We start from the raw sequence: 62,048 nt of genomic DNA, 5'->3' as shown, positions 1-62,048 counted from the left end.
TGTCAATCAGTGTTGCTTCCTAAGTCGACAGTTTGATTTCACAGAAGTGTGATTGACTTGGAGTTACATTATGTTGTTTAAGTGTTCCCTTTATTTTTTTGAACAGTGTATGTTTTAATAATTTAAACATTATTTAAAAACACCTGTTGAAAATCTGTGTTTCTATGGCAAATGGTTTTGTTATATTTCAGTCTTCTGTGATGTTCATAAACTGTAATATTGGGATGCAAAGTCAAAATGTAATACACTTCAAATTTATAACCTGACATGGTACAGGTGTCTTCTTTTATTAAGCCCATAACCTATTGTGTGAGGTGTAAACTTCTGATTCACAGTAGATTTGTTTAAGACTACCAAGAAACACTCTGCGTGATTTAGCCCACTGCAGTAAAATGTCAATAATAGTTTGTTTCCATCACGCTAGGCCTAGGGTCCAAACCTAATGCTAACTGAGTAAAAGAGAGAGGGCTAAGTACTGTACCTTGGGGACTGCCTGCTGGAAAACCTCCAGAGCTCAACATAGCCATAGTTGACTAATAACTTACCAGGCTTTATCTGCCATTAATAACTTAATTGTGTACTTAGCTAATAATTGGACTTTGATACTGTACATGGGGCTGTTGGCATTATAAGAGTAGATAAATCCTATCAATATTTGCTGAACAAAATAAACAATAATCTTCCCATGGTATCAGTGTGGATGAAGGGGAGGGGACAGGTTAAGGAAGGATTTTGAAGCCTTGAGAGAATATAGGCATGAATTGTACATGTGTGCCATTCGGAGAATGAATGGGCAAGACAAAAGATGTAAGTGCCTTTGAACGGTTATGGTAGTAGGTGTCACGCGCACCGGTTTGAGGGTGTCAAGAACTACAACAATGCTGGGTTTTCCAAGCGCAACAGTTTCCCGTGTGTATCAAGAATGGTCCACCACCCAAAGGATATCCTGCCAACTTAAAATCCAATCAAATTGACACAACTATGGGAAGCATTGGAGTCAACATGGGGGCCAGCATCCCTGTGGAACGCTTTCGACACCTTGTAGTCCATGCCACGACGAACTTAGGCTTTCTGAGGATAAAAAAGGGGGTGCAACTCAATATTAGGAAGGTGTTCCTTCTAAATCTACAATCTGCCGATTCTTCCATTAACTCATTCAAATCTTATCTTCATAACTTTTCTTGCGGGTCCAGGGAGAAGTAAACATGGGAATATTTGATCCGAAGCACACACATTAAATGGATTGGATACCGATGCATTTTGATATGACTGCACTTCCCTTGCTTGATAAATCATTAACTTCCCTTAGTCATAACACAGGGGAGTAAAACTCGTTCACTGTCAGTGATGGAGTGCACCCATTTTCTCATGGGAACTGAATCAAGAAATGATATTTTATATACAGACACGAGAACAAGAACAACCTGTTTATCAGTATAAGTGACTGTGCGTGGTTTTGTGTCTGTAGCCCAGGACTAAACAAAGAATTTAGTCATGAACAGAAATCAATGGGAAAAAAGGATATCATCATAATTAGAATCGTGCAGAAGAACCATATACCTGTACGTGCATTTTCAATAAATGTAGATAAACATGATACATCATTATACATTTTTTTGGGGGGGGAATTATTCAAGTATCTATCAACTGTAAAATTCCTAATGTGGTATATACACACTTAGAAATAGAGAAACATTTGAATGTTTGAAAATGGAACAGTATGCACTTGTATGGTTCTTCTCTGCAAGGGTTCATTTTTATCTCTCTAAGTGTTTGTACAATTTCTATTTTCAAAGTTTGCAGACAGAGAGCTTCAATACAGTACACGTGCAGCACTTGGTCTCTCTCACAATAGCACTCGCTCTATGAAACATATGTAAGCATTGTTTACAAAAGGATATTGTAACCACTTAACAATCACATGTTTTCCATTCATTATCAGTCAAGAAATATGTTTGGCTCAGTGCATCAATTGATGGAACTCACAATGACAGAAAATAATAAGCAATAACGTGATACAAACCAAGAAAACAGGAACTTTGCCGACCATATATCAAATATGTTTATAATTGTAACTGTGACCTGGTAAAAATGGCATAATTCAATATAGTGTTTGATGAATTAACCTTTAACATTTAGGAATAGTTCTGGGATACCTGAGTGCCAGGTGGGGCGAGGAGGACCCGCTGAGGGTGCAGACGTAGGGTTTGGAGTTGAACTGGGAGATGACCACCTGTAGAGTGACCTGGGACGTGTCATACTTGAACGGCCTGAATGTGACGGTCACCTCCACCTTCCCATTGGCTGGAATCACTCCTAGAATCAAACACAAACAAAGGACTAGGTCTTGACAAACTCAGAATTTTACATGTGACCAATAATGCATTTTTGAAAGGAAAACAATACGTAGGCCTACCTAAACTCAACACTTCGATACCCTCAAACCATGGGACACATAGAGAGATACTTTTTCAGATCTCTCTACCCAGTCTGAGTACTAGGCTATTTGCATAACCCTGGAGATCCAGCATCACTCATTGTCTGGAAAGCATCACCATCAATGCCAGAGACAAAACAGCACAGTCCCCCCCCCCCCTGACTGCTTTGTGTCAAGGGGGATCTGTTGCAGACTATCAGCATCTTTCCACAGTAATTCAAACACAATACATGATGGTGGTGTTAAGGAATCACAGGTCGACTGGGTAATGAGCTAATCATATTACGTGAGTTCATAGAGCAGAGTCTGGGTGTCTGGGAGCCAGCAAAAAAAAATGTTTATGTGGTTCAAATGTTAAACTAATCACCTCAAGGAACTAACACAAAAACATAGCCGGAACCTTATTATTAAACCAGAAATGATCCTACCGTCAAATACTAAAAAATAAATCGATACATATCTGGCAAGGAGACTCATGGGCTTAATACATTAATCCCAGAATATATTCCAACTGTAGATAGAATAATACAGGGGTTATCCTCACTGACTGACTGTCTGTCTGTCTGTCTGTCTGTCTGAGATGTTGTTTCTATCTTGTTCTATCATCTGTCATCAGAACTCTAACATAATGGTGTAATTATGACTTTATTCAGTGGCCTAAGTGCTACCAAGTCTGTTGATTGGAGTTACCTGACAGGGGCTGGACAGAGAAGGCCTTGTGTGGCTGGATGATGTGCACTTGGAACTCAAAGTCAATGGGACAGCTGCAGCTCAGAGGGATCACATGGCTGACACTGGAAGGTCAAAGATGGGTCAAAGGTCAAAGATAACAAGCACAGATATCACACAGTCCCAGAAAGAAAGGGACAACAGATACATGTTCATTGAGGCCTACAATGTAAAGCTAAATCAAATTCAGCCTGCCACTCAGTTCAAAAGACAATCATTTTCAACAAGAGATAAAAATGCCCTCTTAAAAATAATAATGGAAAGTACATTGCGTCACAATCGGTAAAATGTAAACATTTACATTTAAGTCATTTAGCAGACGCTCTTATCCAGAGCGACTTACAAATATTATATCTCTATGGCCCTACAAATATTTATATTTTGATATTTGTGAAGTATTCTCTTTCCAAGCGTATTGTTTTAACTGAAGATTGTTGAATATGCAAGACAAATACTACTGACCCTAGCAAATATCCCAGCATGCGGCTTAGAGAACTACGATTAGCTATCTACCTGTGCAAATGGACTCTAATATATTGACTGCTCACCGCATCATTAGTGTCAACAGAGATGATTAAAAACAAACTTTTGTGATGCGTTACATGACCATAATAACACAATAAGTTGATTCCACAAACAGGCCTTTGTTGCCACTCATCATGTTTATCTGGCAGGCTAATTCAGAAACTGGTGCACTTAGCAAACACTTAGCAGACTAGGCTGTAGTTGTTGCCTATCCCTTACAAAAAAAAGACATTCATTTCACGTGAAGTGTTCCAACAACACATGTTATCGTGTGATCTTATGCAAAATTAATGTGATAACATGTAACAACATTTAAAGCAACATGTGATAACATGAAACTACACATGTGGAAACGTGATCATATGTGAAGTGTTCTAAAAACACATGATTTGACAGGTGATGTGTTTTTTCTGTAAGGGATATGAGTGGCCATGCAACTCACATAGAACGTTTCATTGATGGGTTAAAAGACTATTCAAAAGGCAAGGATGCACAGAGAGACACGAATGTCCACCTCACCTCACCTTTGGCCCAGCGGGACAGCTGGTATGGTGATGTGTGTTGGGATGTGCAAGTCATCGATGATGGGATAGGCATGGACTGGAACCTGTAAGTTCTCTTCCCCCTGGAGAGAGATTGAGAGAGAATAGCAATGCTCCCTGATACATTCATTTCCTGGAGTTCTAAGCAGGAGGGAACCTTGTAGCAGTACCCTGGTCCCAGATCAGTTTGCCAATGACCTTAGAAGTTTGCATGACAGCCCAAACAGATCTGGGACCAGGCTTACCTTGCAGCAACTATGGAGAGAAATGTTGACAACAAACAACATGTGATGCATAAACACAGCACATCCCTATTTTGAGTGACAGTTGAAGTAGAAGTAGAAGTTGAAGAGATCACTGTCAGACATGACAGCAGGCAAACTTGATTAGAAACTAACATAGCACTGGATTCCAACCTTGCAATGGATCCGAATACAGTCGTAGAAGTAGCGCCATTCGTCAGGACAGAAGTGTACCTTCACTGTGTAGGACAGTCCAGGGACAAGACGATGCTGCACAGATGATCAAAATGGAGGAATTAGGCATCAACACTGACACGCATACGAATCAAAGATTATAGACGGAATGCATAACTTGACATCAAATAGTAAGAAACAAATACCTTTTTTAAATATTTTGTTTTGAAATGCTTTGTTTGGGTGGGGATAATGTGAATGTTGATCACTTCAGATGATATGTTGATCAATTTCTGAGGAAGATTCAAACAAAGACTAATTACATGACGCCTGGGTAAATGAAGTACATATAACTGCACAATGGATCGAAAAGTCAGTGCTTTGTCTTTTGTTCTCTTAGAACAGTCAACACATTGCTGGAGCTCATTGCTTCACTCACCAGGCTCCTGTGATAGTCCTTCCCCAGTTTAAACCCACTGAAGTGAAGTGCTGAGGGTTCTGCTTCGATTGCACTGTTGCTCTTGAGTTTGGTATAGGTTTCTGGAAGGTATAAGTATAATATAAAAGAGTTTGCATGACAGCACCATCTGCTTAGTCCCAGGTGGCTCAAATTGGTAGAGCATGGTGCTTGCAATGCCAGGGTTGTGGGTCTGATTCCCATGGGGGACCAGTACAAAGAAAATGTATGCACTCACTACTGTAAGTCGCTCTGGAAAAGAACATCTGCTAAATGACTCAAATGTAAAATATAAGAAGCCAAAACGCCTGAGGAGCCACACACTGTATAATGTAGTCAACGGTAACTCAGATAGCATCATGAGCATGCATATTATAGGACTAGCCCTAGTGCTCTTACTACCCTAAACATTTTCTTCTTGACTGAATATAGCCCGTTAAATATATGACTGAGATGTATCAAATCATTAAAGTGTGAGGGTCCTACGGGTCTCTAGTAGGTGATGAGGGACATTAGAGGGACTTCTTTTTCTGTCCTCCACCAGTCGGCACAGTGGAAGAGGGGTCTTCTTCCTTTGACTGTCTGTGAATGTCTCTGATGCAGTGTGTGCCACTTCCATCACTTCTCCATTAAAAACAGGGCTGAAGAAGATAGAAAACAATATCACAATTCATTTCACATCAGATATGTAAATGCTTGCATTTCAAAGATGCAATGTTGTCCATGGGATAATGAGAAGAACCAAATGACACAAAGCTAGCAAGCCAACTTTGTGCATGTGCAGCTACAGTTGACACTGGAAAATAAGCAAACTACCTAGGGACGGGTTAGCAAGAGAAAGTGGAAGCTAGCACAGCAGAGAGGAGCAGCTAGCAAAGAGGAACAGCTAGCTAGCTTGTTATCAAACTTCATGACAACCGTGCGACTTTCAGGAGATATTAGTGTGTAAACCAAAAAAATTAGGTTCGATTTGGTAGCTCATAAACAACACACGTTTTTATTCGTTGCACGATGTCGGTGCTTTTCAAGGTTGAAAACGGCACGTACCTGTTGTTTCACCTACAGAACATCCACCAAACACTCTCGTCGCCATAGTAATGCCTCGGTGGGACGCGGTTAGGACTCGCAAAGAGTTTCTAAACCCAGAGGCGCAACATCCCCAGACTTCTGGGAACTCTTGCAAAACAGACCAAGCAGACAAGACCGGGGTTTGAGAAGTCGATGACAGAAGTGAAAAATTATTATTTAGTAATTAATGTATCTAAAGGCACAACCTAGTGTAAGCCAATGTATTAAGTAGTTGAACATTGTATTACTACAATCTCGTGAAAGTGAAAACAAATGCCTTTGATATGACGGCATGCACATGCGCAGTTCAGCGTGAGACGACCATTAGACCCAATGGTATTTCTGCACATGAGTTTAGCGAGCCAACATCGCCATGCCTTCGCCTACAAGCGTTATCGGGAATTTCTATTGGAGAAGCAGTTTCTGCTTATCTTCATATAATATTGTCTTTGTTACTAGTCTATTATTAAAAAGGTCAGTTGTAAGAACTGCACAAACAAAACATGCAGTTGGTTTGGACAAAGCCAGTGGATGCTGATTGATGGCTTGCTGCTTTGAATTGGACGATTATTTCAGACTTTTAGTACCGAAAGTCGGCTTACAGTTCATTCAAGTCTATAATTAGGTTACAGTTTACTGGTAAATAATGCTTGTGACTGACAAAATGCATATTGGAATTATTGGAATCCTACTGGGCATGTACATGAAGGTAAGAATACAGGCGTGTGTTTGAAACAGCTGGGCATGTTTGGAAGAGGTACATACTTATACACTGAGTGTACGAAACATTAGGAACACCTTCCTAATACTGAGTTGCACCCCTTTTTGCCCTCAGAACAGCCTCAGTTCGTCAGGACATGGACTCTACAAGGTGTCGAAAGCTTTCCACAGGGATGCTGGCCCATGTTGAATCCAATGCTTCCCACAATTGTGCCAAGATACCTGGATGTCTGGTCTGGACCATTCTTAATACACACGGGAAACTGTTGCGCGTGGAAACCCCCAGCAGTGCTGCAGTTCTTGACACACTCAAACTGGTGCACCTGGCAACTACTACCATACCCTGGTCAAAGGCACTTAAATATTTTGTCTTGCCCATTCACATTTGAATTGACACACGCAATCCATGTCTCAAGGCTTCACAATCCTTCTTTAACCTGATTCCGTACCTTTATATACTGATTTGAAGTGGATTTAACAAGTGACATCAATAATGGATCATAGCTTTCACCTGGTCAGTCTACTATGTCATGGAAAGAGAATCTAGGTTTGAAGGTTATGCCTTTAGATTTTGAGAAAATTACAAACTAAGGAATATTTTTTTATGTGTTATACACTCAGAAATGATTCACACCCCTTGACCTTTTCCACATTTTGTTGTTACAAAGTGGGATACATATTTATTTATTTTAGTCAATGATCTACATAATACTTTAATATAAAAGCGTGAGGGAGGTCTAACATTTTGTAAAAAAACAACAAATATATATATATTTATATTATATATATATTAGGAAGGTGTTCCTAATGTTTGTTATACTCAGTGTGTATTATTTTCACATTTGGCAGAGTCTACAGCTGTTGGTCTTTTCTGGGTAAGTCTCTCTAAGAGTTTTCCACAGCAGGATTGTGAAACATTTACCCATTGTTCTTTTCAGAATTCTTCAAGCTCTGTCAAATAGGTTGTTGATCATTGCTAGACAACCATTTTCAAATCTTGCCATAGGTTTTAAAGCAGATTTAAATCAAAACTGTAACTCGGCAATTCAGGAACACTCCAGTGTAGATGTGGCCTTATGTTTTAGGTCATTGTCCTGCTGAAATGTGAATTAATCTCCCAGTGTCTGGTGGAAAGCACACATAATCAGGTTTTCTTCAAGGATTTTGCCTGTGCCCATTCCAACGATTACAAGCATACCCATAACATGATGCAGCCACCACTATGCTTGAAAATATGGAGAGTGGTCCTCTCCATATGTGTTGTGTTGAATTTCCCCCAAACATAACACCTTGTATTCAGGACAAAAAGTACATTGTTTTGCGAAATTCTTTGCTGTATTACTTTAGTGCCTTGTTGCAAACAGGATGCATATTTTGGAATATTTTTGTTCTGTACATGCTTCCTTTTTTCACTCTGTCAATTAAAGTTAGTATTGTGGAGTAACTACAATGTTGATCCATCCTCAGTTTCCTCCTACCACAGCTATTAAACTCTAACTGTTTTAAAGTCATCATTGGCCCCATGGCGAAATCCCTGAGTGGTTTCCTTCCACTCCAGCAACTGAGTTAGGAAGAACGCCTGTATCTTTGTAGTCAATGGGTGTATTGATACACAATCCAAAGTGTAATTAATAACTTCACCATGCTCAAATGGATATTCAATATCTGCTTTTTAACATTTTTACCCATCTACCAATAGGTGCCCTTCTTTGCGAGGCATTGGAAAACCTCCATGGTTTTCTGGTTGAATCTGTGTTTGAAATTGACTGCTCGACTGAGGGACCTTACAGATAATTGTATGTGTGGGGTACAGAGATGAGGTAGTCATAAAAAAACATTTAAAAAAACATGAAACTTGTTAACATATGTTTACTCCTGAACTTATTTAGGCTTGCCATAACAATACTTATTGACTCAAGACATTTCAGCTTGTTATTAACTTGTAAACATTTTTTAAAAAAACACAATTCCACTTAATTCCAGTGACAAAAAAAAACTAAATTTAATCCATTCTAAATTCAGTCTAACAACAAAATGTGGAAAAAGTCAAGGGGTGTGAATACCTTCTGAAGGCACTGTAGGCTATGGGGAGATGACACATGCACACATTCTTTTTCTTTTCAACTGTGAAAGGTTCAAGCAGACTGTGAGCCGTACATCATTCTTATTAGAGAGGAGGAGCGGTGCCTTCATGAGTTGCAACTGCATAATGTGTCCAAAACTCCCCAACCAGGTGAGATGAGACCGTTTGTATTTTTTCCCCCTTAGAAATTCACACCCAGCATGGTTTGTCATGTTTTCCTAAGCTAAACAAATATAGGGCAACATGTTCCTTCTCTATTCCATAATAGTCCATGTTCTTAGATTTTTTTTTTTAATGGCATTATATGGTATGCATACCACATAAGAGTATAATCATTTCCAGTCCCACAGGTATCAAAATCTGAAACAGCACCACACATCAGTACATCACTGGGAACCAGGCCAGTTTGACAGTGGACTAGGTTTCTCTCTAGTGGCAGTAGAGTAGGTTACATCTCAACATACCGGATTATCATTGTGGTTACTTGCCCCCTTTGAGTTCAACGTTACTGTCATGATGGTGAGAACAGCTCATTATCAGAGATGTTTGTCTTGCTCCTCTTGTTATTACTGTACTATGGTCGGCAGGTAGCCTAAGAGTGTTGAGCAAGTAACTGAAAAGTCACTGGTTAGAAATCCCGAAACCGACTAGGTGAAAAATCTGTCGACGTGTCCTTGAGCAAGGCACTTAACTCCAATTGCTCCTGTAAATCACTCTGGATATGAGCGTCTGCTAAATGACTCAAATGTAAATGATTCACAACGATCAAACGAGGACTGCCGTTGTACTGTTTGCCTTAAAATGCATGACAACAAACCACCAAACACATGTATCCCCCCCCCCCCCCCCCCCAACATTTGACACACTTTGATGATTAGAATTTGAGAGAAAAAAGAAGACTGTACCTGATTTGTTTTTCTTATTCAGACTGCAAGGGTATGTGGGACCACTTGAATTGCTGGTCTCCTGCTTTTGTAGGGGAAACTGCATCACACAACTGTCCCGATTTCTTCAAATCAGAAGGTGAGAGACCCCCACCCCACCCCTGGTGTTAGACCCCCGCCCCTGGCTGTTATGTGTTAGACCCCAACCCCACCCCTGGCTGTTATGATGTGTTAGACCCAAAACCCACCCCTGGCTGTTATGATGTGTTAGACCCCCACCCCACCCCTGGCTGTTATGATGTGTTAAAAAACCCACCCCTGGCTATTATGATGTGTTAGACCCCACCCCTGGCTGTTATGAAATGGCTGTTATGATGTGTTAGATCCCCACCCCTGGCTGTTATGATGTGTTAGACCCCCACCCCACCCCTGGCTGTTATGTGTTAGACCCCACCCCTGGCTGTTATGTTGTGTTATAGACCCCCACCCCACCCCTGGCTGTTATGATGTGTTAGACCCCCACCCCTGTCTGTTATGATGTGTTAGACCCCCACCCCACCCCTGGCTGTTATGATGTGTTAGACCCCCACCCCTGTCTGTTATGATGTGTTAGACCCCCACCCCTGTCTGTTATGATGTGTTAGACCCCCACCCCACCCCTGGCTGTTATGATGTGTTAGACCCCCACCCCTGTCTGTTATGATGTGTTAGACCCCCACCCCACCCCTGGCTGTTATGATGTGTTAGACCCCCATCCCACCCCTGGCTGTTATGTTGTGTTAGACACCCACCCCACCCCTGGCTGTTATGTTGTGTTAGACCCCCACCCCTGTCTGTTATGATGTGTTAGACCCCCACCCCACCCCTGGATGTTATGTTGTGTTAGACCCCCACCCCTGGCTGTTATGATGTGTTAGACCCCCACGCCACCCCTGGCTGTTATGTGTTAGACTCCCACCCCACCCCTGGCTGTTATGTGTTAGACCCCCACCCCTGGCTGTTATGTTGTGTTAGACCACCACCCCTGTCTGTTATGATGTGTTAGACCCCACCCGACCCCTGGCTGTTATGATGTGTTAGACCACCACCCCTGGCTGTTATGTGTTAGACCCCCACCCCACGCCTGGCTGTTATGTTGTGTTAGACCCCCACCCCACCCCTGGCTGGTATGATGTGTTAGACCCCCACCCCACCCCTGGTTGTTATGTTGTGTTAGACCCCCACCCCACCCCTGGCTGTTATGATGTGTTAGACCCCCACCCCACGCCTGGCTGTTATGTTGTGTTAGACCCCCACCCCACCCCTGGCTGGTATGATGTGTTAGACCCCACCCCACCCTTGGTTGTTATGTTGTGTTAGACCCCCACCCCACCCCTGGCTGTTATGATGTGTTAGACCACCACCCCTGGCTGTTATGTGTTAGACCCCCCCACCCCTGGCTGTTATGTTGTGTTAGACCCCCACCCCTGGCTGTTATGTGTTAGAACCCACCCCACCCCTGGCTGTTATGTTGTGTTAGACCCCCACCCCTGGCTGTTATGTGTTAGAACCCACCCCACCCGTGGCTGTTATGTGTTAGACCCCCACCCCACCCCTGGCTGTTATGTGTTAGACCCCCACCCCTGGATGTTATGTGTTAGACCCCCACCCCACCCCTGGCTGTTTTGATGTGTTAGACCCCCACCCCACCCCTGGCTGTTATGTTGTGTTAGACCCCCACCCCTGGCTGTTACGATGTGTTAGACCCCACCCCACCCCTGGCTGTTATGTGTTAGACCCCACCCCTGGCTGTTATGTTGTGTTAGACCACCACCCCTGTCTGTTATGATGTGTTAGACCCCCACCCGACCCCTGGCTGTTATGATGTGTTAGACCACCACCCCTGGCTGTTATGTGTTAGACCCCCACCCCACGCCTGGCTGTTATGTTGTGTTAGACCCCCACCCCACCCCTGGCTGGTATGATGTGTTAGACCCCCACCCCACCCCTGGTTGTTATGTTGTGTTAGACCCCCACCCCACCCCTGGCTGTTATGATGTGTTAGACCCCACCCCACGCCTGGCTGTTATGTTGTGTTAGACCCCCACCCCACCCCTGGCTGGTATGATGTGTTAGACCCCCACCCCACCCCTGGTTGTTATGTTGTGTTAGACCCCACCCCACCCCTGGCTGTTATGATGTGTTAGACCACCACCCCTGGCTGTTATGTGTTAGACCCCACCCCACCCCTGGCTGTTATGTTGTGTTAGACCCCCACCCCTGGCTGTTATGATGTGTTAGACCCCCACCCCACCCCTGGCTGTTATGATGTGTTAGACCCAAAACCCACCCCTGGCTATTATGATGTGTTAGACCCCCACCCCTGGCTGTTATGTGTTAAACCCCCACCCCACCCCTGGCTGTTATGATGTGTTAGATCCCCACCCCTGGCTGTTATGATGTGTTAGACCCCACCCCACCCCTGGCTGTTATGTGTTAGACCCCACCCCACCCCTGGCTGTTATGTTGTGTTATAGACCCCCACCCCACCCCTGGCTGTTATGATGTGTTAGACCCCCACCCCTGTCTGTTATGATGTGTTAGACCCCCACCCCACCCCTGGCTGGCTGTTATGATGTGTTAGACCCCCACCCCTGTCTGTTATGATGTGTTAGACCCCCACCCCACCCCTGGCTGTTATGATGTGTTAGACCCCCACCCCTGTCTGTTATGATGTGTTAGACCCCCACCCCACCCCTGGCTGTTATGATGTGTTAGACCCCATCCCACCCCTGGCTGTTATGTTGTGTTAGACACCCACCCCACCCCTGGCTGTTATGTTGTGTTAGACCCCCACCCCTGTCTGTTATGATGTGTTAGACCCCACCCCACCCCTGGATGTTATGTTGTGTTAGACCCCCACCCCTGGCTGTTATGATGTGTTAGACCCCACGCCACCCCTGGCTGTTATGTGTTAGACTCCCACCCCACCCCTGGCTGTTATGTGTTAGACCCCACCCCTGGCTGTTATGTTGTGTTAGACCACCACCCCTGTCTGTTATGATGTGTTAGACCCCACCCGACCCCTGGCTGTTATGATGTGTTAGACCACCACCCCTGGCTGTTATGTGTTAGACCCCACCCCACGCCTGGCTGTTATGTTGTGTTAGACCCCACCCCTGGCTGGTATGATGTGTTAGACCCCCACCCCACCCCTGGTTGTTATGTTGTGTTAGACCCCCACCCCACCCCTGGCTGTTATGATGTGTTAGACCCCCACCCCACGCCTGGCTGTTATGTTGTGTTAGACCCCCACCCCACCCCTGGCTGGTATGATGTGTTAGACCCCACCCCACCCCTGGTTGTTATGTTGTGTTAGACCCCCACCCCACCCCTGGCTGTTATGATGTGTTAGACCACCACCCCTGGCTGTTATGTGTTAGACCCCCACCCCACCCCTGGCTGTTATGTTGTGTTAGACCCCCACCCCTGGCTGTTATGTGTTAGAACCCACCCCACCCCTGGCTGTTATGTTGTGTTAGACCCCACCCTGGCTGTTATGTGTTAGAACCCACCCCACCCCTGGCTGTTATGTGTTAGACCCCCACCCCTGGATGTTATGTGTTAGACCCCACCCCACCCCTGGCTGTTTTGATGTGTTAGACCCCACCCCACCCCTGGCTGTTATGTTGTGTTAGACCCCCACCCCTGGCTGTTACGATGTGTTAGACCCCCACCCCACCCCTGGCTGTTATGATGTGTTAGACCCCCACCCCACGCCTGGCTGTTATGTTGTGTTAGACCCCACCCCACCCCTGGCTGGTATGATGTGTTAGACCCCACCCCACCCCTGGTTGTTATGTTGTGTTAGACCCCACCCCACCCCTGGCTGTTATGATGTGTTAGACCACCACCCCTGGCTGTTATGTGTTAGACCCCACCCCACCCCTGGCTGTTATGTTGTGTTAGACCCCACCCTGGCTGTTATGTGTTAGAACCCACCCCACCCTGGCTGTTATGTGTTAGACCCCCACCCCTGGATGTTATGTGTTAGACCCCACCCCACCCCTGGCTGTTTTGATGTGTTAGACCCCACCCCACCCCTGGCTGTTATGTTGTGTTAGACCCCCACCCCTGGCTGTTACGATGTGTTAGACCCCACCCCACCCCTGGCTGTTTTGATGTGTTAGACCCCCACCCCTGGCTGTTATGTTGTGTTAGACCCCCACCCCACCCCTGGCTGTTACGATGTGTTAGACCCCCACCCCAGGCTGTTATGATGTGTTAGACCCCCACCCCTGGCTGTTATGTGTTAGACCCCCACCCCAGGCTGTTACGATGTGTTAGACCCCACCCCTGGCTGTTATGTGTTAGACCCACACCCATGGCTGTTATGTGTTAGACCCCACCCCTGGCTGTTATGTGTTAGACCCCCACCCCACCCCTGGCTGTTATGTTGTGTTAGACCCCACCCCTGGCTGTTATGTGTTAGACCCCCACCCCAGGCTGTTACGATGTGTTAGACCCCCACCCTGGCTGTTATGTGTTAGACCCCCACCCCAGGCTGTTATGTGTTAGACCCCCACCCCAGGCTGTTACGATGTGTTAGACCCCCACCCCTGGCTGTTATGTGTTAGACCCCCACCCCAGGCTGTTACGATGTGTTAGACCCCCACCCCTGGCTGTTATGTGTTAGACCCACACCCCTGGCTGTTATGTGTGTGTTAGTTAATGATCCATCAACAAGATAATTTGTTTCCATTCAATACAAAAATGTTTGTCCTTGTACCCTAAATTGTTGATGGATGCTCATACAGGCGATAGACTAAAAGGACAGAGGAGTGGTATAGAGTTCAAAAAAGGTCTGCTTGTGGAAACAGAGGCATCAATAAGTGTTTTTATGACAACCTTACGTAACACAAATGAAGCCTGCAATAACTACTGCCTGCACTAAAATACCTGAGAGATTGAACCTGCGTACTACGTAGGTCTTAGAAAATCTTAGGTATGTTCTATGGTCAATGTTTTTTACTCTGATGCCGACTATTTTCCCGGACATAATTAGTTTATTTGAACAGTATAGTAAGTATTGATGAGGCTGTATTATTTTCCAGGTAAAGTGTACCGGAACTGCACAGACACGGGCTGGACGGACCCATTCCCTCCTTATGAGCATGCATGTTTCAACGAAACCTTCCACTTACTTGGAGAGGTGGGTACATGTGTACTTTTAGTATGTGCTACATCAATGTTTTTTTATTTAATTTGATGCAGGACAAGTACTTAAAAATAAGGGAAAGCCATATAAGTGTTGAGCATTGATTTAACAATACAGACAATTTATGTAAAACAATTCTTACCCCAGGTCTCTTTTTCCTCCCAGTCACATGACTCCCACATGTACTTCCCCTATGTGAAGACCATGTACACTGCAGGCTACGCTCTCTCTCTACTCTCTCTCACCATCGCCATCCTCTGTCTCTTTAGGTGAGAAACAGAGAATCAAGTCTAAGAACTGTTATGATGAAAATGTGATAATCCATTTGGGTACCCAGTAAACTACGCTGTAACCAACATGCGTATCTTAATATTGGGTCTCAGTGGGGGATTAAACATATTACAAAAGCATGTTGGTCAAGGAGGACATTTCAAACTGCTTTTACACTTTTCCTGTTGTCTAGGAAACTGCACTGCACCAGAAACTACATCCACATCCAACTCTTTGTTTCCTTCATCCTGCGTGCTACCTTCATCTTCATCAAAGACTCTGTGCTCTTCACCGATGAAGACTTCTACCACTGTGATGACTACCCAGTACGTATCTACTGTCCTTTGTAGTGACTGTCAATGCATGTGTGAATGGATGAACACATTGATAGAGAAATTAGTAATTTAGTGTGTGAAAGTGGAATAACTTACTTTTGTAACTCTTGAAAAAAATCCTTGTTTTGATAAAAGTTATTCATCTTTCAACATGATATGAACATACTAAAATACCGCTCCTATATACACACAAAAGTATGTGGACAACCCTTCAAGTGAGTGGATTCGGCTATTTCAGCCACACCCATTGCTTATAGGTGTATAAAACCGAGCACACAGCCATGGAATCTCCATAGACAAACATTGGCAGTAGAATAGCCTTACTGAAGAGCTCTGTGACTTTCAACGAGGCACCGTCCATCATAGGATACCACCTTTCCAACAAGTCAGTTCATCAAATTTCCGTCCTGCTAGAGCTGCCCCGGTCAACTGTAAAAATTGTCTGTCCTCGGTTGCAACACTCACTACTTAGTTCCATACTGCCTCTGGAAGCAGCATCAGCACAATAACTGTTTGTCGGGAGCTTCATGAAATGGGTTTTCCATGTGCAATGCCAAGTGTTGACTGGAGTGGTGTTAAAGACCACCGCCATTAGACTCTGGAGCAGTGGAAATGCGTTCCCTGGGGTGATGAAACACGCTTTACAATCTGGCAGTCCGAAGGATTAATCTGGGTTTGGCGGATGCCAGGAGAACGCTACCTGCCCCAATGCATAGTGCCAACTGTAAAGTTTGGTAGAGGACGAATAGTGGTCTGTTTTTCATGGTTCGGGCTAGGCCCCTTAGTTCCAGTGAAGGGAAATCTTAACGCTACAGCATACAATGACATTCTAGACAGTTCTGTACTTCCAACTTTGTGGAAACAGTTTGGGGAAGGCCCTTTTTTGTTTCAGCATGACAATGCCCTCATGCCCAAGCAAGGTCCATACAGAAATGGTTTGTCGAGATCGGTGTGGAAGAACTTGACTGGCCTGCACAGATCTCTGACCTCAACCCCATCAAACACCTTTGGGATGAATTGGAACGCCAACTGTGAGCCTGGCCTAATCGCCCAACATCAGTGCCCCACCTCACTAATGCTCTTGTGGCTGAATGAAAGCAAGTCCCCGCAGCAATGTTCCAACATCTAGTGGAAAGCCTTCCCAGAAGAGTAGAGACAGTTTTTGCAGCAATTGGGGGGGACCCAACTCCACATGAATACCTATGATTTTGGAATGAGATGTTTGACTAACAGTTGTCCACATACTTTTGGTCATGTAGTGTATATATCTTTTCTCATCATATCCTGTAGGTAGTGTGTAAGTTAGTGGTGATGTTCTCCAACTACTGCATCATGGCTAACTACAGCTGGCTGCTGGTGGAGGGACACTACCTCCATACCCTGGTCAGCGTCTCCTTCTTCTCCAAGAAGAAACACCTTTGGTGGTACATCATCCTGGGCTGGGGTACGGACACCTGTCCCCTCTACATTACAACAACACTACTGATACCATGTCATTGTCATCTAGCAATGTCATGTCATTTTGATCTGTTAAAAGACAGACTTGATAGTGAACTATTAACTGAAATGAGAGGGTTGGTTTTAACTAAACCGTTTCTATTTTGTTTTCCTACATAGGTTTGCCAATGATTGTCATTGTATCCTGGGGCTTGGCAAAATACTTCTATGAGGATGAAGGGTGAGATACAGATGAATGGGATGTCATCTGTTTAAAATAGTCTATGACAATTGCATCATCATTGTTCACATACATGCAACTGGATCCTGGACTTCCTGACAGGCCGGCCCCAGATGGTGAGGGTAGGCAACAACACCTCCGCCACGCTGACCCTTCAAAGGAGCCACCCTGTGCCTTGATGACAGCTTTGCACACTCTTGGCATTCTCTCAACCAGCTATACCTGGAATGCTTTCCAACAGTCTAGGAGTATCCACATATGCTGAGCACTTGTTAGCTGCTTTTCCTTTACTCTGTTGTCCAACTCATACCAAACCATCTCAATTGGGTTGAGGTTGGGTGATTGTGGCGGCCAAGTCATCTTATGCAGCACTCCATCACTCTCCTTCATGGTCAAATAGCCCTTACACAGCTTGGAGGTGTGTTGTGTTATTGTCCTGTTGAAAAACAAATGACAGTCCCACTAAGTGCAAACCAGATGGGAGGCGTATCGCTGCAGAATGCTGTGGTAGCCATGCTGGTTAAGTGTGCCTTGAATTCTAAATAAATCACTGACAGTGTCACCAGCAAAGCACCATCACACCACCTCCTCCGTGCTTCACGATGGGAACCACACATGCAGAGATCATCTGTTCACCTACTCCATATCTCACAAATACACAGCTGTTAGAACCAAAAATCTCAAATTTGGACTCATCAGATCAAAGAACATATTTCCCCCGGTCTAATGTCCATTGCTCGTGTTTCTTGGCCCAAGCAAGTCTCTTTTATTGGTGTCTTTAGTAGTGGTTTCTTTGCAGCAATTCAACCATGAAGGCTTGATTCACACAGTCTCCTCTGAACAATTGATGTTGAGATGTATCTGTTACTTGAACTCAGTGAAGCATTTATTTGGCTGCAATCTGAGGTGACGTTAAACTCTACTGAACTTATCCTCTGCAGCAGAGGTAACTCTGGGTCTTCCTTTCCTGTGTCGGTCCTCACGAGAGCCAGTTTCATCATAGAGCTTGATGGTTTTCGTGACTGCACTTGAAGAAACTTTCAAAGTTCTTGAAATGTTCCGCATTGACTGACCTTCATGTCTTAAAGTAATGATGGAATGTCGTTTGCCTTTGTTTATTTGAGCTGTTCTTGCCATAACACGGACTTGGTCTTTTACCAAATAGGGCTATCTTCTGTATACCACCCCTACCTTGTCACAACACAACTGATTGGTTCAAACACATTAAAAAGTAAAGAAATTCCACAAATTAACTTTTAACAAGGCACACCTCTTAATTGAAATGCATTCCAGGTGACTACCTCATGAAGCTGGTTGAGAGAATGCCAAGAGTGTGCAAAGCTGTCATCAAGGCAAAGGGTGGCTACCTTGAAGAATCTCACATTTTGATTTGTTTAACATGATTCCATGTGTAATTTCATAGTTTTGATGTCTTCACTATTATTCTACAATGAAGAAAAGTCTTCTTTTTTTTTTAAACCCTTGAATGAGTTGGTGTCCAAACGTTTGACTGTATATACACATACCAAGTGCACAAAACATTAGGAACACTTCCCTAATATTGAGTTGCACCCTCTTTTTTGCCCTCAGAACAGCCTTAATTGGTCAGGGCATGGACTACAAGGTATCAAAAGTGTTCCACAGAGATGCTGGCCCACGTTGACTCCAATGATTCCCACAATTGTGTCAAGTTGTCTGGATGTCCTTTAAGTAGTGGAGCATTCTTGATACACAAAGGAAATTGTTGAGCATGAAAAACCCAGCAGTGTTGCATTTCTTGACACATTCAAACCGGTGCACCTACTACCATTCCACATTCAAAGGCACCTAAATCTTTTGTCTTGCCCATTCACCCTCTGAATGGCACACATACACAATATGTTGTCTCCTCCCCTTCATCTACACTGATTGGAGTGGATTTAACAAGTGATATCAATAAGGGATCATAGCTTTCACCTGGTCAGTCTATGTCATGGAAAGGGCAGGTGTTCTTAATGTTTGGTACACAAGAAAAACCACACACACACTGACAACACACACTCATATGCTGCTACTCTAAAGCTTTATTTGACTTCTATTATGATCTATCCTGATGCCTAATCCAGCCTTCGTGTCTATATCTACCTCAAATACGGTCCCTCATACCCCTGCACATTGATCTGGTACTCCCTGTTGCAGTGCATTCGGAAATTCAGACACCTTGACTTTTTCCACATTGTTATGTTACAGCCTTATTCTAAAATAGATTGATGAGAAAAAAATGTATTCAAATATACACAAAATACTCCATAATGACAAAGTCAAAACAGGAATTTTTCAAAATCATTCAAAGTGAAACTGAAATACCTTGTTTACTTAAGTATTCAGACCCTTTGCTATGAGACTCGAAATTGAGTCCCGTTGATCATTCTTGATATGTTTTTAAAACTTGATTGGAGTCCACCTGTGGTAAATTCAATTGATTGGACATTATTTGGAAAGGCACACACCTGTCTATATAAGGTCCCAAAATTGACAGTGCACGTCAGAGCAAAAACCAAGCTATGAGGTCGAAGGAATTGTCCGTAATGCTCCGAGACAGGATTGTGTCGAGCCACAGATCTGGGGAAGGGTACCAAAACATGTCTGCAGCATTGAAGGTCCCCATGAACACAGTGGCCTCCATCATTCTTTAATTGAAGATGTTTGGAACAACCAAGACTCTTCCTAGAGCTGGCTTCCCGGCCAAACTGAGCAATTGTGGAAGAAGGGCCTTCAGGGAGGTGACCAAGAACCTGATTGTTACTGACAGAGCTCCAGAGTTCCTCTGTGGAGATGAGAAACTTCCAGAAGGACAACCATCTCTGCAACACTTCACCAATCAGGCCTTTATGGTATAGTGGCCATAAGTAAAAAGCACATGACAACCCGCTTGGAGTTTGCCAAAAGGCACCTAAAGGACTCAAACCATGAGAAACAAGATTCTGATGAAACCAAGATTGTCCTCCTTGGCCTGAATGCCAATCGTCACGTATGAAGGAAACCTGGCAACATCTCTACAGTGAAGCATGGTGGTGGCAGGATCATGCTGTGGGGATGTTTTTCAGCGGCAGCGACTGGGAGACTAGTCAGAACGAAGCAAAGCACAGAGAGATCCTTGATGACAACCTGCTCCAGAGCACTCAGGACTTCAGACATTGTCCTGTTGGAAGGTGAACCTTTGCCAACGATCCTAAGCACACACTCCTGCGTTGTCTTGGTTATCTGCAGAGAAGAATGGGAGAAACTCCCCAAGTATAGATGTGCCAAGCTTGTAGTGTCATACCCTAGAACTTTTCTGCCAAAAGTTGCTTCAACACCGTACTGAGTAAAGGGTCTGAATAATTATGTAAATGTGATGTATTTTTTTTAAATACACTTTCTAAAAACCTGTTTTTGCTTTGTCATTATGGGGTGTAGATTAATGAGGGGGGAAGAAATAAATGTAATCTATTTGAGTAAAGCTGTAACAAACAAAATGTGGAAAAAGTCAAGGGTTCTGAATACTTTCCAAATGCACTTTAGCTTCATTCTTTGTATTTCTTTTTACTGCATTGTTGGAAAGGGCTCGTAAGCAAGCATCGTCACTGTTAGTCTCCACCATTGTATCCGGCGTATGTGACATACAATTTGTTTTGTTTTTTATAACTGATTATGTAAATATTACTTTTACTCCCTACGGTAATCATTTGTTGCCATTCCATTGCAGATTAATTTGGTATTTTTTCTGAGCATCTTAAGAATTCTGGTGGGAAAACTACAGATGCCAGACATGCATGGAAATGAATTCAGCCAATACAAGTGAGTTGTCAACATGACCATACTGTACCATTACCAAAGCATTAAGGATGTTTATTTTGTAGGCTAAAATAATGACTTAATTGCTAACAGTGTTACAGAACCAGTGTTAACATTCTGTAAGCGTTTCCCAGTCAAACCTGAATGACCAGCACAATGGCAAACTAATGGAATCTCTCAAAACATGTGTACAGTATTGAGTCGTGTCTTTTGTGTATTGTAAAATTGAACATTTTCCTTGGATATTTTCAGGAGACTTACCAAATCGACTTTTCTTTTGGTGACCCTCTTTGGTGTGTACTACATCCTCTTTGCCTTCTTACCCATCAAAGTCAGTGGTTTAACATACAAAATATGGACCTTTGTTGAGCTGGCTCTTGCATCAACACAAGTAATTTTCACTGACTTTTCTTTTTTTACTTTGCGGGAATACTAATTGATGTCTAAATTCCCCTTTATTCCTTTTCAGGGCTTTGGAGTTGCTGTTCTATGCTGTTTTCTAAATAGGGAGGTAGGTTTTTTGCCCATTTCTCAAAACTATTATGCAAGTTGAAATAAGTGGTATAAATGGGCAATTGCTAATATTAGGCAGCAGCCCTGATTAACTAGTGCTCGATGATACACTATCCCCTCCAAACACAGGTACAGTATGAGGTACAGAGGAGATGGCGCAGGTGGAGGCTGAAGCAGCATCTACACGAGGAGCCCAGACAGCATGGTTCCATGAGCCAAAGTGTCTCTCCCCTTACCCAGGTCTCCTTGCTTCCCTGTTCCAGACCAGCCAGCCTGGCATGACCTTAGACCCCCCCCACACTCCCCACCAATCACTGGAGATCTAGACATACCGGTTAAAAACACTTATACAGATGACTCTCAAGACATCAAGGGAACTTAAGTTCTAGAACTTGAGGAATGGTCCACAGAATCACTTGGCCACACTTGAAGACTTGGACATGGCATGGGAAACAGCACTGTACTGTGATTTTTGCCATTCCCTCAAGCAACATTTCTAGGACTATGGACAGTGGACCAGGCCTTAAAGATCTAGGACATTTGGGTTCAGTGGAAATCCTAAGAAACAAGAACATATTCAAAAAGTAAGTAGTAGGACTCAGCTCTTCATCATCATGTGAAAGAGAACTCCTGGAAAGAGGTCTGGTTATGACCAGCCTTTAGTCCAGAGAATTTATAAGCATGATTGAAAATGATCCGTTTTTATTATACTTGGAAGACAGATATTTTAAGAAACATAATTTACTGTTCTTTTGCACCAATGTACTCTATTTTCATTTATTTTTTATACATTTTCTGAAATAAATACCCAGATCAAGGGCTGCACATTTTCAACAGGATAAGCAAATTGCTGGTGAGCGTTGGTTAGACCAGTCATCTTGGTTATCTCTAAACACTTTACCCATGTAAAATCTCAGATTTGGTCCCTTTTCTTCTTGTTCATTGTAACCTATTATAAACTGTGTGGTTCGAGTCCTGATCGGCTGACAACCATGGTATATCAGATCTTATACCACGGATATGACAAAGCATTTTATTTTTACTGTAATGTTTACATTGGTAACCAGTTTATAATAGCAATAAGGCACCTCTGGGATTTGTGGTATATGACCAATATACCATGGCTAAGGGCTGTTCTTAGGCACAACGCAAAGCGGAGGCCATAATACCACACCCCCTCAGGCATTATTGCTTAATTGTAAAATGCTTCTAAAAATGAAAAAAAAAGAGCACAAATGTCCTAAAGAACCTCTACATTGGATACTTTGCTTTCATTTCTTCCACAAAGGCAATGTATTCTTTTATGGCATCTTCTTTAGACTTTCCTATTGGATTGAAAATAGAAACAGGACACATTGAAGATTTGTGTTACATTCAAAACAGAGAGAGTGGAAAAGCAGAATAATACATTGTCCAAAAAAATACTTACCTTCCTGTGCTTTCCAACCATCCCATTTAGATTTTCCTTGGAAGTCAAATATTCCCGGACGCTCTGTGGACACAATGCATACATCTTAAAAGTTCTCTTACAACAAAAAAAATATTGCTTTAACTGGCAGGTATTGGCAGTCTGATAGACACTTGCCCATTGGTCAGGAGTATTTTTTTGGTTACCCGAAGATTATGATCACTTGACTGTTAATGTAAAAATAAGCTACACTGAATAAAAATATAAAAAGCAACAACTTCTCCAGTTCAGTTCATATAAAAAGGAAAATCAGTCAATTGAAAATAAATTAATTAGGCCCTAATCTATGGATTTTACATGACTGGGAATACAAATATACATGTTGGTTAGATACCTTTAAAAAAAAGTAGGGGCGTGGATCAGAAAACCAGTCAGTATCTGGTGTTACCATTTGCCTCATGCAGCCTGACATCTCCTTCCCATAGGGTTGATCAGGCAGTTGATTGTGGATTGTTGTCTGTAGTTTATGCCTGCCCATACCATAATCCCACAATGGGGCACTCTACTCAGAACGTTGACATCAGCAAACCGCTCACCCACAAATGCTCTCTGCTTGGTACAGATGAAAACACGATTCATACGTGAAGAGGACACTTCTCCAGTGTCCATCGAAGGTAAGCATTTGCCTACTGAAGTCGGTTACGCATCAAACTAGAGTTAGGTCAAGACCCTGGTGAGAACGACTGGCACACAGATGAGCTTCCCTGGGAAGCTTTTTGACAGTTTGTGCAGAAATTCTTCGGTTTTGCAAAACTACAGTTTCATCAGCTGTCCAGGTGGCTGGTCTCAGACCATCCAGCTTGTGAAGAAGCCAGATGTGGAATACCTGGGGTGGCGTGGTTACACGTGGTCTGCGCTTGTGAGGCCAGTTGGACGTACTGCTAAATTCCCTAAAACAACGTTGGAGACGGCTTATGGTAGAGAAATGAAGATTCAATTCTCTGGCAACAGCTCTGGTGTACATTCCTGCAGTCATCATGCCAATTGCACATTCAGTAAAAACCTGGAGGAACAAAACTGCACATTTTAATGGCCCTTTGTCCCCAAGTCCAATGTGCACCTGTGTAATGATCATGCTGTTTACTCAGCTTCTTGATATGCCACACCTGTCAGGTGGATGGATTATCTTGGCAAATGAGAAATGCTCACTAACAGGGATGTAAACACATTTGGGATAAATACACTTTGTGCATTTGAAACATTTTTTTCTGATCTTTTATTTCAGCCCAAAGACTGAACAGTAACTGGTACAACTGTTCAGGTCACTTGCCACAGGCAAGAAGGCAACCCTTAATGTCAATCCCTGAATGGTTTGAAACGGTTTACTTACAGACAAAAGGCAGCTAAACAATTGTTAAGTCAATACATTCTGTAACTCTTGAGAAATGCATATAGAGGCAAAATTATACACCTTTTAGTAAGACACTTTAAAGGCTGATAACTGCTTAAACGTAGGGTCAGAAGTTAGGGCACTGAGGCACTACTTTTATTGGCATTTCCTGCATCATCTAGTAGCTTTGCTGTATGTAGGTAGGAAATCCTAGGAAATTCTGTAACTGACACAAGCTGTCTCCAATTAATCCCTATCCAGTTGTGTGTTTGGCATGGGCATGGCCTAAGTCAGGGGATGCGTAGCTCTGCCAATCTTAAAATCGCACAAAATCTATTATTTAGCAAGGAATACTGTTTGTAGATCAGTGATTCTAAACCTCACTTTGCTCAAACTGATCCTCCCCAACGGACTCCAAAGTTGTCAATTAGGGGCAGTTTAAGGGGAGAGTCAATGAAACCTACCATGGAAGTACTATAGGTTGTAGCAAACTTTGGCGGTAGCCCCAACCAAGACTTGAAACTGTGATTGTCAAGCCAACACATGAACCGTTACGCCAAGAAGTCCAAACCTCTTGGTGTACAGTTAAGGTGTTGGCTTGACAGTCGATGGATCCGGGTTCGAGTCCTGATCAGGGCTACTCCCAGAATTCACTTCAATATACTTTCATTGACTGTCCCCTTTAACTGCCCTTAAATAATACAACTTCTGAGTGCGTTGGAGAGGATCAGTTTGAGAAAAGTGAGGTGTACAAATCGTATTCCCTGCCAAATAATAGGCTTTGTGTGATTCAGCGCTAAGCCTTCCTTAGCTTAAGCGATCCCCGCGCCAACCAGACATGGATTGATTAAGTGAAGACTGCTTGTGCCAATTACAGAACATTTCCTACCTGCAGCAGCACTAGTGGACAATGCTGGAAATATCAGTAAAAGCATAGTGCCTCAAAGTGCCACAAAACTCCTGGCCAAACTCACAACTTCTTATAAGTACAATGCATTCAGAAAGCATTCAGACCGCTTGACATTGTTACATTACAGCCGTATTCTAAAATGGATTCAATTGTTGCTTTTCCTCAATCTACACACAGTACCCATAATGACAATGCAAAAACTGGTTTAGAGATTTATAAAAAATACAAAAACGGAAATGAAACATTTACATAATTATTCAGACCCTTTACTCAGTACTTTGTTGAAGCACCTTTGGCAGTGATTACAGCCTCAAGTCTTCTTGGGTATGACGTTACAAGCTTGGCACACCCATATTTTTGCCTTTTGGCAAACTCCAAGCTGTGCCTTTTACTGAGGAGTGGCTTCAGTCTGGCCACTCTACCATGAAGGCCTGATTGGTAGAGTGCTGCAGAGATGGTTGTCCTTCTGGAAGATTCTCCAATCTTCACAGAGGAACTCTGGAGCTCATTCAGTGGCCATCGAGTTCTTGGTCACCTCAGTGTGTTTCGTCACTATCCTGTCTCTGAGCGCTACGGACAATTCCTTCGACCTCATGGCTTTGTTTTTACTCTGACATGCACTGTCAACTGTGGGACCTTATATAGACAGGTGTGTGCCTTTCCAAATCATGTCCAATCAATTGAATTTACCACAGGTGGACCCCAATCCGGTTGTAGAAACATCAAGGATGATCAATGGAAACAGGATACACCTGAGCTCAATTTCAAGTCTCATAGCAATCAAATGTAATTATAAAGCCCTTTTTACATCAGCAGATGTCACAAAGTGCTATACAGACACCCAGCCTAAAACCCCAAACAATGCAGAAGCACAGTGGCAAGGAAAAACTCCCTAGAAAGAAGGAACCTAGGAAGAAACTGAGGCTCTGAGGGGTGGCCAGTCCTTTTCTGGCTGTGCCAGGTGGAGAGGCCATCTAAGGCCAGATTGTTCTTCAAGATGTTTAAACGTTCATAGATGACCAGCAGGGTTAAATAATAATCACATTGGTTGTAGGCCGAGCATTCAGAGGTCGAGACAGCAGGTGCGGTAGAGAAAGAGTCGAAAACAGCAGGTACGGAACAAGGTAGCACGTCTGGTGAACAGGTCAGGCTTCCCTAGCCATGGCAGAACAGTTAAAACTGGAGCAACAGCACGACCAGGTGGACTGGGGACAGCCAGGAGTCATCAGGCCAGGTAGTCCTGAGGCATGACCCTAGGGCTCAGGTCCTCCAGGGAGGGGATAGGGGGTGAGAGAGAGAAAATTAGAGGGAGCATACTTAAATTCACACAGGACACCAGATAAGACAGGAGAATTATAACAGACTGACCCTAGGCCTCTGGCACATAGACTATTGCAGCATAGATAATGGAGACAGACAGGGGTGGGTCAGGGGACACTGCGGCCCCGTCCGACGATACCCGGGGAGACAGGGTCAACAAGGCAGGATATAACCCCATTCACTTTGCCAAAGCACAGCACCCACACCACTAGAGGGATATCAACAGACCACCAACTTACTACCCTGAGACAAGGGTGGGTGTAGCACACAAAGATCTCATCCACTGCACGAGCCAGAGGGGGTGCAAAACCAGACAGGAAGACCACGTCAGTGATTCATGGAAGAGCACTAGTAAGCCAGTGATTCAGCCCCCGTAATAGGGCCAGAGGCAGAGAATCCTAGTGGAGAGACAGCAAGGGCAGTTTGTCGATCCAGTGCCTTGCCGTTCACCTTCACACCCCTGGGCCAGACTACACTCAATAATAGGACCTACTGAAGAGATGAGTCTTCAGTATGGACTTAAAGACTGAGTATGTGTCTCACACGTTGATAAGCAGATCATTCCATAACAATGGAGCTCTATAGGAGAAAGCCCTGCCTCCAGCTGTTTGCTTAGAAATTATAGGGATAATAAGGAGGCCTGCATCTTGTGACCGTGCATATGTACGGTAGGACCAAATCGGAGAGACAGGTAGGAGCAAGCCCATGTATAGCTGTGTGTCGTCCACATGGTAGTGAAAGTTGACAATGTGTTTCAGAAAGACATCACCAAGAGGTAGAATATATAGTGAAAACAATAGTGGTTCTAAAATAGAACCTTGAGGTTCCCCGAAACTTACAATTGATTTGTCAGAGGACAAACCATCGACAGAGACAAACTTATATATTTCCAACAGATAAGATCCAAACCAGGCAAGAACATGTCAGTGTAGACCAATTAGGGTTTCTAATCTCTCCAAAAGAATGTGGTGATCAATGGTGTCAAAAACAGCACTAACATTTAGGAGCATGAGGACCGATGCAGAGCTTTGTTCTGATGCCATTTAGAAAAGGTAATTTAACATCTTCACGAGTGCAGTCTCAGTGCTATGATGGGGTCTAAAACCAGATTGAAGCATTTCGTATACATTATTTGTCTTCGGGAAGGCAGTAGCTTTTTCAAAAAAAATTGAGAGGAATGGGAGATTCGATATAGGCCAATAGTTATTTACTTTTTCTGGGTCAAGGTTTGGCCTTTTCAGTAGAGGCTTTATTACTGCCACTTGTAGCGAGTTTGGAACACATTCAGAGGATAGGGAGCAGTTTATTATGTTCAACATAAGAGGGCCAAACACAGGAAGTTGCTCTTTTAGTCGTTTAGTTGGAATAGGGTCCAGTAGGCAGCTTGACAGTTTAGAGACCATAACTATTGTCTCCATTGATCCTAGGTCCTGGCAGTTCTGTGCAGACTCAGGACAACTGAGCTTTGGAGAAATACTCTGATTCAAAAGTGAAGTCCGTCATTTGCTTTGTAACGATTATGAACTTTTCATCGAAGTTCATGAATTTATCACTGCTAAAGTCAAAGCTATCCTCTCTTGTTGAATGCTGATTTTTAGCTTTGCGACAGGATAACATTTGTTTGGGGGGGGGGGGGAATTGTTCTTATTCTCCTCAATTAGGTTGGAAAAATAGGGTGATTGAGCAGCAGTGAGGGCTCTTTGATATTGCATGGTACTGCCTTCCCAAGCTAGTTGGAAGGCAGTTTGGTGGAGCGCCATTTCCGTTCCAATTATCTGGAAGCTTGCTTCAGGGCTCAGGAATTTTCTGTATACCAGGGAGCAAATTTCTTGTGACAAATGTTTTTGGGATGAGCGGGGTATAGGGTCACTAGTGTAACCAGGAGGAGAGGCCTCATTTAACACAGTAAATTAAATCAGGCTTTGAGACATGTTTCAGTCCGACCAATCACAACAAGATTATGATCAGTGATTAGTTCATGGACTACGACTGCCTTGGAAGTGAGGTGTCTAACATTAAGTAGTCCTGTTTTGAGATATTATCACAATCGCTTTCAATAATGACAGGAATGGAAGAGGTCTTTATTCCAATGAGATTGTTAAGGCGAACACCGCCATGTTTTGTTCAACCTAGATCGAGGCACAGACACGGGCTCAATGGGGATTGAGTTTTTCAGTTGTTATCAGTAAATAAATTATCAAAGCAGGCCGACTGCCATACAGTTGTCTATCTTTCACAAAGATCAGTTTCAGGCTTACTGGAAATATTTGCAATTTGGTTCTTTTCACTTTTAAAAAATCACCTGCCCAAAGGGGCAACTGTTCAGGACAACCGGTTGAAAGTTTCTGTTGGCTGAATGAGCGATACCAGTTGAGCATGCCGACAGCATTTCTTTCCAGAAAATGGTCTGGCTGCGGGGGACATTTATACTACGATCTGTACTTAACTGGTGGCACAGATGCTGTTTCATCCTTTCCTACACTTAAATTGCCCTTGCTGAACGGTTGCATCTGAAGCTGTGCTTGCAACACAGTTATCCTCACCATAAGGCGATAGTTCTTCAGTATATTATGAGTACAGCAACTGCAATTAGATGGCAGTGTTAATGTAACTACTTAGCTTTTTCGGCTGGTGGAGGTCCTGTAGAACCATGTAAAGATAAAGCGTCCGGGTGAAAAAGTTGAATTTAAAAAAACAAAGACATTGGTAAATGTATTAAAAGTAAAAACCTTCAAGTTTGGCAGATGGCAAAGTAGCAACAAACAGCACGGAGACAAGTACGGAATTTGAGGACGGAGCGATTGATTCGCGTTTGTCCCCACAGAGGATGAAAGGGTCTGAATACTTATGTCAATAAGGTATTCCTTTTTTTTTATGCCGGGGCGGCAGGGTAGCCTAGTGTTGGAGCGTTGGACTAGCAACCCGGAAGGTTGCAAGTTCGAATCCCCGAGCTGACAAGGTACAAATCTGTCGTTCTGCCCCTGAACAGGCAGTTAACCCACTGTTCCTAGGCCGTCATTGAAAATAAGAATTTGTTCTTAACTGACTTGCATAGTTAAATAAAGGTAAAATATACACACACATTTGCAGCAATTTTTTAAAAAACTACTGTTTTTGCTTTGTCATTATGTGTTTGTGTGTGTAGATTGATGAGGAAAATGTTTTTTATTTTTTAAATCCATTTTAGAATAAGGATGTCATGTAACAAAATGTGGAAAAGGTCAAGGGGTCTGAACACTTTCCGAACGCACTGTGTCATTATATCTTGATGCTTAAAGTGGTACCAGAAAGATTAGGAAATAATCAGGGATTTGGCTTTATCAATGAGGTGCAGCCTGTAGGACAGGTTGAACAGAAGGACTCACCCGTGTTGATGTTGCCAAGTGTCGCCTGCTTGTACAAACCATATATTACTGCTAGTTCAGCGTAGCTAGGTTGTACGGTCAGCCTGCTCACCGCATCGGCAGCCTTTTCAAATTCAGCCTTGGGAAAAAAAAGTACTATTAAGTATTGTATTGCTATCCTCGTGGGGACCAAATAATTGATTCCCATCCAAAATCTCACTCCCCTAACCTTAATTAACCTATCCCTTAACCCTAACTCTACATCTAACCCCTAACATAACATTTAAAAAATATATATATATTATTGTGGGGACCGAAAAGATCTCCCCACTTGTTCATATGTTCCTTGTGGAGGACTTCTGGTACCCACAAGGATAGTTATATATATACTGACAATATGTATATTATAACAATGACAACTGAGCTGATGCCAACGAAGTCTTCCACACCACATTGTGCCATGTCTTAAAAACATTTCTAACTGACTGAAAATAGGATGAATACCTTAACACCAAAAAAGAATCTCACTATGACAAAGTCAATCCTATGTGCCACACACATCAGTGAAAATGCACGTCTACACTAAGCTACATGCAGTAGATTCATAACAGATCAACTGCAAAAAAATTACAAATATTTAAAAAAATAAATGCATAACAGATTCAGGTATTAACACCTGGAAGGTATCAGTAACATTTTGACAGATGACTTTGGGTTAGTTAACTGCACATATTTATATATAAAAAAAAACGTTTGTTTACCATAGACATGTTGTTCCACAGAAAAAGCCCTAGCTACTCCTTGCATGTGGAAATGCTCACTTCCGTGATTCTGTCTTACCTTTAACCTTTGAGTAGGTTGCGACACCTCAAATCCCATTGGAATAGCGGAAGAAATGGGAGGTGACAAATGCAATAGCCTATAGCTACCACAAGAGGACAGCAGGTGTCCACAGTCAATCTCCAGGTCACTAAGGATAGTGAGAGGCAATTAAATACATTCATGAACTTCTGCATAACAAAGAATGGGTAAGTTGTGGAAAATAGTATGTTTATTCTGCCGATAAGCACTATCAAAATACACGTCTTGGAATTTAATTCGTGAATAAACCTATGGAACTTATTGAATTTAACAGAACCATACAAGTGATACAAGAAAATAATGTAAGTCAGAGAATATAAAATAGCTCTTACAATTTTACATGTACCGTTGAGTCACCATGACAACAGGTTAGTTTGATTGTTCAATATAATTTGTACATTTTATACAATGACATATTTAAATTATACCTACATAACAGTGTAACTTCAACACAAACACAACATGAGCCATCCTCCACGGTTTGGTGCCAGCAACAATATGGGACTTGATAGTACATTTCCACAATCTTTGACAATATATTTTCACAATCTTTGGCACACATTTGATCTTTGAAAGACTCTGACCGGGTAAAGTCTAAACATTATAGTGCATTCAATGACACATAAAAACAATGCAAAAATAGTCTAAGGCAAAAAATAGAAAGGTCTATTTTCTTAACACATCTCCGAGTAGTAAGAAGTGATTACACAGCAGAAGCAGGCATGACACCCCTGAACAACCTATGACATTGCTGTGAGGTGCAACATTTTGGCTCTGACTGACCTTAGCGTCAGGGCAGGCATGTCAGACAGCTGAGCCAGATTCAGCCGCGAGCAGGCCAGGCAGAGCTGAGGCATCTAACAGCACTGCAACTACAGTGTCGGATGCCCAGGCTTCGCTCACGTTGAAGTGAAAGCCTGACAGTACAAATATTGTATTTATTTTTTTAAACCTGATAGCATCGGAGGCCCAGTATCTGACTGGCTAAGAAACAAGTAGGAAGAGAATGACAATGTCTGGCTTCCAATTTAGTTAAAAGGTAGTAGAGGCAGCAAATTTAAAGCAGCAATATAATAGTCATCTCCAAAATGCATCACTGTACATGTGCCGGAGGCTTAGTGAGCAATAGAACCATAGTTCATTTCTCTTGATAAATATAACAAGGTAAATGGTAATGCTATAGATGACATGTCATCCAAACAAGTAGCATGTCCACTAGTAAAACAAAGGCCATTGAAATCCCTAAACTGCTTTTGATGCATAAGGCTGGTGATATTACATCCCTTAATATGACAGTCAGTACTTCTCTCCCATCTCTACTTGCCCGTGTGTGTATATATTTATTTATTTATTTATTTCACCTTTATTTAACCAGGTAAGCAAGTTGAGAACAAGTTCTCATTTACAATTGCGACCTGGCCAAGATAAAGCAAAGCAGTTCGACACATACAACGACACAGAGTTACACATGGAGTAAAACAAACATACAGTCAATAATACAGTAAAAAAAAAACAAGTCTATATACAATGTGAGCAAATTAGGTGAGAAGGGAGGTAAAGGCAAAAAAGGCCATGGTGGCAAAGTAAATACAATATAGCAAGTAAAACACTGGAATGGTAGTATTGCAATGGAAGAATGTGCAAAGTAGAAATAAAAATAATGGGGTGCAAAGGAGCAAAATAAATAAATAAATTAAATACAGTTAGGAAAGAGGTAGTTGTTTGGGCTAAATTATAGGTGGGCTATGTACAGGTGCAGTAATCTGTAAGATGCTCTGACAGTTGGTGTTTAAAGCTAGTGAGGGAGATAAGTGTTTCCAATTTAAGAGATTTTTGTAGTTCGTTCCAGTCATTGGCAGCAGAGAACTGGAAGGAGAGGCGGCCAAAGAAAGAATTGGTTTTGGGGGTGACTAGAGAGATATACCTGCTGGAGCGTGTGCTACAGGTGGGAGATGCTATGGTGACCAGCGAGCTGAGATAAGGGGGACTTTACCTAGCAGGGTCTTGTAGATGACATGGAGCCAGTGGGTTTGGCGACGAGTATGAAGCGAGGGCCAGCCAACGAGAGCGTACAGGTCGCAATGGTGGGTAGTATATGGGGCTTTGGTGACAAAACGGATAGCACTGTGATAGACTGCATCCAATTTGTTGAGTAGGGTATTGGAGGCTATTTTGTAAATGACATCGCCAAAGTCGAGGATTGGTAGGATGGTCAATTTTACAAGGGTATGTTTGGCAGCATGAGTGAAGGATGCTTTGTTGCGAAATAGGAAGCCAATTCTAGATTTAACTTTGGATTGGAGATGTTTGATATGGGTCTGGAAGGAGAGTTTACAGTCTAACCAGACACCTAAGTATTTGTAGTTGTCCACGTATTCTAAGTCAGAGCCGTCCAGAGTAGTGATGTTGGACAGGCGGGTAGGTGCAGGTAGCGATCGGTTGAAGAGCATGCATTTAGTTTTACTTGTATTTAAGAGCAATTGGAGGCCACGGAAGGAGAGTTGTATGGCATTGAAGCTTGCCTGGAGGGTTGTTAACACAGTGTCCAAAGAAGGGCCGGAAGTATACAGGATGGTGTCGTCTGCGTAGAGGTGGATCAGAGACTCACCAGCAGCAAGAGCAACATCATTGATGTATACAGAGAAGAGAGTCGGTCCAAGAATTGAACCCTGTGGCACCCCCATAGAGACTGCCAGAGGTCCGGACAGCAGACCCTCCGATTTGACACACTGAACTCTATCAGAGAAGTAGTTGGTGAACCAGGCGAGGCAATCATTTGAGAAACCAAGGCTGTCGAGTCTGCCGATAAGGATGTGGTGGTTGACAGAGTCGAAAGCCTTGGCCAGATCAATGAATACGGCTGCACAGTAATGTTTCTTATCGATGGCGGTTAAGATATCGTTTAGGACCTTGAGCGTGGCTGAGGTGCACCCATGACCAGCTCTGAAACCAGATTGCATAGCAGAGAAGGTATGGTGAGATTCGAAATGGTCGGTAATCTGTTTGTTGACTTGGCTTTCGAAGACCTTAGAAAGGCATGGTAGGATAGATATAGGTCTGTAGCAGTTTGGGTCAAGAGTGTCCCCCCCTTTGAAGAGGGGGATGACCGCAGCTGCTTTCCAATCTTTGGGAATCTCAGATGACAAGAAAGAGAGGTTGAACAGGCTAGTAATAGGGGTGGCAACAATTTCGGCAGATAATTTTAGAAAGAAAGGGTCCAGATTGTCTAGCCCGGCTGATTTGTAGGGGTCCAGATTTTTCAGCTCTTTCAGAACTTCAGCTGAATGGATTTGGGAGAAGGAGAAATGGGGAAGGCTTGGGCGAGTTGCTGTTGGGGGTGCAGTGCTGTTGACCGGGGTAGGAGTATATGAATGCTTCCTTCATTCAATCCTGCATGTAAGACTAAACCAAGCATCTCTCTCAAACATTACTGATATCCTCCTGTGATGGCCCCTTACACTCGTCCTCAGGCAGTGTGAACCGGATGGCTCGGCTCTTCTGCCAACCCCTCCTGATACGACTCAGCCAGAGAGCCACGCATGGCAGGGACAGAGTCAGCCTCCCCAGCAGCACAGCCAGCGGCAGGACCAGCACCAGCAGGAAGGTGGGAGGGAGGTAGAAGTGATACTGCTCCAGGTCCAAGCCCCGGTCCCAGCCGTAGGTCAGCGTGTGGAGGGTGGACATCAACAGGGCCATGTAGTCCAGTCTGGACTGGAGAGAAGAGAGACAGAGGACCATGATAAGTAACTTATTTGAATTGAATCTGGGTGATAGCCACCTTCAGATGTACTCACTATAAGTTAATTTGGTTTGAAATCCAGGTTTATTTTATTCAATATGTCAGGTTGTGAGATCTGGTGGTGATGGCCCATTTCACATTAAAACATTAAAAAAATCCTCTTGAACATATAATAAACCCCCCAATACTCCATACATACCCAATCAAACCCCTTTATGAAAGACTACATGCAAATTAAGTTGGCCTACCCAGATGTACAGAACATCTGGGAGTGGATTGTTGACCTTTGAACCTTCTACAAAACCTTTTAATAACTCAACATCTTAGTGAGGTGAAAGGAAGTGGTGATTTGAGTGGTATATTATATGTGCTCATCGTGGAAGCACGAGTGTAGTAAAGAGGCCCAAGGGAACAGTATGACCTACAAGCTCAACATTTGTCCTTAATGAGCCCCTGTAGTCAGCGTGCGCGTGTGTGTGTGTGTGTGTGTCTGTGTCCGTGTGTGTGGTCACTCTAATTATTAGCACAGAACAGGGCACTACAGAGAGCAGCTGAATTATAATTACTCTTGACAAGTGGGAAGGTTCAGTCGTGACTCACCCGTTTCATCCTCATCCCTAAATATACATGGAACCACAATATAAAACGCAACATGTTGGTCCTGAGCTGAAATTTAAAAATCCATATACAAAAGAAGTGTATTTCTCTCCAATGTTGTGCACAAATTTGTTTACATGCCTGTTCGTGAGCATTTGTCCTTTGCCAAGATAACCCATCCACCTGACAGGTGTGGCAAATCAAGAAGCTGATTAAACAGCATGATCATCACACAGGTTCACCTTGTGCTGGGAACAATAAAAGGCCACTTTAAAACGTGCAGGTTTGTCACACAACACAGGGGGGTGCTGGGGAGTATATATGTCTGTAATAAAGCCCTTTTGTGGAGAAAAATTCAATCTGATTGGCTGGGCCTGGCTCTCCAGTGGGTGTGCCTGGCTGCTAAGTGGGTGGGCCTATGCCCTCTAAGGCCCACACATGGCTGCACCGCTGCCCAGTCATGTGAAATCCATAGATTAGGGCCTAATGAATTTATTTCAATTGACTGATTTTCTTATAAGAACTAACTCAGTCAAATCTTTGAAATTGTTGCGTTTATATTTTTGTCCAGTATACAGGTTTATTACATAAAATATTAAAATGTATAAAAAAATGTTTTTTATTTTTTATTTTACCCCCTTTTTTCTCCCCAATTTCATGGTATCCAATTGTTAGTAGCTACTATCTTGTCTCATCGCTACAACTCCCTTACCGTCTCGGGAGAGACGAAGGTTGAAAGTCATATGTCCTCCGTTACACAACCCAACCAAGCCGCACTGCTTCTTAACACAGCGCGCATCCAACCCGGAAGCCAGCCACACCAATGTGTCGGAGGAAACACCGTGCACCTGGCAACCTTGGTTAGCGTGCACTGTGCCCGGCCCGCCACAGGAGTCGCTGGTGTGCGATGAGACAAGGATATCCCTACTGGCCAAACCCTCCCTAATCCGGACGTCGCCCCACGGACCTCCCGGTCGCGGCCGGTTACGACAGAGCCTGGGCGTAAAATGTATAATTATTGGTAAAATGAGATACAAGGCTCTGTTAAGAGTCAGTGCGAGTTAACAGTTCCTAATACCAGCCTAACTCACTTACAGCAATGTCCGTCTGTCGTCCGCACTACACTATGTGAGCTCGCTACACTATGTCTGGCTGGCTGCACGCTCAAGGGACTGCAGGACTGTAATCTTGATGGAGAATAATGCTCAAATGTTTTACTGCGGCTCCGGGCTGTAGGCAGACAGGCTAAGCAGAACCCAGGCCTTTTATCACACGGACTAGCAGCATGTGACTAATCTGGCGCTGACTGGATCAGCTTAGCATACATATGAAGGGAAAGTTCTAAACGCTCTAAAGAAGGACAAATCCCTGGGAAATGGAACCATCCCCCTTTATGAATTCCGCAGCATGCGAGGAGAAGAGTTGACACACACAGCTCAGAGGTTGTCTTTCTACAGTAGGCTACAATGTTAATGTGTTTTGCAAGTCTTTGACTGCTTCGTTGAACTACTGCTCATGCACACAGAAAAGGTGTCTGTGCAAATGTGCTGACCTGTACGAAGCTGAACTCCCTCCAGTTGAGCGAGTTGCCCACGGTGGGCAGTGAGGAGATAGCCAGCAGAGAGAGAAGGCCCAGAGCCAGGATGCCTATAGACAGATAGAGCTCCATCCTCCACACCTCCTCCTCTACCCACGAGTCCTCCTGGTCTACCTTCACCTGCACAGTAAACACACATTGTTGCTTACTGTGATGTCAGGTGGTTACACTATGAATAAGCCATTACAAATGTTTTACCATATTGAAAACGTTCTAAATGCCGATGAGTTGTAATGTTTTTAATGCTTTAGAACTATACATTTATAATAGCAATACTAATTCATGAATAGTATGTAGGCTAAACTATTTATAAATAGTTTAATGATGCTTTGAAGGCAGCGTTGAGCAGATTGTAGCGAGCAGACCTGCGCATGGGCAAACACAGGCTGTAGACGGCGTGCAGTGCCGCGCAGAGGAAGGTACAGAGGCCCAACTGCTTCCGCTGCTGCAGCCAGCGACCCAACCAGTTGGGGAAACGCCTGTACTTGGTGCCCCACAACAGCTGCAGGAAGGCAGCCATGAGACCGGGCTGGTAGGAGCCAGGGTCACCGAGGCCACAGAGGGGAGTGTCACGTTTACCACCTCCACCGCCGTGGCGTACGGGTGGACGACGTCACGAAGGAAGTTGTAGGCGTAGAAGAGGAGGAAGTGGCCGAGGGTGGAGAGACATGGGACGCGCCACGAGGGGAAGAGGTACAGGGGGGTGATTTGCAGTGACAGCAGTAGGGCCAAGAGCGCTGTACTCCAGATCTGCCGCAGTCTTGGCTTCATCCCTGTTGACATGGGCCGCCTCTCCTCTGCCCAGGAGATGGAGAAATCAGCACCTGGGTAGTAAAGAGGCGAGTGTCAGGGACGGGAATCTTCATCAAGGAGAACCCAACTGAAGAGACAGGATACTTCACCAATAGCCCACATCACATAGTTTAGCTACATTAACACCGTATGACCAACACCTGTGATAATATGGTTGCAACTCGAGAATGTGTGAAACATGTAACATTACATACTGTGGGCATTGTCCAGTTTAGAGCAAAACAACTAAAAGTAACAGTAGGGCTAGGCTATATGGCCAAAATATTCTATCAAAGTATTTCAAAACAATTGGACGGTATTTTTAGTTTTTGAATAATAAAAGTCCTACATTTGCTTTATGAGTAGTGAGTGATCCTAGGGTGGCAACATATACATTCTATGTGACTTCTGATTGTTTTATACTGTTCAAGTCAACTTCAACCAAAACACATTTCAGCACTTATCATTTCTGCATTTCCTGCACTCAATTACAGTGGTGGAAAAAGTACCCAGTTGTCATACTTGAGTAAAAGTAAAGATACGTTAATAGAAAATGCCTCAAGTAAAAAGTGAGAGTCACTCAGCAAAATACTACTTTAGAAAAAGTCTAAAAGTATTTGGTTTTAAATATTTAAGTATAAAAAGTAAATGTAATTGATAAAATGTACTTACAGTTGAAGTCAGAAGATTACATACACTTAGGTTGGAGTCATTAAAAATGGTTTTTCAACCACTCCACAAATTTCTTGTTAATAAATTATAGTTTTGGCAAGTCGGTTAGGACATCTACTTTGTGCATGACACAAGTCATTTTTCCAACAATTGTTTACAGACAGATTATTTCACTTATAACTCAGTGTATCACAATCCCAGTGGGTCAGAAGTTTCCATACACTAAGTTGACTGTGCCTTTAAACAGCTTGGAAAATTCCAGAAAATTATGTCATGGCTTTAGAAGCTTCTGATAGGATAATTGACATCATATGAGTCAATTGGAGGTGTACCTGTGGATGTATTTCAAGGCCTATCTTCAAACCCAGTGCCTCTTTGCTTGACATCATGGGAAAATGTAAAGAAATTAGCCAAGACTTAAAAATAAAAAAAAATTGTAGACCTCCACCAGTCTGGTTCATCCTTGGGAGCAATTTCCAAACGCCTGAAGGTACCCCGTTCATCTGTACAAACAATAGTACTCAAGTATAAAAACCATGGGACCACGCAGCCGTCATACCGCTCAGGAAGAAGACGTGTTCTGTCTCCTAGAGATGAAGTACTTTGGTGCGAAAAGTACAACTCAATTCCAGAACAACAACAAAGGACCTAGTGAAGATGCTGGAGGAAACGGGTACAAGATTATCTATATCCACAGTAAAACAAGTCCTATATCGACATAACCTGAAAGGCCGCTCAGCAAGGAAGAAGCCACTGCTACAAAACCACCATAAAAAAGCCAGACTACTGTTTGCAACTGCACATGGGGGCAAAGATCGTACTTTTTGGAGAGATGTCCTCTGGTCTGATGAAACAAAAATATAATTGGCTTGCCAGCCAAAGAACACAATCCAAACAGTGAAGCATGGGGGTGGCAGCATCATGTTGTGTGGGTGCTTTGCTGCAGGAGGGTCTGGTGCACGTCACAAAATAGATGGCATCATGAGGAAGGAAAATTAGGTGGATATATTGAAGCAACATCTCAAGACATCAGTCAGGAAATTGAAGCTTGGTCGCAAATGCGTCTTCCAAATGGACAATGACCTCAAGCATACTTCGAAAGTTGTGGCAAAATGGCTTAAGGACAACAACGTCAAATTATTGGAGTGGCCATAACAAAGCCCTGACCTCAACCCTATAGAACATTTGTGGGCATAACTGAAAAAGTGTGTGCGAGCAAGGAGACCTCCAAACCTGACTCAGTTACACCAGCTCTGTCAGGAGGAATGGGACAAAATTCACCCAACTTATTGTGGGAAGCTTATGGAAGGCTACCCAAAACGTTTGACCCAAGTCAAACAATTTAAAGGCAATGCTACTAAATGCTAATTGAGTGAATGTAAACTTCTGACCCACTGGGAATGTGATGAAATAAATAAAAGCTGAAATAAATCATTCTCTAATATTATTCTGACATTTCACATTCTTAAAATAAAAGTGGTGATCCTAACTGACCTAAGACAGGGAATTTTTACTCGGATTAAATGTCAGGAATTGTTAAACTGAGTTTCAATGTATTTGGCTAAGGTGTATGTAAACTTCCAACTTCAACTGTATGTGTCAAAAGTATAAATAATTTCAAATTCCTTATAATTAAGCAAACCAGATGGAACCATTTTCTTTTTTAAAATGTATTTACGGATAGCCAGGGGCACACTCCAAGAGACCTAATTTACCAACAAAGCATTTTTATTTAGTGAGTCCTCCAGATCAGAGGCAGTAGACGACCAGGGATGTTCTCTTGACAGGTGCGTGAGTTGGCCCATTTTCCTGTCCTGCTAAGCATTCAAAATGTAACAAGTAGTTTTAGGTGTCAGGGAAAATGTATGGAGCAAAAAGTACAGTATTTTCTTTAGGAATGTAGTTTAGTAAAAGTTGTCAAAAATAGTAAAGTACAGATACCAACAACAAAAAACGACTTAAGAAGTATTTTTACACCACACCTCAATTGAGAATTTCCACACTGACAAATAATCTTGGGACTTATTTTTAACCAAATGTTGCAATTGGATTTGACTTGCGAATTAGAGCAAAACTGTTGGAATCATGGAAATAGAAGGACTATTCTAATTCTATAGTTAGAATATAATAGTGGACACTTTGAATAGAGGGTTATTTGAGATGACAACGAATTAAAATGCCAGGGAGAAGTTATTGTGACAGGGTAGGAATTAAAGTTTTGGTAAGTATTTCCTATGGGACCCGATAAAATGTGGCTACATTGCATGTTATCTCTTAGCTACTTCATGTAGCTAACATTCTTGCTTTGCATATTCCTCTTTGAATTAGAAGATACTATTGCACAAACAACATGCTGGTGTTGGTCTACACCATCACTGGTATTATCAGGCTGTATTAGCTAGCTACATTTGCTTTTACTCAGTACATGTATTAGCGGCTAACAATTAGCGTCTCACAAGATTTAGGGCAACTTCCTAAGAAAAAGACGAACTAGCTGTTTGCTGATGTAAGAAACACAAACTAATAGTGTAATTATAGAACACCAGTGGATTTATATTAAGAAGCAAAGTGAAAACAGCATTGTTGTCATCAACATTGTTGCATGTGCTGCATTGACCATGCAGACTGAACGCAAGTGTCTCGTGGTTGAGGAACATCAAATGTGCTTATTGCGTGGCTAGGGCTGTGTGGAAAGTGACACGGAGAGAGATGGCTCAAGTAGCATAGTAAACTATCAAAATTGACATTACACATGGCGTATCACACAAACCAAACATTCAAATACTGGTAAAGTAAAAACCCAAACCGGTCCCTGCATCAATACCGGTGTATCAGAATGTAATTCAGAGTAGTAATGTCTGTCTTCTCTGGCACTGTTGTGTGTGCAGATCACCTAGGCTTTACCTGTCTGCTGCCGTCCCTTGGCCCCTTCTGCAGGCTCCAGGCCGAGATCACATTGAAACTCTTCACCACACTGCTCTCTGGGAAAATATTGGCCAGCTGCTCCGCATTTGACTGCTTATCACTGTTGATCTTAGTACTAGTACTAACATCCACCAGAGTCTTCCCCACTAGCGGCTCCCTCAGTCCAGCTAGGGTGGAGTAGTGCTCGGGGAAGAGGGCCACGAACACCAGGTCGGCCTGGGTGGCAGCCTGGTGCTGGGTGGTCACTTCAGCCTCCGCGGGAAAGAGGGAGGCACAGTGCTTGGGGTTGCGGCTGCCCACCACCACCCTGGTACCCAGAGGCTACCAGCCTGGTGGCTAAGGAGCGGGAGAAGTCACCTGTGCCCAGGATGCCAACCAAGGGGGTACCTGGATCGGACATGGAGGTTTTGAGATGTCTGGGGCTAGCACCACCAAGTAATAGAGGCCTCTCCATCTCCTCCTTGGGCATCCTGTCCTGAGCTGAAAAAAGCAGCATTCAATGTAAAGACTGTGTTACTAACACAAATGAACACTGATGTAACGTTACTACTTGATTCAACTTGCTAACTAACCTACTACTTACTACATGTTACTAGCTAGACATCCTTCATTTGTGCACACCTCTTGCAGGTGTACTGGCTTCAATACTTAGACATTGAGGTATTGAAGCCATGGCTGCGCAAATTGATACTCTACCTAGCTAACGCTACTCATACTCAAAGGAGAGCTAACAGTTAACGTTAGCTAGCTGAGCAGGCTAACGTTACCTACCTGTCCTTGCTTGGTTGAACGCCTAGCTAACTTTTTGCCCAAAAATACAGAACATGGAAGTACCAACTCTTTTCGACAAAATTGGTCAACTTCTAAAAATGTATTGTGTATAATTTAACTAACTAGCTACACCAAAATAGGCCTACATAATGTAAGTAGACTAAAGGCAATTAACCAACGACTGTAGCGGTCCGTTCCATTTCATAAGATGGTTATGAAGACATTTCTGTCAGCCATCGCCATATATTTCTGCAGCATTTAAGGCCACTTTAAACTCTGACTTTAAACCCCGAGATCCGTTATGGCATCAGTGTTCGTGGTTAACTTTAATCTCAGCCTACAGCTCTATCTGGGCTCATGTTGGATGCCAGGCATGTCCGAACCATTTCCCCGCCTGACTTGCTCCCAAGCCCTGGCTGCTCTGCAGCATTACTGTAACCTTCCCGGCTCCATCGGTCAAGATGAGCGGGTAAAGCTGGGATTTCTGTGGAAAGCCTCAGCCTTGATCACAGAATCACACAAATATATGACCATCGGCAGCCTTTGACTCGTCCGACTGATTTGGAGTGTAATATCACACTAATCCATCTTGTAATCAATAAATCACAGAGCATTTAATGTGATTTATTGGAAATAAATGACTGTCTTTGATACAGGACCAATGTTTTTTCATGTAGATTGTATACATATTTCATATACATTAACCTCTGTTTCAGTCTATTTTAACATGTAATATTTCCCTTCGTGCCAACAACTGTAAGAATGCATTTGACTACCAGCAGCAGAGAACCATTGCCACATTCAGTTTACTTACAGTGAGGGGATAAATTATTTCTCTTCTACAACATGTTTTAAGTTTATAATCTAAAGACTTGATTTGTAACAGAACAAGGGACTACCGGTCACTCTGTGACCTTTAGGGTCAAAGGTCAACAGAGATCCAGCCAAGTCTAAAAACCTTCCTCCACCTCATCCACTGGCACCACGTCAACTATTGCCCAAATCTGTCTCCCAAACTGAGGACGTGTTGTCATTATGAGATGGGCAGTGGGCACTAATGCAGCCCAGGGGACCATGACTCTGTGAGTCAGTCTCACTGCATCAGATAACACAGACTGGGCTGGAGAACTGGGTCAGGCTAGAGTTGGAGCCTGGGAGCAGACATGTATAGCCAGCAGTAGCAACTCATGGTCAACGTATTGACAATGGAACACTTTGGTGCTTCAAAATTGTACACATACACAGAGAGCAGCGCAGATCAACATCAAATTCTGTGTTTAGCTGGGAGTTTGCTGATGATATTTCAATGGGCATTGCTCATTTGAATCACATGATTTCAAAAAATCTACTGCATTGTACCCTATATCAGTTTGCATGTTCCTAACTAAGGTTGGATATACTGTACTGTGCTATGTGACATTTGATTGAGTCCTCTTCCTCCATTGGCCTCTGAAAACATAGCATCCTCCGAACAAGTTACGTGATTAGGGAAATTGTACCCTATGACTCTACCACAGGGCAGCGGTCATTCATTGCAATGACCTCCATAGCATGGATAGTGGTGCGCCCTGCCTCCCTCTTTCCCTTGTTTTGTTATCTCCTGAAGGTGTATTGTTCAAATCCCTGGTAAAGGTCACATCAGCAGCCATGTGAGTAATGAGGCAGTAAGCATTTATCTATTGTTGACGGAAACAAATGTGTTTATACTGAACTGGATGGAGCACAGAGAGAGTTCGGTTTCACTTGTGCTATATGAAACAGGTCCAACTTAATATAAAATTGATCCTCACACTCGTTTTTCTTCAAGATCTACACAATCAGATAAAAGTTCATTGATTTGACTTGTATTCTTTTGGGAGTGGTGTATTTATTTTATTGGTTGAAATGTAATGTATGCTATATATAGAAAACAGAGGGGAGTTTTGAGATCCATTATACACATTGTGGATCGTATAAGAACCAGTGTACCGGAGTTTCCTTTTCAAACACAACAGCCTGCCATTTCTTTGGCCACTGCAGTTACTCAGATGTGGGTAAACCATGTAATGTTGTCCTTCTCTTCGAAGAACTGTTTCATCTTGACTTGAAATGACTAATACAAACCTGCATACTTCGATGACCACTAATCTCTTCGTGTGTATGTTCTCAGTGACCTGTTACTATATCATTTTGGATTATCGAGATTATAGAGATAATCAGACAGCTAAAGTGATAACATGAGATTGAATCTGTCTTTGAGATAACCAGGCCTGTTGCTGATGAAATTATAGCTCAAGTCCACCCACATCCTAAGGGATATGTCTGGATCTGACAGTAGTGTGCCTGCAGCCAGCATCAGTTCATGTCCTCCACGTGTTAGTCTATCAACAATGGGACTCTGATAGTGTCGGGTTGAATCACCATTTTCGTGTCTGATATCAAATCAAATGGATTTATATAGCCCTTCGTACATCAGCTGATATCTCAAAGTGCTGTACAGAAACCCAGCCTAAAACCCCAAACAGCAAGCATGATAGAGATGATTCTTTTTCACTTGCAACGACGGGAAAAGCAGGACATCAACTATGTGGGCGATGTAATCTTGATTACATAGCCCACATGTCCATCACCTTATTTGTGTGGGTTTAAAGCTACCAATGTAGCAATACATACATCTAAACTGGCTACTGTTTCACACATCCTTTTGGTATATTTGGTATCCAATGGACTGATAGTGTGGGATTGCTAGGTTAAAATCTACTGTAGTTACAATAAATCAATAACAGGAATAAGCAAACTTGGTCTCATTGGATTTTATTATAAGTTTATTTTAAGACCAAGTGGGGTATGCTTGAGTTTTGTTTTAAAAAGAAAAATGCTATGCTCCACTGCGTCCTTTTCTTCGGGCAAAATAGCTTATGGGAGAAAGAGAAAGTTTGTGACATCCCTTACCACTAAGATACTTTACTGTTGAAAAGGTGCACTTACAGTATATCAACCTCTGGAATTACATTTACTGAAATAGATTCTTTTGGATTGTTGTGTCAAAAAGGTGCGCTAGATTAAGTAATGTAGTACCTTTAAAGGGCTTCAAAGGTCCAGTGGAAGAGTCAACCCATGTAGAAGGGAGTCCCAGGGGTGGACATGTGATCCCCAGCAGAGTCCCATCCTCCATCATCTGAACACAATTCAGGAGAGCCTTATTAATCAATTGTTAAACTAAATGTAAATCATGTGCTACCAACATTTTTTTTGATTGAAGCCTGAACCCAGTTAGGATTTAGAATAGTCAATGGTGAACATTATTTTGCTCACCAGCCCAATCAGGCTTGTTACAAGAGTAGAGAGATTATTTAGTGTTCAAAAGGGCATTTACCTTCCGGCACCAACATCGGTGAGAGAGGTCTGAGCATGTGAACCAGGGAAGCGTCCAATATTCCAGGCCCAGCTTTGGTAGTTGTACATGGATAACCTGGATATTTGCTCATTGGAGCACCTGTTACTAATGGAAATCAGCATTATATAAGGTAAATGACAAGCTGAACTCTCTCTCTATCTCTCTGTGAAATGTGAGCTAGCTAAAGCATAATCACCTGCTCTCATTGAATATGGGTTAACTCCATGTTGGGCCATTTGGCAACCCTGTGGTGGAGGTGAATCAAAACAATCCTGTGCCCCTTGACATTCCTGTGGTGGAGGGAAAAAAATCAGAAAGGCAGCGAGGAGTTGGAGTAAATAATAATCATGAGAATTGCTGATTGCAGATAAAATAGGACTTTGATTTACATGTAAAAAAGGGACAGTTTGGAGTGAGTCGCCTACCTCAAATCTCTGAAGAGACTCAGCTTCCACTGAACAGATGGGCAAATCAAACACGATGGGCTTCACTGGTGAAGAAATGAGCAGCTCCACCACGATGGGCTCCACTGGAGGTGGAGGGAAGAAATCCTGGGCCCTTTGACATCTCTGAGTTGTAGGTGGAGCAAAATAATCCAATAGGGAGGGAGGAGGAAGAGTAGTTCTGGCCTGTGGAACTGAAGTTTCCATGTCTGTCTTTCTTTTTTTATGTCGCTGTGTCAAACCCTTCAGTGGAATATGTTTCGGAGGTGGTTGGGCAAATTGGGAAAGGACATAAACAAATCAAATTGTTATCGTCACATACGCCGAACACAACAAGTGTAGACCTTACCGTAAAATGCATACTCACAAGCCCTTAACCAACAATGAAGTTAAGAAATTAAGAGTCAAGAAAAGATTTACTAAATAAGCTAAAGTTTTTTTTTAAAGCATTTGTAAACGTGTGAATTTCTGATTGCAGTTAAACTAGGACAATGATTTACAAATTAAAAGGGACAGCTTGGAGTGAGTAGCCTACCTCAAATCTCTGAAGCGACTCAGCTTCCACTGGAGCGATCGGCAGCTTAAACATGACGTGCTTCATTGGTGGAGAGATGGGCAGCTCAACCATGATGGGTTTCACTGGTGGAGAGATGGGCAGCTCAACCACATCAGGCTTCACTGGTGGAAAGATAGGCAGCTCATCCAAGATGGGATTCACTGGTGGAGAGATGGGCTCCTCAACCACGATGGGCTCCATTGGAGGTGGAGGGAAGAAATCCTGGGACCTTTGACATCTCTGAGTTGTAGGCGGAGCGAAATAATCCAATAGGGAGGGAGGAGGAAGAGTAGTTCTGGCCTGTGGAACTGAAGTTTTCATGTCTTTCTTACTTTTTTTATGTCGCTGTGTCAGACCCTTCAGTGGATTATTTTTCCGCAGTTGTAGGGCACCCTGGGAAAGAACATAAACTAATCAAAATAAATCAAATTGTATTCATCACATGCGCTGAATACACAAGTGTAGACGTTACCGGGAAATGCATACTCACAAGCCCTTAACCAACAATGAAGTTAAGAAATTAAGAGTCAAGAAAATATTTACTAATAAGCAACAACAACAAAAAAGCATATGTAAAGGTGTTAATTTCTGATTGCAGTTAAAATAGGACCATTATTTACAAATTAAAAGGGACAGTTTGGAGTGAGTAGCCTACCTCAAATCTCTGAAGTGACTCAGCTTCCACTGGAGCAATCGGCAGGTCAAACATGACGTGCTTCCCTGGTGGAGAGATGGGCAGCTCAACCACAACAGGCTTCACTGGTGGAGAGATGGGACTCTCGACCACGACGGGCTCCACTGGTGGAGAGATGGGACTCTCGACCACGACGGGCTCCACTGGTGGAGAGATGGGACTCTCGACCACGATGGGCTCCACTGGTGGAGAGATGGGACTATCGACCACGATGGGCTCCACTGGTGGAGAGATGGGACTATCGACCACGATGGGCTCCACTGGTGGAGAGATGGGACTCTCGACCACGATTGGTTTCACTGGAGGAAAGATGGGCTATATGTAGCAATATAAAAACAGAAGGTTAGTCCAGAAACAACGCAAATCAAATACAATGTAATTGACGCACGGCCTAAAACAGACCTGTTTGCTCACTTATGAAAATGCAAACCATAATAATCATCCTCTCCCTCATCATCCATCCTAACTCATGCTGTCTCATCCAAAGGAGAAACGTACCTGTGCCCTACTCTGTGTGCACAAAAGGGTAACAAAGTACCACATGAAGAACATAGATTGGTACTCCTGACACTTCTGCCATGCAACCTTAATCATCTTCTCAAGAGTCCCAAAGCTACAGGAGAGGAAACATACCAGGTTGTTTAGATTGGGTGGAAGGAGGTTTCACACCGTGGATACGAAAAAGTCTTTAGATTTCAGACCTGAACTCAATCTAGGTACTCTGGGTAATACAGGTAATCTGAAACTCCATTACATTGGTCCAATATCTCAATCAACTTCACTGTAAAGGTAGTGTAATTATAGCACTCAGAATCCCATCATGAATGTATCTGGTGGACAGTGTAGATGTGCAGATGTCAATGCTGAATTAATAAACAAAGTACTTACTTTGCAAGAGGACCAGGGAATGCTGTGAGGACTCCAGGCTGCTCCTGTGGGCTCTGCTGAGGGAGATCAGAGGACGTAGGAAGGGGGAGATGGGCAGGAGCATCAACAATCTGAGAAGAACCAGCCTCTATTTCCCAGTTGGCTCCTTGACAAGGTTGATCCTGGTGGTTCACAGGTGGAGAGATGGGCAGCTCAACCATGATGGGCTCCACTGGTGGAGAGATGGGCAGCTCAACCACAATGGGCTCCACTGGTGGAGAGATGGGCAGCTCAACCGCAATGGGCTTCACTGGTGGAGAGATGGATAGCTCAACAACAACAGGCTTCACAGGTGGAAAGATGGGCACCTCATCCACGATGGACTTCACTGGTGGAGATATGGTTAGCTCAACCACAATGGGCTTCACTGGTGGAGAGTTGGGCAGCTCCATCACGATGGGATTCACTGGTGGAGACATGGGCAGCTCAACCACAATGGGCTCCACTGGTGGAGAGATGGGCAGCTCAACCATGATGGGTTTCACTGGTGGAGAGATGGGCAGCTCAACCATGATGGGTTTCACTGGTGGAGAGATGGGCAGCTCAACCATGACGTGCTTCACTGGTGGAGAGATGGGCAGCTCAACCGCAATGGGCTTCACTGGTGGAGAGTTGGGCAGCTCCATCACGATGGGATTCACTGGTGCAGAGATGGGCAGCTCAACCACGATGGGCTTCACTGGTGGAGAGATGGGCAGCTCAACCACAATGGGCTTCACTGGTGGAGACATGGGCAGCTCAACCATGATGGGTTTCACTGGTGGAGACATGAGCAGCTCAACCACGATGGGCTCCACTGGAGGTGGAGGGAAGAAATCATGGGCCCTTTGACATCTCTGAGTTGTAGGTGAGGCAAAATAATCCAATAGGGAGGGAGGAGGAAGAGTAGTTCTGGCCTGTGGAACTGAAGTTTCCATGTCTGTCTTTCTTTTTTTATGTCGCTGTGTCAAACCCTTCAGTGGAATATGTTTCAGAGGTGGTTGGGCAAATTGGGAAAGGACATAAACAAATCAAATTGTTATCGTCACATTACGCCGAACACAACAAGTGTAGACCTTACCGTGAAATGCATACTCACAAGCCCTTAACCAACAATGAAGTTTTAAGAAATTAAGAGTCAAGAAAAGATTTACTAAATAAGCTAAAGTTTTCTAAGAAGCATATGTAAACGTGTGAATTTCTGATTGCAGTTAAACTAGGACAATGATTTACAAATTAAAAGGGACAGTTTGGAGTGAGTATCCTACCTCAAATCTCTGAAGCGACTCAGCTTCCACTGGAGTGATCGGCAGCTCAAACATGACGTGCTTCACTGGTGGAGAGATGGGCAGCTCAACCATGATGGGTTTCACTGGTGGAGAGATGGGCAGCTCAACCACAATGGGTTTTACTGGTGGAGAGATGGGCAGCTCAACCACAATGGGTTTCACTGGTGGAGAGATGGGCAGCTCAACCACAATGGGCTTCACTGGTGGAGAGATGGGCAGCTCAACCATGATGGGTTTTACTGGTGGAGAGATGGGCAGCTCAACCACAATGGGCTCCACTGGTGGAGAGATGGGCAGCTTATCCATGATGGGTTTCACTGGTGGAGAGATGGGCAGCTCAACCGCAATGGGCTTCACTGGTAGAGAGTTGAGCAGCTCCATCACGATGGGATTCACTGGTGCAGAGATGGGCAGCTCAACCACAATGGGCTTCACTGGTGGAGAGATGGGCAGCTCAACCATGATGGGTTTCACTGGTGGAAAGATGGGCAGCTCAACCATGATGGGTTTCACTGGTGGAGAGATGGGCAGCTCAACCATGATGGGCTCCACTGGTGGAGAGATGGGCAGCTCAACCATGATGGGTTTTACTGGTGGAGAGATGGGCAGCTCAACCACAATGGGCTCCACTGGTGGAGAGATGGGCAGCTCAACCGCAATGGGCTTCACTGGTGGAGAGATGGGCAGCTCAACCATGATGGGCTCCACTGGTGGAGAGATGGGCAGCTCAACCACAATGGGCTCCACTGGTGGAGAGATGGGCAGCTCAACCGTAATGGGCTTCACTGGTGGAGAGATGGGCAGCTCAACCATGATGGGTTTCACTGGTGGAGAGATGGGCAGCTCAACCGCAATGGGCTTCACTGGGTTAGAGATCGGCGTCTCAACCACGATGGGCTTCACTGGGTTAGAGATCGGCGTCTCAACCACGATGGGCTTCGCTGGTGTAGAGATGGGAAGCTCGACCACGATGTGTTTCACTGGTGTAGAGATGGGCTATATATAGTGGTATAGAACAGAAGGTTAGTTCAGAAACAACACAAATCAATTATAATGTAATTGCCGCATGGCCTAAAACATACCTGTTTGCTTACTTACGAAAATGCAAACCATAATAATTATCCTCTCCCTCATCATACATCCTAACTCATGCTGTCTCCTCCAAAGGAGAAACGTACCTGTGCCCTACTCTGTATGCACAACAGGGTAACACAGTACCACATGAAGAACATAGATTGGTACTCCTGACACTTCTGCCATGCAACCTTAATCATCTTCTCAAGAGTCCCAAAGCTACAGGAGAGGAAACATACCAGGTTGTTTAGATTGGGTGGAAGGAGGTTTCACACCGTGGATACGAAACTGTCTTTAGATTTCAGATCTGAACACAATCTAGGTACTCTGGGTAATACAGGTAATCTGAAACTCCATTACATTAGTCCAATATCTCAATCAACTTCAGTGTAATCATAGCACTCCAAATTCCAACATGAATGTATCTTGTGGACATTGTAGCTGTGCAGATGTCATTGCTGTGTTAACGAACAAAGTACTTACTTTGCAAGAGAACCAGGGAATGCTGTGAGGACTCCAGGCTGCTCCTGTGGGCTCTGCTGAGGGAGATCAGAGGACGTAGGGAGGGGGAGATGGGCAGGAGCATCAACAATCTGAGAAGAACCAGCCTCTTTTACCCAGTTGGCCCCTTGACCAAGTTGATCCTGGTGGTTGTAATAGTCGTTCTCATTCTCATACTTGTACGCATACTCATAGATGTACTCATTGTTTTTTAGGGTCCACCTCTCTGTAAAAAGAATAAGAGTAGAAGCTTGAACCTCTCATTTACATAAAGGAATGGTAATAAAATTATTCAACCAAGTCCTAACAGAAGTGTGAAATGCTTACCCCAATGGCCATATTTTTCATTCCAGTGGAAATATCCATAATCATCGCCCTTGTAAAACCCATCCGCATCAGCCTGAACAACATAATCAACATGGAGACAGTCAAATGAAAACAACGTTAAAGAGTAAAACCTGTTATCAAAGCACAATAGCTCTAAAGTACAGTTTAAATTGAATCCCTGTTAATGTTCTCAGAATGTAATGGGGAAAACATTATACTGAGACCTTTTAAAGCTAGAATCCTTAATTGAAACAATAACAAAACGTTGACGCCCTCTGTTTTGGTAAAAAACTGAGGGATGGGCCTGGAGAAATGTAACCACTCTCAAATTCAGACAGAGCTGGCCATCCATGATATCAACATTACAGTTTTAACCATGTTTTAAGGTTATACAGTGTTTTTCCCCCCATTACATTTACATTGCTTACACACATTGGATTAAAAACAAACATATATTTTGGGTTCTGATGGGGTACGTATGGCAATTAAATTAAGATCATGAGGCATGTATAAGTTATATTACATAAGAATCAAATGGGTTTATGTCATTAATTAATCAATAACTAAGGATTCTAGCTTTAAGGAACCAACCAGCTGATGTTGAGAATATTTTGAGAAACTCCTGATCCCAATGTTTGGTTACTCACAACCAAACTGGAAAATGTCCAGGCCTAGGCCTATGTCCCTGGAATGTTCTGACTGTAACATCATACTACTGACATTCCATGGACCTAAAGGAAACGTTTTGAATGTTGCCAGAACTTTAGAGCCCTGAATGCTGATTGGCTGACAGCCGTGGTATATCAGACCATATACTGCAGGAATGACAAATCATTAAATCAAATCATTACTGCTCTAATTACATTGGTAACCAGTTTATAATATCAATAAGGCACCTCAGGGGGTTTGTGTTATATGGCCAATATACCATGGCCTGTATCTAGGCACTCCATGTTGCATCATGTTAAGAGTAGCCTTTAGCAGTGGTATATTGGCAATATACCACACACCCTCAGGGCTTATTGCTTAAGTAACCCACTGGGCACAGACATCATTTCAACATATAGTTTTGAATTCATTTTGGTTAAGTTGTCAACTAAGGTCAATTCAACGTGAAATCAACAACAACAAAAATCACTGGGTACTTGCTAACTCTGGTCTACGGTGATAGTGTGGAGGTACGCATACTACCGCCCTGGATTAGAGCTAATAGGCTACTTGCTACCGCCCTGATCCAGAGTGAAGTGTTTGATTACTCACATTATATGGATCCATAGTTGCTGGATCCATGTTCAGTCAATCTTCAACACAGACGCACTGCACCATCCAACATCTCCGGTACAGTTTCCGGTAAGGTCTCCAACATTCGGAACAAGACACCTTAACGGTTTCAGAGAGTGATCCAAGTAGTAGTCTCTAGAAACAAGTCGTTGCTACTAATAAACGAACATTGATTGCTCGGGGTTATTTACAGTCTAGAAAACGTCACAGTACTCATCGTCAGATTGGAACTCACAGAGATTCTTGGAACTCATTATGTAAATGTGGTAACACAACTTTGAGTCATAATGCAAGTAATCACACTGCACGCGACCACTATTGACATGGGACGGATTGTTCATTTGAGTCAAATATTTGGCCACTTCCTTGTGTTTGTTTATAATTGAAAAACAATAAACAATTTTATAGTAAAGTTTTGGTCACTCACATTTGTATCGATGGATTGTTTCTAAATATTTCCCGCAAATATTCCACTAGTAGCCTAGGCCTAGCCAACAAGACTAACAAAGGGGTTCAAGGGAACACTCACAGCAACACATTCATTTACTATTCTGTTATTAAGTATATGGGAACGTGCATAGAAAATATTTAGTCTGTCTGCATTCCCAGTATCTATTGGTATCCAATAATGACAGACTCAATAACAAGGAATGACCGGGAATAAATTTGAGCTCTGCTGTTAGCTGACTGCTTAGCTGCTGAGACAGGGTGAGATGTTTAAACCCCAGCTCTGGAACCAAAGGATTAAACGATTTGTTGAATGTAAATGTAGGTTGACATGGATAGTGTGGGGTATGCCATTTGTTACAAAGGGGATGTGACGAACTAATATTTAATAAAACAAATATTAGAGAGGCCTACAGCAAAATTACTAAGTTCCTTTAAAAGCGCATTGATACATATGCTAAATGTTTTGATTCGTGTTGATTTTCAGCATCCCAATGATTGGGAGTGGCGCTGAAAGGACAGCTCCTGCCCCGCACACAGAGCTTTTTGTTTCAGCAAATAATGGCTGTTCTATTCTCTTTAATTATATGGGGCCATGTTCTGTACAACCACATGGTTTGCGTGTTTCAAAATATAAATGGTGGGATCAAAGTGTTTAATGCTTTCTAATGCCATATCATCCTTGCTGTACTATGAGGATTTGTAATTCATACATAAAGATTGCCCGATTATTGTTTCGATCTTAATCCAAATTGCAAAAGGCTTTACTCCGCATGTGTTACGTCAGCGACCCCGGTAGGACTGGAATAGAATAGGAGCGCTCCAAATCAGTGCTGAGAACCAGCGAGCGCCCATCCATGCCAAGATTCATACCCTTCGTCTGTCTGCTCTGGCACGAGTGCCCAAGGCTTATGGACAAAACAAAATAGAATAGTTGCATTGAGGAAGAAAATATATTTGGTGTCAGTTTTTTTCCTTCTAATTACGCACGCAAACATTCCACTATTACTCCTCCAAGCTCAGCAGACTTTCTATCGCTTGCTTCTCGGATATTCCAGAGGAAGCGACTTGTGGCCGCTGTGATTGGCATCGTCATGGTGTTGGCCCTTATCATAGTAATACCGCTGCTTGTGCAAAGTACCAAGACTTCGGCTCACTATGAGATGATGGGCACCTGTCGAATGATCTGTGATCCATACAGTTCGAAACCCGCCAGCGCCACCGCCATGGAGCTCATGCAGGACATGAATGCCATCCCACCGCCGCCAATGGCGCAAGGCTCCAAAGGTGAATTAGGGCGACCTGGGAAACCGGGACCAAGAGGTCCACCGGGAGAACCAGGACCTCCCGGCCCAAGAGGACCACCCGGAGACAGGGGCGATTCCGGGAAAGCTGTTTACCCCGCGGTAACTGCAAAGACCGAAACGGACACGGACGAGGTTAACACTGCACTCAGTGAAACAAAGGTTGCGTTCTATGTCGGGTTGAAGAACCCACACGAAGGATATGAGGTGCTTAAATTCGACGATGTTGTCACAAACTTGGGAAATCAATACGACCCAACCAATGGCAAGTTCACTTGCCAAGTGTCCGGAATTTATTTTTTCACATACCACGTGTTAATGCGAGGAGGCGACGGGACAAGCATGTGGGCAGACTTGTGCAAAAACGGACAGGTAAACATTATTTAATTCAATTAGCATATAAGAAAATATTGTATTCTCATTCATTTGAAAACAATTCATGTCTAGAACATACTATAAATGCACGCAAAAACCCAAAGGGTATGGAGAAAAACGTGTACTACACGCACAAATTGTATGCTCTCACTTTATATAATTTTGGCTAGTGCACTTGTCGGCTTTATGGTAGGACATTTAGGACATATGCTTAGTAATGGTAAACGCAGTTAAATCGGGTAGGCTATACATTATATTACCACAGTAAAGAAATGATTGATCGTTTAGCTGCTTAAGCCCTCCTTCCCCCTTCTGTGGTGTCCAAAGTGACATAATATAACCTATTCTACAAAGTGCTAGTGGAGGAATTTGTCTGACCATAACTTGAGGAAATGCCCAAAGTTGTGTCCAAAGTGTTATAATATGATGTAATCTACAAAGTGGTAGTGGAGGAATTTGTCTGACCATAAGAGACGAAATCAAAATAACCATAAAATATCAAGTTCATGAGGATTATACTTATTTTGTGTGTCCCTTCCATTACACAGGTTCGGGCAAGTGCTATTGCACAGGACGCAGACCAGAACTACGATTACGCAGGTAACAGCGTGGTTCTACACCTGGACTCCGGGGATGAGATTTATGTCAAATTGGACGGTGGCAAAGCACACGGAGGCAACAACAACAAGTACAGCACCTTCTCTGGATTCATTTTGTATCCAGATTAAATAGCCCTGACAAGTTTGAGGCTACCCATGACTCTACCTCTACCTGAGGTCCAAACAGAACTTCATCTTTAATTTCGCTCTCTCATTTCCTTTGAAGAGCAAGGTGCTTGTAATGGTCTTCTAACCACCAATAATATATAGGATAAATAGGCGATATAGCAGTTGAGGTCGTTTGATTGAATGTGGTAAGATTACTTGATTCAGCAGTTTGTTTTACTCAATAGGATCACCTTATGCGGAGAAATAGCCTATATGTAGCTACGGTCAAAAGCACAGAGATAGAATCATATAACTCATGTGTTCGGTACATCCAGAGTTGTGTTTTATTTTATGCCACTAGGTCAACAGTGCATTATATTTTTTCCTGATGTACCAATAAATGTTATTTTACAGTTTGTCTCATTGGATGTTTACAAAAAAAGATGACATGACAATGTGAGTTACAGTAATTAGGGACTGCATACATTTTTGTACTGGTCCGCCGTGGGAAATGAACCCACAACCATGGCGTTACAAGCACTATGTTCTACCTGCTGAACAACACGGGGACCACAGCATGGATGAGTCTTATGGAGCAACGCTGCAGGTTAAAGTGACAACCTGCCATCCAATACTCGCACTAGTGAAGGTGCTCCTCACGTATACATTCTATCATCCGTCAAGACTGAAATGTGTGATTTTCCTTCAAACATTTCATGTTTTCCTTTATTGCTTCACTTCAAAAGAAGTGCACAGCTTTAGGGTTAGTTTATGGTGAGGATCTTTATTTGCTCAATCTCCACAAGATTAGTGGCTGTTTGACAAAGAAGGCAGTGGTGTAAAGTACTTAAGTAAAAAATACTTTAAAGTAATACCTAAGTAGTTTTGGGGGTATCTGTACTGTACCATTTACATTTTGGGCAACTTTTACTTCATTACATTCCTAAAGAAAATAAGGTAGTTTTTACTCCCTACATTTTCCATGACATCCAAAAGTACTCATTACATTTTGAAAGGAAAATTGTCCAACACACACTTATCAAGACAACATCCCTGGTAATCCCTACTGCCTCTGATCTGGCGGATTTACTAAACACAAATGCATCTTTTGTAAGTTATGTCTGAGTATTGGGGTGTGCACCTGGCTATCCTTACATTTTAAAAACAACAAAATGGTGTCGTCTGCTTTGTTTAATATACAGTTGAAGTCGGAAGTTTACATACATCTTAGGCAAATACATTTAAACTCAGTTTTTCACAATTCCTGACATTTAATCCTAGTAAAAATTCCCTGTTTTAGGTCAGTTAGGATCACCACTTTATTTTAAGAAGGTGAAATGTCAGAATAATAGTAGAGAGAATGATTTATTTCAGCTTTTATTTATTTCATCACATTCCCAGTGGGTCAGAAGTTTACATACACTCAATTAGTATTTGGTAGCATTGCCTTTAAATTGTTTAACTTGGGTCAAACGTTTCAGGTAGCCTTCCACAAGCTTCCCACAATAAGTTGGTTGAATTTTGGCCCATTCCTCCTGACTGAGCTGGTGTAACTGAGTCGGGTTTGTAGGCCTCCACATGCTTTTTCAGTTCTGCCCACAAATGTTCTGTAGTGTTTGTGAAGTGCACCAGTCCCTCCTGCAGCAAAGCACCCTCACAACATGATGCTGCCACCCCCGTGCTTCATGGTTGGGATGGTGTTCTTCAGAAACACTTTTAGACTTTTACTCAAGAAGTATTTTACTGGGTGACTTCCACTTCTACTTGAGTAACTTTCTATTAAGGTGGCATCTATACTTATACTCAAATATGACAACTGGGTACTTTTTCCACCCCTGAAAGAAGGTGATAATAATCTGTCCATTCTACTACCCGAGGCCGCAGGTTTGTTTAGATTTTGTTTGTAGCTTAGGGTTGGGGTAAGGAATGTGGTAAAGGGTTAAGGTTAGTGTAAAGTTAAGGGTTATTGGCACTCATAAATTGACTCGCAGAGGCTCACATGAAAAAAATTATACAGTTTACTATAGAATACTACAGTACTTACTATAGAATTATATAGTACAATACTGTAGAAAACAATATTACACACTGTAGTATCCCTCGATTATGTGTAATACTTACTATAGAATGTTGTAGTATACTGTAGAATACTATAGCAAATATTACAACATTATCCACAAAAAAACACTGTAGTAAATACTACAGTAATGATGTCAGCAAAAACACATTTAAAAAAAACTATAGTAAATACTACAGTATTTAATTAGCATTTACCCTGAACATTCCCCTTACCCATTATGCAATTTGTACAAGTAAGAAACCTACATGCCAAGTAAAGACCATATATTGTGTTCCCTACCAGTTATAGAAAAGAGCAGAAGCTTTGCACTATCTGTTCCGATGGGAGTCCTACCTAGTTAACTGTAAATAGTACAGTATACTACCGTATACTACAGTACATATTAAAGTAAATACTACAGTATGTTTTTACAGACTTGAGTGAATACTACAGTAACATCTGCAAAAACACTAAAGTGAATACTATAGTATTTATACCATAACAACTGTAGTATGTTTTCTATATGGGGGCATAGGGGCTTTTTCACACATAAATTAAAACATTACAAACCCGTGAGTCACATATGCCTGTTTTCTCTCATCTGATGTTTTTCTCTGTTCTGATGTGGCCTCCCTACTGGTCCAAGTGAGGGAGTTACAGTACAATATACATGATACAGTCTACACTGAGTGCACAAACATTAAGAACACCTGCTCTTTCCATGACATAGACGGACTAGTTAAATCCAGGTGAAAGCTATGATCCCTTATTGATGTCACTTGTTTAATTCACTTCAATCAGTGTAGATGAAGGGAAGGAGATGAAAGCCTTGAGACAATTGAAACATGGATTGTGTATGTGTGCCATTCAGAGGGTGAATGGGAAAAACAAAAGATTTTAGTGGTTTGAACTGGGTATGGTAGTAGATAGCAGGCACACCAGTTTGAGTGTGTCAAGAACTGCAATGCTGCTGGGTTTATCACGTTCAACATTTTCCCGTGTGTATCAAGAATGGTCCACCACCCGAAGGACATCCAGCCAACTTGACAAAACTGGGGGAAGCATTGGAGTCAACATGGGCCGGCATCCCATGTTTTACTGTGCTTTATCTTGGCCAGGTCGCAGTTGCAAATGAGAACTTGTTCTCAACTAGCCTACCTGGTTAAATATAGGTGAAATAAAAAAATTTAAAAAAATCCTTGTGGAATGCTTTCAATACCTTGTAGAGACCATGCCCAGACAAATTGAGGCTGTTGTTTTGAGGGCAAAACAGTGTGCAACTCAATATTAGGAAGGTGTTCCTAATGTTTTGTACACTCAGTGTACATGAGATTACGACTAGGGTTTTGCTGGTCCTGTGAAAACGTGTACATGGAGTAACGTACACAAATGGACTTCAGCTGAAGCTCTTAACTTCTCAGATATATGTTGTCATCTGTAGGAACTGAATGAGATTACAGGACTCATTAGACCTCTACTGAGGGGCTTATTACTTTTAGGTGAATGCTGTGGTCCCTCTATATTCCCAGACGCTGTTGCAGTACTGTCCTCTTATTCCCTCTCTACAACGGCCCCCATATGTCTCAGGGGCTGTCAGTGGCTAAAGAGGATGATAGATGGATGTGTGTTTAAAGAGGAGGAAAGAGAGAGAGAGAGAGAGAGAGAGAAAGAGAAAGAGACTAATGAAGGTACATTTGCACCGAACAAGGTGTGTCTTTTCAATTTAATACGATGAGTTCATTTTGACATATCATCAAATCAAACCAAGTTTATTGGTCGCGTACACAGCTTAGCAGATGGTATTGCGGGTGCAGCAATATGCTTGTGTTACTAGCTCCTAACAGTGCAGTAGAATGTCAAACAAGCCCGCAAATAATCAAAATACTTCAAACAAGAAGTCAATAAATGTCCGAAAAACCCAAATGACTCGGTATCAGTCATCCAAATTCAATCTATCATGGGAGGTGAATGATGGTGGATGTGTGTAGACCTGGGTTGTGTTCAGCAGGGCACACCAGAGCAAAACAAAAAGGAGAATTTCTTATTGGTCAAGTCCAGATGGTACCATAACATTTTCTTCCAGCTGAACACACCCATGGATAGGAATTGACTGAAAAGTCATTAAGAGTCCTTGGAGGAACCATGTCTAGCCAACAGCACACCTAGTTCCTAAGAGGATGACTGTGTTGTGTCTCTAAGTGATGATTTTACCAGCTTTCCACCTGGAGGTAGGCAGATTAAACAGCTGTCTATCAATTAAACAGCAATCATGCAAAACAAATATTAGCCAGTCTGGTTCAACATGGCTCTGGCTAAGTTGTTGACTTATATCGCTGTGTTCAAGATGACTAAATTCATACCCTACTATTTCCCCCAAAATAACCACCCTGATAAAAGCCATTCTGGCATGGTTTCATCAAATACACTCAATAGTCGATATTGAAAACTTTTGTCCATTTCCTTTTTACATGTAGACTATAATGTATCCACCTTTCATGTATCCTACTCATTACATATGCCGTTTAAATGTCTTACAAACACATATTACACACTTAACATCCCCTGGAGAGTGTTGTGGTGTGTGGTGATGATACCTCTCATCACCCCGCCTCATCACTTCATAATTAAGGGAGGAAGTGGAGCTGCCTGCATCGACTCACCCGAAGACATCACCATGCACACAGGCACATTTCAAGACTCAATCGAATCGAATAGGTGCGTAGTATGTAGCTATACAGACCCCTTCCGGCAGAGCTGTGGGCTAGACATTCCTATGTAAACGTTCTGGTGTAATGTCATGGACAGAGATACACTGAGAGCCTGACGGTTTGCAGAAACACTCATAAGTATGGTGGAAGCCAGGGGGCAGGCAGCTGACAAGGTGATAAAGAAATGCTAATGGCACAAGAGGCCACAGGGAGTTTTATTTCGGAACTCTTCAAAAAGTGCTGTTGTTGATTCATAATTTGCCACAGGAGGTGTCCTCATTTTGTATATCAATAAAGTTTTCAAGAGGAAAAACACAAACGGCCTGACAGATTTGAGATCAGTGATTCTGAACTGTCTTCTTCTGTTGTTAAAGCATAAACAGTTAGAGGCATGAGATTGAGGGAAAAACAACAGTCTGGAGAGAATATTAGGTTCAGGGAGTGATTGATGATAATGTGGAAGATCTCCAGACCAAAATAATTTGATAAATGTAAATATTCAGATAAATTAATTAAGTGTTGTAAGTATGCTAAACCGGGTTAAGAACCTGGGTCAAAGGCATTTTTTCAAGGCCACTTTACCTCACTGAGCCTAAGCCCAGCCGATAGGCACTAGATCAACTTACCAAATACTCAAACAAACTGGCCAAGAGAGAGGTAACACACTGGGCACAGACGTTAATGCAACGTCTATTCCACGTTGGTTCAAAGTAATTCTGTTGAAATGACATGGAAACAACGTTGATTCAACCAGCATGTGCCCAGTGGGAATTGACTTGGCCAGAACCCTACACCTTGATATCGCAGGGAAAATGCAGCTGAAAAAGCCACCTATGCTGTGAACACTCATATACATTCCCTCTATAAAACCTTACGATGACCTTGTCCCGACTGCAGTCGCTCACTAAAAACAAAACATGAGGGAGAAATGTTCTCCCTCACTCCAATTGAGACATCAACAACAGCAAGGAGGTGTCACTTGCCACAAGATGGAGGGCCAGAATGATCCTTCCTGGATGAGGGTGAAAGATTGGAGGGTGACAGGCAGTCTGGTAAAGCTCCTTGATAGATGAAAGGACGAGTCTGGCTCTTTGCTCTGATGTGATTCGGTCTGACAGGCTTGAGTTGCAGGCAGTGTTGTCCTGTCCCGGGAATGATCGCTTCTGCCCCCAGCCCACTGCACTGCCTCGTGAGTGAGACAGTCTGACCATGACTCTGGTCTCTGCTCCTGCTTTGAAAATTGAGAAATGCATTTTGAATCATGTAAATACAGTACTAGGTATCACGTGCATACACAAAACACAGCAAAGTACTTAAAGGAAAATACCACTCAAAAACTATTGGTATTTGTTTTATTGGTCCGCTGTTGATACAATCCCAACATGATTTGCATGTCAGCAGTCAAGACTTCAACATGTTGAACTTTCAAAACACAGAAAGTGTCAGAGAACGATGATCATGTCGATGACGATACTGTGACACGTTATGTATTTTGAAAGTTCTATATCTTGAAAACTTGATTGCTGACATGAAAAACACTTTGGGACCATATACTAAAAGATAGTTTTTGAGTGGTATTTTCCTTTCACTTCTGTTTGGAAGAAGCTACGAAGAGGAAAGTTCAATTTCCCATGAATCAGTCTGTCATTGTTTTCAGATAAGTGTCAATGTCAGTTTCTTTAAACACCTCTCAGTTTGAGTCAATGCATAGTAGGATGGCAGGGTGACATCCAGACGGGTCCCCTCCAGACGGGTCACATGAGGTGCCTGTGGAAATTATAGACATACCCATGACATATGGTGTTGGATAATTAAAAGCTGATCATTATACCTTCTACAGAACATCTCATATTAAACTACGCTGCATGAACACAAGGGTTGATTTCATCAAGAGAGACACAGACACACCGAGGCAGAGAATGTTTTTCCAATTTTCACCTCAGGAGAAAGGAGAAAACAAATGCATCACCTACACCAAGATCAAGCTTGGGGATTATTTCTGATT

At 43.0% G+C, this 62,048-nt stretch overlaps 4 protein-coding genes and 1 pseudogene across 5 annotated transcripts; 2 read left to right on the top strand and 3 right to left on the bottom strand.

The window, feature by feature from the left end:
- Positions 1 to 2,156: 2,156 nt before the first annotated feature.
- Positions 2,157 to 6,421, bottom strand: LOC135568802 (cilia- and flagella-associated protein 221-like; the record flags this gene model as incomplete). The annotated part of the gene is made up of 8 exons (XM_065015563.1): positions 6,154 to 6,421; positions 5,593 to 5,747; positions 5,089 to 5,189; positions 4,856 to 4,942; positions 4,650 to 4,745; positions 4,216 to 4,316; positions 3,128 to 3,231; positions 2,157 to 2,316 (listed from the first exon to the last, which is right to left on the bottom strand). Coding segments are annotated over exons 2-8 (782 nt in total), but the record flags the coding sequence as incomplete, so codon positions are not given.
- A 121-nt stretch (positions 6,422 to 6,542) lies between these two features.
- On the top strand, positions 6,543 to 22,874 carry LOC115133109 (secretin receptor-like). Of its 2 annotated transcripts, none has more exons than XM_065015566.1 (11): positions 6,543 to 9,127; positions 9,905 to 10,000; positions 14,955 to 15,052; positions 15,224 to 15,327; positions 15,522 to 15,654; positions 16,954 to 17,107; positions 17,281 to 17,457; positions 21,069 to 21,160; positions 21,410 to 21,450; positions 21,627 to 21,668; positions 21,800 to 22,874. In XM_065015566.1, the coding sequence occupies exons 2-7, from the start codon at positions 9,916 to 9,918 to the stop codon at positions 17,343 to 17,345; spliced, it is 639 nt and encodes a 212-aa protein (XP_064871638.1). In that variant the 5' UTR covers positions 6,543 to 9,127; positions 9,905 to 9,915; the 3' UTR covers positions 17,346 to 17,457; positions 21,069 to 21,160; positions 21,410 to 21,450; positions 21,627 to 21,668; positions 21,800 to 22,874. The 2 variants fall into 2 exon arrangements, with proteins under 2 accessions (XP_064871638.1, XP_064871637.1); XM_065015565.1 differs by having other exon boundaries at positions 17,281 to 17,463.
- LOC115133112 (acyl-CoA-binding protein-like) lies at positions 22,510 to 30,884 on the bottom strand. The gene is made up of 4 exons (XM_029666020.2): positions 30,804 to 30,884; positions 30,064 to 30,181; positions 23,100 to 23,162; positions 22,510 to 22,995 (listed from the first exon to the last, which is right to left on the bottom strand). Exons 1-4 carry the CDS (start codon positions 30,810 to 30,812, stop codon positions 22,922 to 22,924), a joined length of 264 nt encoding a protein of 87 aa, XP_029521880.1. The 5' UTR covers positions 30,813 to 30,884; the 3' UTR covers positions 22,510 to 22,921.
- Positions 30,885 to 34,281: 3,397 nt separating this feature from the next.
- LOC135568801 (metalloreductase STEAP3-like) lies at positions 34,282 to 41,699 on the bottom strand (annotated as a pseudogene).
- An 11,970-nt stretch (positions 41,700 to 53,669) lies between these two features.
- LOC115145114 (complement C1q-like protein 2) lies at positions 53,670 to 55,692 on the top strand. Its single transcript, XM_029686404.2, has 2 exons — positions 53,670 to 54,566; positions 55,118 to 55,692. The coding sequence occupies exons 1-2, from the start codon at positions 53,985 to 53,987 to the stop codon at positions 55,295 to 55,297; spliced, it is 762 nt and encodes a 253-aa protein (XP_029542264.1). The 5' UTR covers positions 53,670 to 53,984; the 3' UTR covers positions 55,298 to 55,692.
- The last annotated feature ends 6,356 nt before the right edge of the window (positions 55,693 to 62,048 follow it).

The sequence above is a fragment of the Oncorhynchus nerka genome, unplaced genomic scaffold (assembly GCF_034236695.1).
Source record: "Oncorhynchus nerka isolate Pitt River unplaced genomic scaffold, Oner_Uvic_2.0 unplaced_scaffold_73___fragment_2___debris, whole genome shotgun sequence".
Lineage (NCBI taxonomy): Eukaryota > Metazoa > Chordata > Actinopteri > Salmoniformes > Salmonidae > Oncorhynchus > Oncorhynchus nerka.
This window is presented reverse-complemented; position numbering and strand designations above follow the sequence as displayed.

What these genes read in the sequence shown, in the direction of transcription:
- LOC115145114 (XM_029686404.2), top strand. Translation starts at nt 53,985, where the DNA reads ATGGTGTTGGCCCTTATCATAGTAATACCGCTGCTTGTGCAAAGTACC. An exon ending in ACTTGTGCAAAAACGGACAG is followed by an intron (nt 54,567 to 55,117) that starts GTAAACATTATT and finishes TCCATTACACAG; the next exon opens with GTTCGGGCAAGTGCTATTGC.
- LOC115133112 (XM_029666020.2), bottom strand. An exon ending in ACTTGGCAACATCAACACGG is followed by an intron (nt 23,163 to 30,063) that starts GTGAGTCCTTCT and finishes TTGTGTCCACAG; the next exon opens with AGCGTCCGGGAATATTTGAC. An exon ending in TGGTTGGAAAGCACAGGAAG is followed by an intron (nt 22,996 to 23,099) that starts GTAAGTATTTTT and finishes TCAATCCAATAG; the next exon opens with GAAAGTCTAAAGAAGATGCC.
- LOC115133109 (XM_065015566.1), top strand. Translation starts at nt 9,916, where the DNA reads ATGTGGGACCACTTGAATTGCTGGTCTCCTGCTTTTGTAGGGGAAACT. An exon ending in GCCATCCTCTGTCTCTTTAG is followed by an intron (nt 15,328 to 15,521) that starts GTGAGAAACAGA and finishes CCTGTTGTCTAG; the next exon opens with GAAACTGCACTGCACCAGAA. An exon ending in ACCACTGTGATGACTACCCA is followed by an intron (nt 15,655 to 16,953) that starts GTACGTATCTAC and finishes CATATCCTGTAG; the next exon opens with GTAGTGTGTAAGTTAGTGGT.